At 56.6% G+C, this 67,996-nt stretch overlaps 3 protein-coding genes, 1 long non-coding RNA gene, 1 other non-coding gene and 1 pseudogene across 6 annotated transcripts; 4 read left to right on the forward strand and 2 right to left on the reverse strand.

The window, feature by feature from the left end:
- Nucleotides 1-456: 456 nt before the first annotated feature.
- Nucleotides 457-9,938, reverse strand: LOC115506254. Its single transcript, XR_003966290.1, has 3 exons — nucleotides 9,827-9,938; nucleotides 9,172-9,279; nucleotides 457-894 (listed from the first exon to the last, which is right to left on the reverse strand). It is a non-coding gene; the product is annotated as an uncharacterized LOC115506254 (long non-coding RNA).
- Nucleotides 9,939-12,002: 2,064 nt separating this feature from the next.
- On the forward strand, nucleotides 12,003-19,781 carry LOC115506239 (lymphocyte antigen 6K-like). 2 transcript variants are annotated; one of them, XM_030304142.1, is made up of 4 exons: nucleotides 12,003-12,045; nucleotides 17,273-17,368; nucleotides 18,147-18,251; nucleotides 19,425-19,781. In XM_030304142.1, exons 2-4 carry the CDS (start codon nucleotides 17,293-17,295, stop codon nucleotides 19,682-19,684), a joined length of 441 nt encoding a protein of 146 aa, XP_030160002.1. In that variant the 5' UTR covers nucleotides 12,003-12,045; nucleotides 17,273-17,292; the 3' UTR covers nucleotides 19,685-19,781. The 2 variants fall into 2 exon arrangements, with proteins under 2 accessions (XP_030160002.1, XP_030160001.1); XM_030304141.1 differs by lacking the exon at nucleotides 12,003-12,045 and adding an exon at nucleotides 14,376-14,661.
- A 20,537-nt stretch (nucleotides 19,782-40,318) lies between these two features.
- LOC115506251 (lymphocyte antigen 6E-like) lies at nucleotides 40,319-44,950 on the forward strand. The gene is made up of 3 exons (XM_030304155.1): nucleotides 40,319-40,370; nucleotides 42,283-42,381; nucleotides 44,739-44,950. The coding sequence occupies exons 1-3, from the start codon at nucleotides 40,319-40,321 to the stop codon at nucleotides 44,948-44,950; spliced, it is 363 nt and encodes a 120-aa protein (XP_030160015.1).
- An 8,643-nt stretch (nucleotides 44,951-53,593) lies between these two features.
- On the forward strand, nucleotides 53,594-54,935 carry LY6D (lymphocyte antigen 6 family member D). The gene is made up of 3 exons (XM_030304150.1): nucleotides 53,594-53,642; nucleotides 54,353-54,451; nucleotides 54,694-54,935. The coding sequence occupies exons 1-3, from the start codon at nucleotides 53,594-53,596 to the stop codon at nucleotides 54,933-54,935; spliced, it is 390 nt and encodes a 129-aa protein (XP_030160010.1).
- A 5,328-nt stretch (nucleotides 54,936-60,263) lies between these two features.
- On the reverse strand, nucleotides 60,264-60,370 carry LOC115506596. The gene has a single exon (XR_003966441.1). It is a non-coding gene; the product is annotated as a U6 spliceosomal RNA (small nuclear RNA).
- Nucleotides 60,371-63,803: 3,433 nt separating this feature from the next.
- On the forward strand, nucleotides 63,804-65,281 carry LOC115506236 (annotated as a pseudogene).
- The last annotated feature ends 2,715 nt before the right edge of the window (nucleotides 65,282-67,996 follow it).

Raw genomic sequence — 67,996 nt, forward strand, 5'->3', positions numbered from 1 at the left:
AGAACTAAAGCACAGAGTCTCAGGTGCCCTCGGGTGCCTGTGGTCCGAGCATAGCTGGGACCTCTCTTTGAGCGAACTCATACACTCTCCCCTGTAACTGTTTTGCCTTATTTAAAATACTTAGTCTCTTAGGGTATCTGAGTGGCTCAGTTGGTTGAGCCGTTGCCCGTCTGACTTAGGCTCAGGTAGTGATCTCATGGTTCCTGAGTTTGAGCCCAGCATGGGGCTCTGTCTCCCTCTCTCTGCCCCTCTCCTGCTCATGTTCCCGTGCATGTTCTATCTGTTTCTTTCTCTCTGAAAAATAAACTTAAAAAAATACTCCATCTCTGCATGCTAAAGCAACAAGATGTTTTGGTCTATTTGCAAGATGATGTCTAAAGAGGAAGAAACAGATCAAATGCTAAAACCACAAACAAATCTCTAGGTGAGCAGTACCCAAGCAATAATGTTCTTTATTTCTCTCTTGAAATAAGCTGGGAAAGGGTAACTGGTCCACCTGGGGCCCTGTGGGTCAGTATCCCTGGCTCACAAGGGAGGAAAGGAGAGTGAACTCGCTCTGAGGAATGAGGGAAGAGATCAGACCCTCCCAGAGGGCTTCTCATGTCAGTGTATGGCTGACCAGGATGGAGGCAATGCTCAGGGAAAATGACGACTCCCCCATGTGTGCCATTGCTACTACATGCTCCTCAATTATATCCTCATGTACAATATCCTTTTCAAGAGAAATAGGACCTCCTTCATTGCAATTAATACTACCACAACAACGAACAAAATAGAAACTATTAGTTTTAAAAAATTGTGATCTTGGGGCTTCATCAGGCACTTCGCTTGGATACACAAACGTGCAGTTGCTCGTACAGTTCTTGTAAACAAGTAGCTCCCGACTGTTCAAACCTTAAAAAGTAGAGATGAAAATCATTGATTTCAGGTTTTCTGCTTGCAAACAACAAAGCACAGTTCACCCAGTAACTAGTGTTATACATCCCCAGATGTGACTACGTTGCCTAGAATTTTCACGGATAAAGAACGCTCAAGAAAGGCCACCAGAGGGTCTGTTTCCTCCATGGACAACTTCTCCTGGAGATGGTTTTCTGTCTACACGGCCATCTCATCTCTGCCTCTGGCTGTCTCTAAATAGTATCAAGGTGCCTTGGCACATGGCTGCACAGATGAAATGTCCTGTTCATTATTTGTCCTAAGAATCTCAGGGCTCTAGAAAGAGAACGGAGGCCAAAGAAATGTTTCGCTCATGTCTCACAGGATCACACAGACCCTGAAGTGGAGTGCCCCGTCCATGTGGCCCTCACCTGATTTTCTGAGACTCGGTGTGGCCCCTCTAGGACGAGCTCCCGCCTGGGACCCTCGGCCAGGTGTTCCCAGCTCCTGGCCCAACATACAAACCTCGATGCACCCTTAATGCCAACCTGTGCCCCAGCACGGACAGGGTGCTCCACCGCAAGCAGGGTCCCACAACTACTGTGATTACCTTCACTGGTGGGCTCGCCCAACAGCTTTGGCCAACCACCAAGGCTGAGTCCTTAAGATGCACAAGCATGTGTATCTTGGCCATGTGAGCAAGGCGCCATCTGAGGCCTCCTTAGAGAGTCCCTGAGTTAAATTCTTCGGCGCTCACTCACCACTTCTGCTCCCTTGTGACCCCAGTGTTTACCCGATACTTTCTCCCTGTAACTTGCCACCGTTGACGTTTCCACTCATGGCTCTGAGATCAAAGGAAGGAACACCCAGCTAAGCTCCGTCACTTGCTCGTCTCTATTTGCCACATGAAGGGTTTCTGGAAGTCCAACGTTCTACGGAAGAGTGCACACTCATAAGCCAGCCGACAGCTGACTGGATTTCAGGAAGTGCTCATAACCATGGAACTCGCACGAGCTCCAGAAACAGAACTGGATAAAAACTACCGAATTCCCGCCTCTGTTCCTCCATCAGGCACTAAAAGCAGCCAAGGCTAAAGATAAGAAATGTCTGGATTTCCAAGCCTATGTGTTAGTTTTGTCTGTTTTTGCACTTTGTGAATATGAACTCCTGTACTGTCTGTTTTGGGGTCTGGCTTCTTTTCTCTGCTTTGTGTTTGGAAAGCTATCCCTGATGTGGCCCAGCGCTGTATATGGTTTACTCTCCCCATTGTACACTTTTCCACTGATGAACATTCCATCGTTGACTGCTGATGGGCGTTAGCATTGTTTCTGGCTGCCACCTCCCCCAAAGAGCTCTGCAGTGAATATTCTCGTCCTCACATGAGGGGAGCGTGTGTGAGTTCTGACATGGTGGTAAACGCTGAGTCCTTAAGATGCATACATATGGCTTTAGCAGAAGCTGCTGAAGAGTTTTGCAGAGCGGGTGAACCTATTTATACTCCAAAGGATCGTGTCCACCTCAACATCTTGCCACCACACAAGTAGCTGTTTGTGAATGTTTAATCGTTCCTTTTGGTGTTACCGTACCATAGTTTGAGTTTCATTTCCACCAGAAACGTTCACGTTGGATGACTTTTCTTATATTTAGTATCCACTTGGATATCATTTTCTGGTAAACAGCCTCCAAGCCTTTGGCTCCAATTTCTACTGGATGATCTGCTTGTCCAAGTAGTGATTCGTAGAAGAAGTTCATTCCATATATGGAATATAAGCCCTTGGGCAGACAGTGTTTTAAAGGGCCTTCTCTTCATCTGTGGCATCTTTACACTTATCAGTATCCTCTCAGGGGCAGAAGTTGTGAATTTTTATGTAATCCCACTACCGCTTTTCCTCATCTGTGATCAGCACTATGTTGTTCAGGTGTCTTAAATTCTTAATTATCCCAGGGATACATTCTTCTACATTTCCCTTCCAAAAAAATAAAGCTCATGCTTTGTTCTTTTACTATTTACATGGAGATCTAGAAAGCATCTGAAACTGCTTCTGTTGTGTAAATCACGTGCATAAGATCTCCTCCACCCACCACTGGTTCGTGCCAATGAGTGTCTTATCCCACAACCTTCCGGGTCAACATTGTCAGAAAGCGCGTGGCTTTTTCTGAGACCTCTTTTCTCCCTGTCAGTCTATTTTTCTTTTTTTTTTTTTTTTTAATTTTTTTTCAACGTTTATTTATTTTTGGGACAGAGAGAGAGACAGAGCATGAACGGGGGAGGGGCAGAGAGAGAGGGAGACACAGAATCGGAAACAGGCTCCAGGCTCGGAGCCATCAGCCCAGAGCCTGACGCGGGGCTCGAACTCACAGACCGCGAGATCGTGACCTGGCTGAAGTCGGACGCTTAACCGACTGCGCCACCCAGGCGCCCCATGTCAGTCTATTTTTCAATCCCAACACCAACACTAGACCATGTGCATTGACGAGATGAAAGAATCTTGCGTAAGAGTGCAGGTTCTCTGTTCCTCTCTTCTTCCACGAGATTGCCTTGGACATTCCTAGCCCCCAAAGTTCCATAAACATTTGAATATTTTGAATCAACTAGCCCCCACCCCCACCCCACACACACACACACACACACACACACACACACACACACACACTAACCTGGTGAGACTCTGACTGGGATTTCATGGAATCTGAGGATGAACTTGAGGAGAACAGCTGTCCTACCTCTACTGGGTTGCTCCATCCAGAAGCCTGGCTCACCCGTTGGTTTAAGTCCTTCCATTTCACCTGTTTCACAGCTTCGATATGGAAATCTTGCAGAAATCTGCTTGCGTTTGTTTCCAGGTATGTGGTGGTTTTCAAATGCTATGTGTGTTTTTGCACATTTCATTTTCCACGTGTTCATTGTTGTTGTATAAACACACCATGGGTTTTTAAATTTGATTTTTGAGTACTGACCTTGTATTTCGGGCCATTGCCCAAGGTACCGCTTATGTCCAAAGTTCATCATCTTTGGTGAATAGTAGCTGCTTGCTTCCTATTTCCCAGCCACTGTGTGTTTCATTTCTTCCAGTGACCTAGTAATTCCTGTGCCACCCATAATTCTGCTTCATGGGAGTGGAGGTCGTGACAAGACGCATCTGACCCCACTTTCACCTCAAGGGAAAAGTGTTCCGGTATTTTCCTTGTGACAGAAAATGTCCTCTTGTCTTCCATTTCCTCAATTTTTTTGTTTAATTCGGAAAGGTTGCTGGATTTCATCAGTTTTCAGCATCTGTGGCTGTGATGTTTCCCATTTTCTTTGCTAAGATGGTGAACTGAACTAGTGGGTTTCAATTGTAAGCCACACTGCAGTGTGTGTATGTGTCTGTGTGTGTGTGTGTCTGTGTGTTCTAAACACCTACACCCAGGCCCCTCTTGTCTCTCATCATTTGCCATCCTATGGCACATTTTCCCACACTTTATTCAGATTTCATTCTTTTCCCCTTAACGTTCTTTTCCTGTTCCAGGATGCCATGCAGGATACAACATTCCGTTGGGTGTGGTATAGCTTACCCACAGTAGGATTCTATTGGTTCAGATCTGGCTAGTACCGCTGCAGCTCTAGTCACAGGAGAGGTTCGTCTGTGGTTTCCATCCTTCCAATGTCCTTCCTAGGCTTTGTGTTAGAGTCAGACTGTCATCATGAATGTGTTGGGGAGCAATCCTCTTTATTATCTGGAAGAGTTTGTGTACGGTAGGGTGATTTCTCCTATGAAGCTAGTGGACTTTGCCAGAGACGCTACCTCTAGTTGGTTTTCCAGAAAGGATTTCCAGGTTCTCCAGGTTTTCCATTTCTAGGTTTTCCAGAAAGGATTCAGGGCACTTCAGCTTTACAATCTCATTGTGGGTCAGAGCCAATTCAACTGTGTTTTTCAAGGTGTGATTCATTTCATCACGACTCTCGAATGTGTCACAGGAAGGCTATCATAGTGGCTTCTTGTTTTCTTTACAAGGGAAAGAAAAAAGTGGCCTCTGATGGATGCCCCCCCCTTTGCATTTCTGATAACAAAAGTGTGAATTTTACATTTCTGCCTTTGAGCTCCCCTACCCCATTTTACCCGTACTATGAATCCTTTCAAAAACCAACTATTGGCTTTGTGGGGATTCTTTCTGGGTTTTCATATTCCCATTACAAGGATTTCTGCTGTCTTCCTGACATTCCCTACCTCATTTCTTTGGGTGGATTTCCTATTCCTCTGTCTTCCTGAGTGGAAGTTGGGGCCTTGGCACACGTTCTCTCTTCTACAAGAGGCCGAGAGTATCTATTTGCGCTCTCGACTCTGCTTTCGCTGCACTCCACTCATTTTCCCCACGTCCTAGCTTTAGAATCATGGAGTCCTTCTTCTTTCCTAACTTCCATGTGGCTTCTCTTTGGGTCTTTGGTTATTCAGAACTGCTCTGTGGGATTATAAGGAGTGGAGGTTTTCCCAGTTCTCTTTGGAGTCACGATTTCTAGCTTAAGTCCACCGTAACAGAGAAGGGACTCTGCAGAAATGCCTTCCTTTGACACGTGTATATGCTTGCATTAGGTCCTGGCATGAACTCAGTATCACGAACGTCATTAGCGACCTTGTAAAAAAATGCGTATTGGGTCATGGGTAGCTCTGCTGTCGCACATCATGAGTATTCCTCCTTCGTAACCAGCGTCCTTCAGACCTTCTGTAGCAGAGGGTGGCAAACAAGAGCCCGCGGGGCAGCCCCAGTCCACCGGCTGTGTGTATGGGTAAAGATCTGTTGGGACATAGCAACGATCACTCTGTTTACCCACGCTCCATGGTTTCTCCTACCCCCACACAGGCAGTGCGGGGCACTTGCTACGAGTCTAGGTGGCCTACTAGTAAGCAGGGTTGCTTCTGATCCTTTATAGAAAGAGTTGGTCCACCCCGGCTGAATGGCTCTGGTAAGTTTGGGGCCCTTGCTCTAGCACCTGGAAGCCATGGGCAGAGGTATGTTAACGACAACACTGTGACCATGCCCCTACCTACAGTTCCTAAGCTCTGGGAGCATTTTTCGGTGTGGCTCTTCCTCCTGCATCATCGGGCGTGTGTGCACTTCGATGCCGGTGTCTTCCCGGTTGTCTCACCCTTTCATCTCCATCCAGTGCTGTTCTGCTCTTCACACAAGCAACGCCCTTGAGTTCACGTTAGCCTTGCCACAGTGCGTGCTTAAGAGCTTGGGGTCGGCATTTACGTTGTATACCATGTTCTGTATTTTATCCTCAGGGTTTTTATGTTCTCATTTCAAAGCATGCCTCTATGAAGCAAAACATACGCATTTAGTTTGTTCTGAAAGTCATGGGTTCCTACTTGTGTCCATTTTAATATCAGTGTCATTAACGATCCGTTAGATCTTAAATTGCTTTTCTGATGTTCAGTGTCTTACTTCCGATAATTGTACCTTCAAAACGTTTTCGGGAAATACGAAAGCTCCCGTGCACTCGGACTCAGTCACTTCCAACGGTACCTCGTGGCCAGACAGCAGTGCAGCGGCGCGACTAGGGCACCGGCTCTCAAAGCGGTGACGGGGAACACCAGGCTTACACCACAGTCATCCCTCATATGGACACACCCACCCCTTTCCCACACAAATGCCTGGCCATTGGTTCCCACAAAACGATTCCGGGGTCCGCATCTAGAAGTTGGTCATTTCTAGGATGTCTATAAGAGGAGACATGGACAGCTACCTCTGGAGCTGGCCCTTTCTCGTTCCCCGTGTTTCCCAGGACGCTCATTCAGGATAACGGAGCAGTAGCTGCCCTGCTTTACTGCCGAGTAACGCCCACGGTGGACTCACCACGGCGTCTTTACCGTTTAGGTGCTCCAGGATGTCTGGGTTGCTTCGGGGATCGAGGTGCTACAAACCACTCTGGGACAAACATCCACGCATGGTTTCGCACAAGCGAAGTTTCAACTCTTCTGGGAAAACCCCCAGAAACGCAATTCGGGGATTGACGGTAGCCGCATGTTGTGTTTTTAAGAAACCGGACCTCGAGCCCCGCGTCGGGCTCTGGGCTGACGGCTCCGAGCCTGGAGCCTGTTTCCGATTCTGTGTCTCCCTCTCTCTCTGCCCCTCCCCCGTTCATGCTCTGTCTCTCTCTGCCAAAAAATAAAAAAATATTAAAAAAAAAAAAAAAATTTAAAAAAAAAAAAAAAAAGAAACCGGACCGCGTTCCCCATAATTTGTGGTCCCATTTTTCACTGTCACTGGCCACATACGAAAATCTGGTTTCTTTACCGTCCCGGCCAGCCTTTGGCGTGGCCACTGTTTTTGACTTCGGTCTCTCTGATCAGAGACACCTAACTGTGTTTTCAGTTTTAATTTCCCTAATGACCAAAGATGTCGACCATCTCTTAGGGGCTTATCTGCTTATCGGTGCCGGCTGGCGATCAGAGGGACAGTCTAAAACCAGGTCTATTTGACGCTGAGGCGGGGTGGGGCTGGGGGGACGAGCCCAGTTGGGAGGAAAATATGGACGCCATGCTTCTCTGCCCCCGCCCCCCGTCTCGGCCCACGCACAGGAGACTCTCGTGAAGATGTCTGAGGTGTTCACCCACACACCTGTCGCCCGTGCAGGCCAGCGGTCACGCGCTGCTACCGTCTCAGGAACTGTTCGTGGACAACGGGGCTGATGGGGTGGACGTGAAGCAGGATGAAGTGTGGAGATGCTGGATGGGGTCCCCCGGCGTCCATCACCACAGAACCGTCATGACCTTTGAGACCAACCGTCTGCTTCACCTCAGCCCTGCAGACCTCATGCAGGCTCTCCCTGGGCCAAGTATAGCCCAGAGCCACACAGGGCGAGAGGCTGGGAAACAGAGCCCAACGCCCCCTTCAGAAGCAGCCATCCCAGCGCGGCAACCCGCCACTCACCGGGGTCTCCCAGAGGGGCAGGAGCAGAGCTCTGATGGCGGCTTCTGTTCCTCCTGTGGTGCGAGTGCCTGAGGAGCTTTGACTGCCAAGGCACCCACCTCAAGGACGGCTCTCTGGGGGAAACACCACCAGCCGCTGGACTAGATACAGAGCCCACACCGCCACACCGCTACCGCCCGAGGCTCCTTCGTTCCAGGGCTCTTGGTGGGGCTCCAGAACCGATCACGGGTCTCTGATTTCCCTTCTTCTCGCGTTTGAGAGTCCTGCCCTCGTGTTGTAAACTCACCAATGAAGACGGGCCCGGGAAACCCCAGATGCCCCCCTTGAGCCCAGAGAAGGCACACTCCCAGCCCGTGCATCTCTCGTCCCACCACGACTTGGCCGTGTGCCTTGGAAGCTCCAGGACTCGTGAGCCACAGCCCTGTGGGTTCCCAGTTCCTGACGGCCGCGCCGAGGGCGTCCTCAGTCATCACAAGAACCACGAGGGCCAGTCCCGCCATATCGTTGCACGTCGATAGGCCGAGACCTGCACACAACAGGTGCCCGCTGCAGGAACCCGGGACAGATTCCAGCTCCTTCCTGAGTTCCAAAGCCCCAGATGCCCACAGGGTAGGCCAGCTGGTACCACCGAGAGGAGGCAGAAAGAAGACCGTGTTGCGGGGAGCTTGGAACACAGAATGGCACGTTAAGGTGCAAAGAGACACTGGGGAAGGCCAGGGGCCAGAGGACAGGCCCCCGGCAGGGCCCCACACGGGGCCACTGCCTCCCTGCCGGACCCTGCACTGGCTGCGGCCTCCCAGGCTCATCGAATGGTCACTGGCCTCTGGCCGACCCTGTGCTTCGGCTCAGGGCCCTGGCGAGCGGGACGCCTTTCTCGGGGCACCCGAGCCTCTGAGTAAGAGCCAAGAGCACTCCAAAAGGTCATGCTCTGCCCTGAGCCCACACTTGGCCTTGCCCTCCGCGTGCGGTAGTCCTTGTCCTGAGAAGTCCGCAGGATGCCCGCTTTTCGGGCCTGCTTAGCTGGAAGCCCTCCCCCCACCACCCTGAATCAAATGGGCAACGAGGGACCGCCCGGGCGACTCGGGGGCGTCAGCACCGCCACCAAGGACTGACACGGAGCGGAGACCTAGGGTCTGGCAACCCCCCATGGTGCACGTGGACCCTGACAGCCCCACCTTGCGGGGTGCCTGGCTCTCCAGGATGGTGCACACCGGCCTCTCCTGGGGCTGAGCCTAGAGGCTGGGGTGGGCTCTCAGGATGGGGACAGAGCAGGCCAAGGGCCACGGGGCTGGGTCCAAGACAGAGCAGATCGGACAGCTCCCTGAAAGTGCTCAGGTGGGGTGCCTAGTTCACAACGTGCAAGGAAGACAAACAGGTACTTACGAACAGAGATGGTCATACGGCGCCTGAGGTGTTTAGGACACAATGTCATGCTTGTACAAAAGAAGTTGTTGATGGTCCAACAATCGTAGCATTTCAGATTATAGGTCCCTGAGGAAAACAGTAAGCAGCATCTGGCTCCAGTGCCCCGGGCACGGTCCACCGTTACACTTGGCTGTGCCCTCCCCCTGCCTTGAAGGACTTCTGGAGGCCTCCACCGCCCGGCCCTCGACGGGCTCCGCTCTGGCCAGGGTAGCTTCCGGGCAGAGACCGGGTACACGCGGGACTTGTTCCTGTTCCCAGAGACAGACGCCGGCGAGCACCGCCAGGGAGCCAGCTGAGGGGACCCTCTGCCCCGCAGATGACGGCCCCTGTGCCCAAGAGAGCCTGGCAGTCAGAAAAGGCCAGCGCCCTCCCAGACTTCCCTGGACTCTCCAACGCTGCCCTTCCCAGGTGAGGGAGGGCCGAGCTAGAAACGCCCTCCCGACCCTCACCTAGCTCGGGGACCCTTCCAAACCCACCCTGTGCCCACCAACTGCACCGACATCGGGGGTCCCGGCTGCCGAAGGTGACGGAATCCCACCCAGACCCTTTCTCTGACCCTGGATAACAGTAAAGTCTTATCGCCGGAAAGACAGGGAGAGGAATCGATACTTACAATATCCTCCCAGCATGACCTGAGGCAACCAGATGACAAGGAGAAAGGCCCAGAGGACCATCATCTCCTGCAGGAACTTGAACCTATAGGTGAGGAGACCGGGGCACAACGTCAGCAGCCTGCACGTCACAGACGCCACCTCACAGGATGCGTGTCTGCAGGACCCACGTGAGCAGGGTGCGGGGATCCGGAGGGAGGCTTTGGGGTCCACCAGCGTCCACCAGCCCCTCCCAGCTCCTATCCCCACCCCAACCTCCCCTGCACCTCCCCTCCCTCGCTCCTCTCCCCTCCTGCACTTCCCCTCACCTCCCCTCCTGGCTCCTCTCCCCACCCGCACCTCCCCTGCACCTCCCCTCCTGGCTCCTCTCCCCACCCGCACCTCCCCTGCACCTCCCCTCCTGGCTCCTCTCCCCACCCGCACCTCCCCTGCACCTCCCCTACACCTCCCCTCACAGTTCCTCTCCCCACCCACACCTCCCCTGCACACCTCCCCTCCTGGCTCCTCTCCCCTCCTGCACTTCCCCTCACCTCCCCTCCTGCCTCCTCTCCCCACCCGCACCTCCCCTGCACCTCCTTTCCTGGCTCCTCTCCCCACCCACACCTCCCCTGCACCTCCCCTCCTGGCTCCTCTCCCCACCCGCACCTCCCCTGCACCTCCCCTACACCTCCCCTCACAGTTCCTCTCCCCACCCACACCTCCCCTGCACACCTCCCCTCCTGGCTCCTCTCCCCTCCTGCACTTCCCCTCACCTCCCCTCCTGCCTCCTCTCCCCACCCGCACCTCCCCTGCACCTCCTTTCCTGGCTCCTCTCCCCACCCACACCTCCCCTGCACCTCCCCTCCTGGCTCCTCTCCCCCCCTGCACCTCGCTGCTCAGCAGGCAGGGCTCTGCCCGCTCCACTGGGCTCTACAGGCAGCAGGCAGGCCTTTCCACACACCCCTCAGGCCTCCTCTTGCACGAAGTCGCCTGGGGCTGCCTCCGCTGGGAGCTCAGCCGAGGTCCCCGTGCCCCCCCCAACAATGCTTGTCCTGACGTACTCATTGACCCCGACCTCAAGAGCAGCTGGGGAAAAGTGCTGGGACGCTGTCCACGCAGATGTTTCCCGCTCCTACAGGCGATGGACAAATGCGGGGCGGCACACGGTGACCACCCTGCTCCCTTGGAGGCCGGCGGCCTGACTTGCGCAGTGGCCACAGTGTGCGCCAGAACGTTCCGCTGCCCCCCACCCCTCCCGCGGAATCGGGTGGCCCTGAAGCGCCGGCGGGGGAGGGCCCGGGGGTCCCCACACCTGAGCCCTGACCCTGGCCCATGCTCCAGGATCCCCCCCCCCCCCCCCGGCACCTGGCAGTGCCCGCTTCCGCCCAGCGTTCCCGCGGGGACCCATCTGCACCCCCAAGTCTGCGAGCCCGGGATCCTGAGGGAAAACTGCTTCCCACCCCCCCCCCCCCCACACCTGGGCGGGAGCACCTGCCCGAAGGGGACACCTTCTGGGGGAGCATCTGCTGGAGGGGAGGGTGTTTCCTGTCTGAGGGGGTTGGCCACTTGTAAGGGGAGAGTGGCCGCCCGTGGGGGGAGGAGCCAACGGCCTGAGGGGGGACGCCTGTCCGGGGAGCACCTGCCTGGTGGGGAGGTACACCTCTCTGGGGGAGTATCTGCCTGAGGGGGGACGCCTGTCTGGGGGAGCGCCTGACTGGGGCTTGGGGTGGCGCCCGTGTGGGCGGTGCCGCCTCACCCGCCCTGTCCCCTCCCCGCGAGGACCCGGGCAGCCCAGCAGCCCCCCGCTGAGGGCCCGGGACAGGCGCCCACGGTGCCCCCCGCCCCCCACCGCCCTTTCGAACGCCGCCCCGCAGGCTCCCTGCGCCCTCCGTCCCCACGCGTCCCCACGCGTCCCCACGGCGACCGCAGAGAACCTTCTGGAACCCCGGACGGCGAGGCCTCCAAGCGGCGGGCACAGCAGGGTGAGCGCGAAGACTCTCCGGGCCGCAGCTGCGCTTCCCACAGCCGGGGCGCGTCCGCAAGGGAGGGGGTCTCCCTCGCTCCGCGCGCGCGCGACTCCCGGCAGGCCCCGCGCCCACGCATGCGCACGCGCACACTCGGGTTCCACAAGGTTCCACGAGCCTTGAAGGCCCCACTCTCAGAGAGTCCGGCGGCGCCAGAGGTTCCGGAAGGTTCGGGGCTCACCTCACAGGCGGGCAGCGTGGAAGTTAATTGGCAGAAGGTTGGACGCCTGGGGGGGCCTGGAAGGTTCCAGAAGGCCTGGCTAGTCTCAGTAGGGTGAAGGGTGAGGGGAGGGGCGTCGATACAGGGTCCTGGAGGTTCGGGGCGGGGCCCAGGGCTGGCGTGGGGGGTGCTTGCAACGGCGGGGGTCCTGCCGGCGCCCCTCAGTCCCACGGGCACAACCGGCGGCGCTGCCGCTGCCACTGCCGCTGCCCGGGGGTCCCTGGGCCCCTGGAGGCCCCGCCCCGCCCGCACCGCCTGGACCTCTTCTCCCCGCAGTTTCTGCGCTTTCTTCTTCCAGGCCCTTTGTGCGGGGCCCAGTTTGATGTCGTGTGTTTCGTTTCGAGAAGGAAAAGCGGGTCCTTGACTGCGACCCTCAGCCTCCTGGAACCTTCTCTGACCTGCGCCTGCAGAGCGTGCGCTTCCTTCCCGGCGCCGGGGCCGGTCCCGTCGGGCTTCGTTTTGTCACTCGTGCCTCGCGTGGCTGTCCCTCGCGTGTCTTTTCCGCGGGGACCGGTGGGGGCGGGGTCCCGGGTGGAAGAGCCTTCTTACTCTGCAAGGCCACCGTTTCCTGCCTGTCCTTCTGGGCCTCCCTGCTGGTGCCGCTGTGCTCTGGAAAGGTCTCTGGCTGGGTCCCGCCAGTTCCAGGGACGGAAATCTCCCCGCCTCCCCGCCAGACCCTGCAGTTGGAGCGGGCCCTGCCAGGTGCCTGGGGGGGCCAGCCTGGAGCAGAGGGCCAGGGTCTGCGTTCAGGGCCGCCGGGGCGGGGGGGGGGGGGGGGGGTGGCGGAGGGGCACGTTTGCCCATCGCCTGTAGGAGCAGGAAACGTCTGCGTGGACAGTGTGTCCCAGCACTTTTCCCAAGCTGCTCTTGAGGTCGGGGTCAGCGAGTACATCAGGACGAGCATTGTCCTGCGGGGGTGGCGGGATGGGGGGTGGAGGGGGTTCGACGAGGGGAACTCCGCTGAGCTCCAGGTGGATGACTTCCTGCAAGAGGAGGGCTGAGGGGTGTGTGGAAAGGCCTGCCTGCTGCTGGCAGTGCCCTGTGGGGGAGCCTGGTAGCTGCTGTGCCGGGGAGGTGTGGGTGGGGAGAGGAGCCAGGAGGGGAGGTGCAGGGGAGGTGTGGGTGGGTAGACGAGTCAGGAGGGGAGGTGCAGGGGAGGCTTAGGTGGGTAGAGGAGTCAGGAGGGGAGGGCAGGGGAGGAGCGGGTGGGGAGAGGAGCCTGGAGGGGAGGTGCAGGGGAGGCTTAGGTGGGTAGAGGAGTCAGGAGGGGAGATGCAGGCGAGGTGTGGGTGGGGAGAGGAGTCAGGAGGGGAGGGCAGGGGAGGAGCGGGTGGGGAGAGGAGCCAGGAGGGGAGGTGCAGGGGAGGTGTGGGTGGGGAGAGGAGCCTGGAGGGGAGGTGCAGGGGAGGCTTAGGTGGGTAGAGGAGTCAGGAGGGGAGGTGCAGGGGAGGCTTAGGTGGGTAGAGGAGTCAGGAGAGGAGGGCAGGGGAGGAGCGGGTGGGGAGAGGAGCCTGGAGGGGAGGTGCAGGGGAGGCTTAGGTGGGTAGAAGAGTCAGGAGGGGAGGTACAGGGGGGGAGCGGGTGGGGAGAGGAGCCTGGAGGGGAGGTGCAGGGGAGGCTTAGGTGGGTAGAGGAGTCAGGAGGGGAGGTGCAGGGGAGGCTTAGGTGGGTAGAGGAGTCAGTAGAGGAGGGCAGGGGAGGAGCGGGTGGGGAGAGGAGCCAGGAGGGGAGGTGCAGGGGAGGCTTAGGTGGGTAGAGGAGTCAGGAGGGGAGATGCAGGCGAGGTGCGGGTGGGGAGAGGAGTCAGGAGGGGAGGGCAGGGGAGGAGCGGGTGGGTAGAGGAGTCAGGAGGGGAGGTGCAGGGGAGGCTTAGGTGGGTAGAGGAGTCAGGAGAGGAGGGCAGGGGAGGAGCGGGTGGGGAGAGGAGCCTGGAGGGGAGGTGCAGGGGAGGCTTAGGTGGGTAGAAGAGTCAGGAGGGGAGGTGCAGGGGGGGAGCGGGTGGGGAGAGGAGCCTGGAGGGGAGGTGCAGGGGAGGCTTAGGTGGGTAGAGGAGTCAGGAGGGGAGGTGCAGGGGAGGCTTAGGTGGGTAGAGGAGTCAGTAGAGGAGGGCAGGGGAGGAGCGGGTGGGGAGAGGAGCCAGGAGGGGAGGTGCAGGGGAGCAGCAGGTGGGGAGAGGAGCCAGGAGGGGAGGTGCAGGGGAGGCTTAGGTGGGTAGAGGAGTCAGGAGAGGAGGGCAGGGGAGGAGCGTGTGGGGAGAGGAGCCTGGAGGGGAGGTGCAGGCGGGGAGGGGAGCGGTGGGGCCTGTGCAGGGGGCTGCAGGATGCTGACACTCCGGGAGCTGCCTTGCACTCTGCTGATGTGCACGGAGCCTCTGTGCTCAGTGCATGTGGCGGAAGAGGTGTGGACGTACAGAAATCGCAGAGAAATGTGTCAAGAGAGCTTCCTCGCAGTTTGTTTTTTTTGTTGTTGTTGTTGTTTTTTTAGCGTGTGTTTTAGTTTTTATTTACCGCGATGTTTGAAAGGTGACGGGGTTTCCACTCCAAACGTATTGCTATATTTTATCGTGGACTCAACACTGGAAGAGAGATGAAGCGAGCGGTGGACACACTGTGTGGTGGGTGTCACGGGCGTTAAAAACTACAGTCTGCTGTGCTTCGAAGGGGAGCTCCTCTCACTACCGGGTTCTAGGTTGGCAGACGTCGTCTTCCGACCCCTGAAATGTTTTTTACGCGCTTTTGCTTGGGTGGTTCGATGTGAAGCGCACGGAAGGCCCTCTTGTTGTTTCTTGGCACATCACGCGTGTTGTTTCTTCCTCCGGGTTCCGGAATGCTTTCTCTGTGATTTTCTGTGCTTTGAACACCCCTCGGTAGAGGTGGTTTTGTGTGTGTGTATTTGTTTGTTTCGGGGGTTGTGCGCGTCCTGTTCTCTAAGCTTCCCGAGTCTCCACAGCGATGTCTGTCGGGACCGCTGGAAAGCCCTTAGCCAGTATGGTTTCAGGGATGCTTCCGTGCCATCCCTCCTCCTCCTTTTGGCCTTTCGGGGAGCTGGGTGTTACCGAAAAGAAGCTCGTCCCACGGCTCTTGGACATTCTGTTCTGTTTTCTTGTTGTGTTTGTCTTGGCGTTCCAGGCAAGGAGAGTTCTACCGACGCGTCTTCAAGTTCGCGGAGTCTATCTGCGGCTGTGTCGAGGGCAGTGGTGACCCACCCGACACGTTCCTCATGTTCATCGAAAAAGACGTGGTTTTTGAGTTCGAGCCCCGCGTCGGGCTCTGTGCTGACACCTCAGAGCCCGGAGCCTGTTTCGGATTCTGTGTCTCCCTCTCTCTGCCCCTCCCCCGTTCATGCTCTGTCTCTCTCCGTCTCAAAAGTAAATAAACGTTAAAAAAAATTTTTTTTTTTTTAAAAGACATGGTTTTGCTTCCTGGCATTCCCATGCGGCCCTCAGGGTTTTCCTTCCTAAGCTCACGTTGCGTATCTGTTCTCACGTGTGGCCTGCCTTCTCCACCGGCGCTCTTAGTGTCCTGGTCCTAGTCATTTCACATCCCCTCTCTGACGATGGTGACGCGCCCGTCACCTGTGTCACATCCTCGTGCTGGCTTTTCCTCTGGGGACGGTTCATCTTGGCTCCGGGCATGCCTTGTGTGTCCGGCTGCCAGTTGGTCGTGTATTGTGGGTTGAGAGGAAGCGCGGTGAGTAGGCCCTGAGCGCGAGCACTCACGTTCCGGGCCCCGGGGCCTGGGCTCTGTGCCCCATTTGCCGTAGCCGTCGTCGCCTTAGGTGGTACACTCTCGGGTGTCCTTGTTCTCGTCTCCCGCCTTAGCTTCGAATCTCTCTCACGCGTTGCTCCTCGGAGGGGGGGCGTGTTGTGTGGCACTGTCGGCTGCTTCCCCCTCAGAGAAAGAAAGGGCTCGCGGACGAAGCGCTGGGGGCTGGATGGAGACTCTTGTGCGCTCGGGAGACCCCCCCACCCCCAGCCTGGGGACGGCTTTTCCTGCTGTGGCGCTCAGCCTCCAGCCCTCTGTCACAATCACAGCGAAGGGCTCCCACCGGCTCGTGGTTCCCGCAGCTTCTTCTCCAGGTGAGCACGTTTAGGGTCGCCTCGCGGCGCACACCTGGCTCGCCAGACTTGGGAGCGCCAGTTCTGTGACCTCAGTGCTCTGACGGGCGCAAGACGTGTTGTCGACTTTCGGCGTGGCCAGTGTTTGCCTTGGGGAATGATGGTTCTTCATCTACAGGACCGAATACCTCTGCTCTCCTCTGTCCGATCTGATGAGGCAGAAATGCTGCAACTAAAACCGGGCCACGAAGGGAGAGGACAGGAGCACGGGCTCACTGCGTCGGAAGCGGTCCGTTGTGAAGCAGGGTGATGGGTGGGAAGGATAGGGTGCCGTTGAAAAGTGACAACCCGGGGAGCAAATATTACACGACAAAACTTGGAGAAAGAACGTTGTTTCAAGAGATGTGAGTATAGGGGCGCCAGGGTGGCCCAGCGGGTTAAGCATCCGACTTCGGCTCGGGTCGTGATCTCAGGTCTGTGAGTTCGGGCCCCGCGTCAGACTCTGCGCTGACAGCCTGGAGCCTGGAGCCTGCTTCGGAATCTGCGTCTCCCTCTCTCTCTGCTCTTCCCCGCTCGTGCCCTGTCTCGCTCTCTCTCCATCAAAGAGAAATAAACGTTAAAGGAAAGACAGAGATGTAAGTATAAAGGTAAAACTCAAACAAACATACAACGTGGGGCTACCGAGAGAAACCTTAAAAAGAAGCGCCTACGCGTCACATAAAGAAACGACCAGCTGCCTGTACAATGATCGACATACCTAATAATCGTCGCGCAGAGAGCGTCTCGGAGGGCGTTTCAGCCAAACACACCAGTCCCTTCCGTGAGCGTCCATGGCTGCAGTTACTCCTCATCTGCTGGGAAGGCCTAGAGGGCCACCCCTGGCCTGTTTTGCTGTCAAGGGTGGGGTGGGGCCCGCGCAGGGTGGGTTCAGGAGACCGTCCTGGAGGGCTGGGGTGGGAGCAAAGGGTGACGGTGCCAGAACTGGGATCTGGTGGGCGTGTATGCTCGGGCCTAAACTGGGCCACAGGACTAGGGAATGGCCAGTAGCCGTCCACACTCTTCAAGGGAGCGCCCTGCCTTCCGTGGGCCCACGGGGTGGCCTCCCAGGCGGCCAGGTCTGACCCCGGAGCCACAGAGCTGACCGCGTGGCCTCACTCCCCGTGTCCAGGGCCAGGCACCACGGAAACGATGATTCTCTTTGCTTTGCTCCTGGTCACGGACCTGCCGCGGGTGGAGACAAACGTCACCGTGTCCGGAAAACAAGGTAAGTCTGGGCCCCTCAACCCCCTGGGCTGGGAGAAGGAAGCGGGCCAGAATGCCTCTGCAGACACGGGGTGGCCACCCATGTCTGGACCCCGCGGGGGCCCCAGGGCGGTGGCAGGCACAGGGGTCAGGGAGCGAGAGAGCGTCAGGAGGGCAGCCTGTGGATTTGGACACCCGATGGGGGAGCCTCTTGATTTGGGGCTCCCCTGCCGAGGGCCGGCAGGAGTGGCCGGAATCCCGGCTTATTCCCCAGCACTCTGCCGTCCCCTCAGTGTCCCTGCCTTCCTGGGAGACATCAGGCTGGTCGCCACGCGTGGCCCGGCCCTCACAGGACCATCCAGGGCTGTGTCAGAGAACTGGAGGAGCCACAGAAGGGTGACAGGCTTGTCCCCGGGAGGGAGTCCTGCCCTAATGCAGACCAGGCAGCGGGCCACACCCAGGGGAGGGGATGCAGGGCCTGGGGCGGGGGAGGGAGGAGTGGGGAAGGTGAGTGGGAAGGGCCCTGGAAGGCAGATTGCAAATCTCTTGAGCCATTGAACTTGAGGTGCCGTGTGTGTGTGTGTGTGTGTGTGTGCGCGCGTGTGTGTGCATGCGTGCGTGTGTGTGGGTGAGTGTGTGTGTGTGAGAGGTAGGGTGAGGGCAGCCCAGGGGAGAATACAAGGACTCGGGACCCGTGGTTTTGTGCTCCCTGGAGGAGGGAGAGATGGGGGAAGGGGCGGTGCTCATCCGATAGGCCTGGAGAGCGGTGGTATTTCACTCTGGTTTTCTTCCCCTCTCAGCTGCAACCCTGAAGTGTCACGTCTGCGAGATAGAGAATAGTTTCGGTTGCACAAATCCATCCAACTGTCCTAGGGATTTTCACTTTTGTACTTCCGTTGCCGTGAGTGAGTATCTCCGTGCATCCCGGGTTCACAGGAAAGTCGGTCAATCCTTTCAGCAGTTGGGGTCTGTCTGGGTTTTCTCAACAGAGAGTAACTAATGTAATCACGTTCGTTCAAGAGAAACGGAGGAAAGTCCTGAGACGTCAGAACACAGGCAGGTGACAGGCCAGCTTGCGTGAGAGCGGTGCCGACGGGGGGCAGGGCGCCAGGACTGGACGCGATAGAATATTGGGTTGTGGGAAGAAAAGCGTAGGGGTTATCTGTATTCGTTTCAAATGAACGACGAAAGCCTTCATTTCAACCGCCCCACGGAGAAGTGCTGTTACAAGAGGTGTACGTAATGAGGCGCGGGGCTTACGCTATGTTCTGGAAGGAGTGTTGTGTGCCTTAGGACGGGTGGAGACCACCTCTCTGTCTCGCGTATGTCACCCGGGAGCTCCAGGCCGCATGAAGCCCCCGAAGGGGAGTGCGGAGGCCCAGCAGCGCCCGGCGCTCGGAGGCAGAGTGTCAGCCCCTTCCGGCGGGTCCGCGTTCCCGGAAACACGCGGGGTGCCGAGGGGGTGCTTGGGACTCGCGCCAGCCCCGCGTGAACGTCATCACCTCGTAGGGAAAAGCGATTGTCACCGTGAACCACAGATGAGGCGAAGCCAGCAGCGTGACCCCGCGGCCGGGGCGGAGCCGGGCCGCGTACAGCAGGCCGGCGGTGACAGCGCCGGCCCAAGGGGAGGCCGGCGCTGAGCCCCGGGCAGTGGCCAGGATGGGCAAGAGCCCCTTGCTCCCCTGCCTGTCCCGTGGTTACAAAGTCCAGAGCGACGTGGTGGTGAGCGGTGAGGCCTGGGAGCCTGTACATCCCCGGACGGAGAGCCCCAGACCCGGGCTCCCCCTGCACGTGGACAGGCCAGCCGGGGAGGGGCGGGGCAGGGCGGGGGGTGGGGAGCATCTCGTGGTCACACTGCACGCAAGCCACCCCCGCCCCCAGAGGCAGCCGTGAACACAAAGGCCGGACCCCGTCCTGGGCGGTGGCTCCCGACCGCCCCGTAGACGAGGGGCCTCTTCAACCGTGGCCTCTGAGCGGGGGCACCGGAAGGTCGGGATGGGACGGGCACAGGCCCGAAGCGCTTTGGTGTCGCTGCTCTCAGTTCACGTGGTGCCTTTCTCTTCTTCACTTCCTGTCAGGAATCTATCCGCGTTTCTTCTATGTTTCGAAGCAGTGCTCCAGGTATTGTCCAGTAAGTGCTCCGTTTGCTCCGGGACTCAAGTCCTTTGTCCTCGTCGAGCCTATGCCCTTCCTGTACGCGCACTGCTGTTCGGAGTTCTTGTGCAATACGCAGGAGCCGAACATCCGCGAGCCGGAATTCAGAGAAGGCGGACGAGCAAGCCGCTTGAGGAGCAGCGGGGCCTGGCTGGCCGCCTTCCTGACTCTGTCCTCTGTGTGAGGGGCCTCGGGCGGTGCCTTGGGAGCGCGGCACCGATGACCCCGACTCGCCGCAGGTGCTGGGAACCTCAGCATTAAACCTGTTTTCCGCTGGTTAACGCGTGGTCTGCCTCTCGAGGGGCCGCAGAACAGGTGGGGGGGACCAAATCCAGTCGGCCCAGCCCGCAGCTCCCTTTCGAGCAAGTCCGGCCCTGGCGGGGGGGGGGGGGGTGGGGAGGTCTCGAGTACTCGTGTTCGTCTCTGAACGAAAGCCTTGTAACTGTTCGTGGCCGACGCTCTCTCCTTCTGTCAGTCTCCGAGGGTTTCAGCACTGCTGGGGGGCTGAGGGTCACCCGGCAAGGGAAGCGCTCGGAGGCTCCCGGCCGCCTTTGCAGGATCGGGGTCGGTGGGAAGACAGGATGCAGTGGGCGGGAGACGCCAGCAGGGAAGGGCTCCTGGGCAGGACACAGGGTGCGGGGACGTGGTCCCAGGGACGGCCCTCCTGTGACGGGGGCGGCACCGTGGCTGCTCTGCCTCAGCTCCTCCCACATCAGGGAGCCTGTGGATGAACTCGGACTTCGCCCAGCGACTGGCACGGGTGCCTGGGCTCACAGGTTCGCCCACGTGCCTTCGACAAACACGTGAGCCTCGGCCAGGGAGACGGGAGCAGGGTCCTCTTTTCATTTCTCAGCTGAGCTGCAGCCCCCAAAGAGGCGCGAGGGTCACACTCCCCGTTTGCAGAAGACAAGGGCTTTCTTCTGCCCGTGGGGGCTGCACTGAGCACCTACCCTCCTTCACCTTCCTCTCCTCGCCCCCTCCCCACCTGCTCGGACACGGCTGACCCAGGGACACGGCTGGGCGCGGCACCCTGGGAACCTTCCAGAAAGAGTCTCCGTGGCCCCAGAAGGAGGCAGCATGGGGCAGGCCGTGGATGGTTTCTGGGCCATCCCTGAGGCACGGACGAGGCCCGTCTCTGTCGTGTCTGAACCCTCCACGGCAGAGGCCTAAATGCATCCTGGGGGCCGGTGCAGAGGGCGGCCCCCCGAGGGTTGACCCGCAACTCCAGGAGTGGAGAGGATTTCAAACAGCGTCTGTCACCTCCTACCGTGTGCAGGTCCCTTTCCCCGGCACAGGCTGTGTGCTCGCGTCCTGCCGCTCACGCTCGTCCCCAGGAACCGCGTCCCCCAGCTGCCCCGAACTCACAGCCTGGGACTGGAGCTGGGGGGCCCCTGTTCTGTAAGGGCAGGCAAAAGTGGGTGCCTCCCCACAAAGATCAACAGAGGCGGGACGTCACCCCCACGCAGGACCTGGCCCGGCCACCTGACGGTTGAGTGTCTTCAAAGGCAGGCCAGGGACATGCCTTGGAAGACAGCAGGGAGCCCAGAAGTGGGCGTCTGGAGAAGCCCTACCGCTGGAACTGGCGGGGGTTTGGTGACCTGATGGAGACAGCTTTCACTGACCTGATGGTGCAGGTGGGTGAGGCATGAGGCTCTTGGAGGAGGGGGAGGAGAGGGAAGTGGGGGAGGAGGAGGTGGGGGAGGAGGGGGAGGGGAGGAGGGGGGAGAGGATGGGGAGGGGGAGGAGGGAGAGGGGGAGGAGTGGAGAGGAAGAGGAGGGGACAGGAGGAGGAGGGAGGGGGAGGGGGGACGGTGAGTTGAGGATATATTGTCCCCAGTGTGGTAGATTCTCGTCTGGGAAAGTGCGGAAGGGAGGCGATGCACAGGTTGCTCAGAAAAAGAGGTCGAGGGTCAACACAGGTGCCGGGGTCAGAAGGTAAACACGAGGGCGTCAGAGCCCCGGATGGGAGGCCTGAAGAGGCGGGAACACGCAGGGTGGTGGCTGAGACCCGGAAGCGCCTGCTGGTGGGTTTCCCCGGGAGCCCTCCCCCTAGAGGAGGGAGGGCCCCGCGCGGGTGGCCGGGTGACACGTGGGTGGGAGCTAATCCGCCAGGGCTCGGGCCCAAGTGACGTGTGGGTGGTCTCGGGAGAGCGGCTGAGTAATGCCCCGTGGACACCCGCCGGATAAAGGAGGAGGGCGAAACAAAGTGACCGGCCCAGGGCCGGGCGGTGGCGACCGGGTGCAGGCGCAGAGCCGTGTATTGGCCGTGATCGGAGGCGGAGCACGAGGGGAAGGGGCCACGGGCACGGGGAAGAGGTGACGGCTCACATCACGGGGAGGGGACGGGTGGTCACCAAATGGCTCTGCTGCGGGGGCCGCCGGGCCCGAGAATGCGTGTGATGTAGGCGACACGGAGCCCCCAAACACGGTGGCTGCAACGAGGGGGACGGGTGTCGTTTCTTGTTCACGTGAAGGGCGTGCAGAGGTCCGCGGCCCAGACTGTGTGGTCGCAGGGAGGCGCGCTCGGCAGAGAGCCCCTGGGCCCGCAGGTCCCCCTGCTGAGTGCGGCTGCGCCTGGGGGCCGGTGCGTCAATGCCCCCGCTGTCCCGCTGGCAAATGTATACGCGCCCAGATGCGCCTGCGTGGAAAATCCAGCACCTGTGCGTAGGCTCTGCAAACACACACGAAGGCGACGTCGAGGGTCCCCGTGGAGTCTAGGCAGTGCTCTTCCAAGGGGAACGAGTCTCTGAAGCTCCACAAGCTGCCAGTCCCCGTCCTCCGGTGGCGGGACGCCACGGGTCACACAGAGGCTCACGGGAGGAGCTGGGGAGTGTGGACTCCAGAACTTGCGCTGCGGACACGGCCGGGGCCCCCTCCCCTGATGCCCACGGAGCTGCTGGCACATCCCTGAACCCACAGGCCCTCTGAGGCCTCTGCTGTTTGAACAAGCATGTCCGTCTGTCTCAAATGTCATTCTGTCCCAAGCACTTAGATAGCGCCTACCAGCTCATTCCCTTTACGGAATGGATACGACCACGAGACAAAAATGGTCCAGGAAAGCTGGAGGCCAACAAATGGTGAACAAAAAATACCATTAGCTGCTAAACCCAAGTGAATGAAGTAAGGATAGGTTCCGCGCAAGTACAGTTTTCCCCAGAAATGTAAGAATGGCTCAATCTTACGCAAAGATGTCTATCGCTATAATTCGAGAATGAACGGTAATAGCCATGTGGTCATCACCGCTCCCTTAGTGTTTTTAACATAAAATATGAAATTTCAAAAATTTAATAACAGTAACCTACCCCAAACCTAATACAAATATCATACTTAATGGTGGCACATTGGACGTGTTTCCATGTACACTCAAATCCACGGTAAGCACATACACTACACTCTCATGATCACAATCAGATGTTGAAGTAGGGGGCTTAGCCATGTACTGAAAGGAGAAAAACAAGCAGTATAGAAATGTTTTTACCTGGCACTATGCCTCCGTATTTAGGTTAAATTTCTCCCACTATAAAAAAAAAAATTAATGTTTTTTTAGTTAGAGAGAGAGAGAGTCAGAGCATGACTGGGGTAGCGGCAGAGAGAGAGGGAGACACAGAATTCGAAGCAGGCTCCAGGCTCCGAGCTGCCAGCACAGAGCTGGAGGCGGGGCTCGAACCCACAGGCCCTGAGACCATGAGCTGAAGTTGTACGTTTAACCGACGGTGCCACCCAGATGCCCCTGTCCCTCCCATTGTAAGACACTTTAAAATGTTGACTCAGAAATATTTTAAATGCTTTTCAAGCGTATGCCTTGCCAATCTGAACATTTCAGTGGCAATATTAAGGAAGAAAGAGGAGAGGAAAAAGAATCTGGATCATGAAAATATATAATCAACAAGTCCTGAAGCTGGCAGCTGCCTTCAGATTACGCGCTTCTCTCAAGTCACCCTAGAGCCACATGTCAGGGTGGAGACGAGGCACTGGGTCTCCGGAAGATAGGACTCAAATGAGGAGCTTCAGAAGAGAGATACCCCAAAGGAACTATAGAACTAGAAAAACAGATCCACTCTGCACAAGAAATCGTGTGTGTGTCAGTATTGGGTCTGCATGGAGAAAAACATACAAAGAGAAGTTTCTCCTCAGAATTAGAGACTCTCTTACGACTTTGGGGTTTATATTTCCACTACTGGTTTATTCCAGCAAAGTCCAATACAAGAAAGAAATGTTCAGCAGTAATAGATTGTTTTTACCCTGTAGAGAGCTGGAAAAACAAAGGAAGATGCTCCCCGAAGGCATATACCCTCTGAAAATTAATCAAGGAAACCTGGCTAATATGCAGTTATGCCCCACTACTGCAGGTGAAGAAGTTTCAGTTACGGTCCCGACAGAAACATCCTCGATGGGAGGGAATCATCAGTTCCTGGCCCGGCAGGGAAAGGTGGCCACTGCGGCTCCTACAAGAAACCCACCATCCCTGCAACTCAGCCCATGAGCATCCTCTATCATGCTGAATCCCTGCTGTTCTCCAGTGGACCCTCCTTCAGGACAACCCACCCACTTCCTCCTTCTTCACCATAAAATAACATTCCTTCCCCTTCGTTTATGGGACTCGCCTGTGGTTTTGCTGTACCTTGAGTTGCAATACTCTGAATATGCCCATTTTTAAACTTTTATTTTGAAGGTCAACAGCCCTCAACTCAGGAGCCATAGAATCTCTTAGGTGGGGGTGCCTGGGTGGCTCCATTGGTTGAGCATCTGACTTTGGCTCAGGTCATGATGTTGCATTTCATGAGTTCAAGCCCCTCATTGGCTCAGTGCTGTCAGTCCAGAGCCTGCTTTGGATCCTCTGTCCCCATCTCTCTCTGCCCCTCCCCTACTCACACACACACACTGTCTCTCTCTCTCTCTCTCTCTCTCTCTGTCTCTCTCTGTCTCTCTCAAAAATAATAAAACATTAAAGAAAAAAAAGAATCTTCCAAGACCTCATCATTATCTGCTAAAATATCAAAAGTTACCAAAAACATACACAAACAAGAAACAATAGGTAGAAGTAGCCCACCAAACACTGGGTATAATCTAGACTATAAAATAAATTTGCTTAAAGATACAAAAGAGCATTAAAAAAAAGCTATAAAAGCATTAAAAAACATGAGGAAAGAACAAGATACAGGGAAAAAACATCAGTGGGAAAGAGAAAGAGAAAGAAGGAGGAAAGAAAGAAACTAAAGAGAACTTCTAGAAATGAGAAATCTAACCACAGAATACAAAACCTTGAGGGATCAACAACAGATCACATATAATGAAGACAGAATCAACAAGTGGAAATCAGCTAACAAATGATCACAATGCAGTCCAGAGATGAAGAGATCAAAGATACAAAGAAAAGCCTAGAAGATGTGGGAAAGAGGAGACTGTCTAATACAGAAGTAGGCAGATCTCAAGAGAGGGTCATAGAGAACGGGACACCGGCAATATTCAAAGAAAGAGGAACAGGTGAGTTTTCAACAGTGATGTAACAGAGACATACTGCAATCGATCCCAACTGATCTTCACTGAGACACATTCAGGGTAAAATTTCAGAATTTAAAAGCCAAGGTGAAGTATTAAAAGCTGCCAGGGAGAAAAGATAGGCCCAAAAAAGAAGAGCAATTCCACTTATGTAGACCCCAACTTCAGTATGGAAGACGGAAGATGAGGCATTATTACCTCGAAGGAAAGAAAATAACTAGAAATTAGTGTGGAATTGAATAAAGATATTTTCTGGTTTTTAAAAATTTTTTAACATTTATTCCTTTTTGAGAGAGAGAGAGACAGAGCGTGATCAAGGGAGGGGCAGTGAGTGAGGGAGACACAGAATCCAAAGCAGGCTCCAGGCTCTGAGCCATCAGCACAGAGCCCGACTCGGGGCTTGAACTCACTGACTGTGAGATCATGACCGAGTCGAAGGTGGACGCTTAATCGACTGAGCCATCCAGGCACCCCAAAGATATTTTATGATAAAACAACGACAACAACAACAATCCTGAAATGGTTCACCACTGATCAATCATTACTAAAGGAACTCCCAAGAAACATTCTTTTTTTAAATTTTTTTTAATGTTCTTTTTTAATTTATTTTTGAGACAGAGAGAGACAGAGCATGAGCAGGGGAGGGGCAGAGAGAGAGAAAGGGAGACACAGAATCCGAAGCAGGCTCCAGGCTCTGATCTGTCAGCACAGAGCCTGACACGGGGCTCGAACTCACAGACTGTGAGATCATGACCTGAGCTGAAGCCAGACGCTCAACTGACTGAGTCACCCAGGCGCCCCAGCAAGAAACATTCTTTAAGGGGCAGGGTGGTGGTGGTGTGATAATAATACCTGACACAAAGGTAGAATCATCAACAAAGAATGATATTAATATGTGGTGCTATGGACTGACGTTCGTGCCTGGAAAATTCATACATTGACGTCCTCATGTCAAATGTGACTCTACTTGGATTAAGGAAGTAATTAAGGCTACATGAGGTGGGGCCCTGAGCCAAAAGCATTAGCATCCTTAGAAGAGAAGACAGCAGACCGCTGTCTCTCTGCCACCAGAACTCGAATTTGCTGGCACCGTGACTTCAGACTCCAGCCTCCAGATCTGTGAGAAACAAATCTCTGTTGTTCGAGCCACTCCGTCTTCATTCTGTTGCAGCAACAAGAGAGGACTAAAACACGTGGATAAATCAGAGCAACCTTTGATGAGACAGCACGGCAATAATTCCTTTTTTGGAAGGTTAAAGAAAATAAGACAGAGACAACTGGATACAAATGGCATAAACGGCGGGAGGGAAGTGATAAAAGCTGACGTGTTTAATTTGGTTTTTGCATAATTTACCAACAGGTTAGAGGTCTCGATAGAATTTAGACGAAGTTCATACAATTTTTACAAAAGACCCCCGCCGCCAACGTTTAAGTATATAAAAGATCCTATTAAAACAAGCTGCCAGATTGGCCTTCAGGCCGCCAACCCCTACAGGAGGGAAACACGATTAGGCGGGGGAGCTTCCACTCCTAGCGCTGGAGTTACAGTGAAGTTGGGGTGAATACAAATTAAAAGCTCCAGGGAGTGGGTGGCCCTATGAAGCTCCTACAAAGATTCCCGGGGAAGGGCCGAATCTGGGGCCGGGCCGGGCCCACACCCCGTGAGGGGTGTCTCTGGCTGGGGTCTCGGGGGGGGGGGGGGGGCGATTACACTAGTCGCGACGCCAGAAGAACGGCAAAACAGGACGGCAGTGGCGGAGAAGAGGCCTCCACCAAGCGAAACAGCGCCCCCCCCAACCCGGAAGCCACTGAACCGGAAGTCGCGAAGAGCAAGCCGGAAGTGCACCGGCAGGAGCCTGCCGCGTCCGGCGCCCCTAGCGGCGGAGCCTCGCATGGCGGCACCGGGGAGGGGAAGCCGGGCGTGCGGGGCCGGGGCCGGGGCCGGGGCCGGGGCCGGGGCCGGGGCCGGGGCCGGGGCCGGGGCCGGGGCGGGGGGGGGGGCGCGTTTGGGAGCTCGTGGGGCTGAGCTGTTTTTAGTAATTGGCACACGGTGCGAACAGTAAACAAAGGAAGGCTGGTAGAGCTTCTAGTGTCCGAGGTGATGCCAACCCAAGAAGCATTGCTATAATGGAGAGCTTTTCCCAACTGGGAAGGGCGGCTCCAACGGGCCGCCAGAACTCTAAATTTGTAGGCATCCGTTCACATGGCCTCAACATCTCTGAAGCGAACAGTAACAGAAAGAAAAGATGTGGTGGTAGATTTCAGGGCTCCTCCCCGTGTATGATAAAACAAGCCAGCAAATTAATAGAGAGACCCTCTGAACATCAGGATTAACAATCTCAGTGGAATGCCATAGAGAGCCCTGCATCCAACAGCTGAAAAGTTTGTTTTTCAAGTGGACATGAAATGTTTACCAAGTTTTTGTCCCCTATGCTGGGTGTTCAGCAATTCTCAACAATTTCAGGGATTGAAACCATCTTGAGTGGGTTTTCCACCATAGTGAAATTGAGTGACGAAAACTAATAACGAAAATCAAAATATCCCCAAGTCTTTGGAAATGAAGCAGTAAATTTCTAAATATCCTAAGATGAAAGAAAGAAAGAAAGAAAGAAAGAAAGAAAGAAAGAAAGAGAAAGAAAGAAAGAAATCACGATGGAAGTTAGAACATTTATATTAAATTCAATGTGTACATTATGTGAAAGTGGAAAAAGGGAAACTTTATTTAGAATGCGGGGGCGGGGGGGTGGGGGGGAAGGCCAGCTTGGAGTGCTCGCTCACCACCTCCCCCTCCTTGTCAACTGCAGATTCTCCAGCAGAGGAACCCACACCTTGCAGGCGGATATAGCTTCACTCCGCCAGGCAAGACAGAAGGTTCCCTCACGAACGACCCAGCCAATGAGCAGCCACTAGGCATCCAGTTTCTTCTGTTTTGGGGAGCCCCCCCATCCCCAGCTCCCCCTTTCCTCCATAAAAGAGCCTTCCAATGCTTTTGACCTAGCTTGCTTGTCCTGGGTTGCAATTTTTTGCTATTCTCAAATAAGCCCTCCTTTTTTTTAATTAAAAAAAGTTTTTAATGTTAATTTATTTTTGAGAGAGAGAGAGTGCACAAGTAAGGGAGGGACAGAGACAGAGGGAGACACAGAATCCGAGGCAGGCTCCAGGCTCCGAGCTGTCAGCACACGGCCCCACATGGTCCATATCGGGAATGAAAACGATGGTATGTCCACTGATCCTACAAACATTAGAAAGATTTGGGAAAGATACCATCCAGGGCCCCGGCCAAGTGCTCGCAGCTTGACACTATGGCACAACCCGTGGCAGGAACAATGGATAAATTGGACTTCCCCACAATTAAAATGTTTTGCTTTGCTAAAGACCCTGTGAAGACGATGGGAAGATGAGGTACAGACGCGGAGGCTGTCTCTGCAAGCCACAGAATCCTACAAAGAAGTATCGTCTACAGTCTAGAGAACTCTCAACACTCTGCATTCGAAAGACGAAAATGCAATTAGAAAATGGACCAGAACATACGAACAGACACTTCACCAACAAGCACTCAGAGATGCTCAACATCTGGGGCATCTGGGAGCGCCCGGGTGGCTCAGTTGGTTGAGCGTCCGACTTTGGCCCAGGTCATGATCTCACGGCTCGAAGGCTTGTGGGTTCAAGCCCCGCATCGGGCACTGTGCCGACAGCTCGGAGCCTGGAGCCTGCTTCGGATTCTGTGTCTCCCTCTCTCTCTGCCCCTCCCCCGCTTGTGCTCTGTCTCTCTCTCTCTCTCAAAAATGAATAAACATTAAAAAAAAAAAGATACTCAACATCACCATCCGTAGTGGAAATGCGACTTGAGCGTTAGTCACAATGAGATGTCACCTGTCAGAAAGGCCACAATAAAAAAATAGAGACCACACCACATGCTGGTGAGGACGCAGAGAAACTGGGTTGCCCACACGCGGCTGGCGAGGATGTCAAGCGGTCAGTCACAAAGGAACACGGTCCGGCAGCTTCTTCTAAATTTTTTTTTTTTAACATTTATTTATTTTTTGGGACAGAGAGAGACAGAGCATGAACGGGGGAAGGGCAGAGAGAGAGGGAGACACAGAATCGGAAACAGGCTCCAGGCTCCGAGCCATCAGCCCAGAGCCTGACGCGGGGCTCGAACTCACTGACCGCGAGATCGTGACCTGGCTGAAGTCGGACGCTTAACCGACTGCGCCACCCAGGCGCCCACGGCAGCTTCTTCTAAAGCAGAACACGCAAGCTCCGCATGGCCCAGCTGTCGCTCGAGGGCGCTTCTCCCGGCGATGAAGACATGTGCCCGTGCAAACACCCCCCGCAGCCTCGTTCAAAACAGTCAGGGCTGGAAACAACCTAGATGCCCTTGGGCGGGCGAGCGCGGACACCGGCCGTGCTCCGTCCACGCCATGGAACACTTCTCAGCAATCAAAGGGACCAACTAGTGACACGGGCAACAGCCTGAACAAAACCCGAGGGAATCAGGCCGAGTGAGAAGAAGTCAAGCCTCCCTTCATACGACAGCGTTCCATGTGTATAATATTCCCCCAAACGGCACAGGCTTTGTCACACCATCCAGAAAAACCCAGAGCTTTTTGTGGGGAACCCTTACGGCGGACCCCTGAGGGGTGGAAAGGCAGCGGCTTCTCTGTGGCAGGTGATGATGATGATGAATGAATGAGTGAAGGAAAGAATGATATGTGGTGAGTTCTCATTCCTCACTCACGCCCCCATCTTTTTTTTAAATTTTATTTTGAATGTTTATTTTTATTTTTGAGAGAGAGAGAGAGGGGGAGACAGAATGGGAGTGGGAGAGGGGCAGAGAGAGAGGGAGACATGGGATCCGAAGCAGGCTCCAGGCTCCGAGCTGTCGGCACAGAGCCCGACGCCGGGCTCGAACCCACGGACCTCGAAATCATGACCCGAGCCGAAGTCGGCCGCTTAACCGACGGAGCCCCGACTCACATCCCATCCCGCAGATAAGGAAATGAAAGCACGGGCAAATGAGTATTTCAAACTTGCCACAAGGGTAAAAGCCAAGTCAGACACCTCCCTTCTCTTCAGGACACTTTATAGAAAAAGGACATGGTTAGGTCAGCTCCGGTGCCCTCCTGCTGGGAAGCTCCTGGTCTCGTCAGGTGCACGGGAGGTGCGTGCGGTGCTTCGGAAGGAGCAGAGAAAGCAGGCGGGACCGGGTAGAACGTTCTGTGGCAGGTCAGTGCTGGCTCCTGTCTCTGTCAGAGCCTCACGGCTGGCTCTGGGTTCTTCTCTATGGCAAACGGAGGGAGACGGGGTTGTGGTCATCCCCACGGGGCCACTTAGACAAGTGGAACTTATGAGACACGTCTGGTTTTCAGGCGGACGAACCACTTTTCCTGAGAAGTCCAGATAATCTAAATAACGTTGGTTTGCGTGGAGTTGGGGAAACGGGACAAGGAAAACTTTTGTGATCCAAAGACACACTGCTCACACTTTGCTGGGCACTGCACTCCACGTGGGGCCGGTTAAGATGCCACCAGTCCCTTGCCCTAGGTAGTCGCTGAGTGCTTAAAAGGCTGCGAGTGTGGTAGGGGAGCCGAATTTTATTTTATTATTTTTTTTAATGTTTTTTATTTATTTTTGAGACAGAGAGAGACAGAGCATGAGCAGCGGGGGGGGGCAGGGAGAGAGAGGGAGACACAGAATCTGAAGCAGGCTCCAGGCTCTGAGCCGTCAGCCCAGAGCCCGATGCGGGGCTCGAACTCACGGACTGTGAGATCACGACCTGAGCTGAAGTCGGATGCTTAACCGACTGAGCCACCCAGGCGCCCCAGAGAAGCTGAATTTTAAATGTTCTCTAATTTACAGCCTCGGCGGCCGTGATGTGCTTGGGGGGCTTCTGGTCGGGGACCCCAGCGTGCAAACAGCCCTGGGCTCCCTGTGTGGCCCCAGCGCCACCTGCCCGGCCTGCCCTTTCCACTGACCGCTCTGGGTCTGGGCCCAGCCCACCGCACAGCCCCTCTCCCTCCCTTTGCTCCCGCCTCACTTTCCCACTTAATGCTTTCTCTCTGCGTTCTTTCTTCCCTTCTCCCCACTCTGCCTGCTGTTCCTAGCCGGTGGCGACGGTAGACACGCGCCGTGGCGGGGCTACTGTGCGCCCCTTCCCCGCTCGCTGTGCACCCCTTCGGCGGACGGAAATCGGCAGGAGACAAAGTCGCGTCTGGGTTTATCGTGTTGTCCATTGCTTGGACTTCAGAAAATGAGAGAGACCGTTGCCCACGCGGAAGCGATCGTAGCCGTTAGCCTTGTGAGTGGCCCAAGACCGGGGGGTTGACAACCGTGATCGGGAGCCCCCAGGTGGCATCTCTGCGGAGGCAAGTGCCTCTCGCTCTCCAACACGGACACAACTCTCAGTCAGCCGCCCAGGCAGAATGGGCGCCTCGCTTCGGCTGCGAGCAAACGCGTCTGCTGGCCGCGTGGGACGCCCCACAGAGAGTCCGGTGTATTTCCTTCTCCTCTGTGACTGGTGCCCCACGTATCTTTCATGAGCATATAACCGGTAGTAAACTTAGGCCCAGATACAGCCGCACGGTTTTGTGGGTGAGCTGCTTGCTGAACCTTCCCCGCGTACCCCCGAGGGGCTCCCTCCCTGCCCCCGCATCTCTCTGTCTTGTCTCTGCCTCTCCCTTCTTCCCCCTTTCTCTCTCTCATCTCCCCTCCGTAAGAATCCCTCTCCCTACCCTTGGATCGGTCCTTCCAATTAACGGCATCTGAGATCACAATCTTTGTCACATTTCGACCCTCCTCGGAGGTCACGGTGCCTGTGTAGACACACCTTTCCTGGACCGTCTGGGCTCCGAGGGGTCTAGGAGGATGGCCGGGCTCTGCAGGTAACAGAGCACTCCACCCCTGTCTGACTCTCAGGGCCAGCCTGGAGGAAGGCCCCCAAACCCAACTCGGGAGACGGAGGCTCTAAGCCTCGGTGCCACGCACGCCCCACCCCCTCCAACGCCCCAGCTACAACGCGGAGCCAGACTCTGGCCCAGCGCCTGTGGTTCTCGGCCCAGGCCTGCCTCCCCACGGCCGCTGCCAGAGACAGGGCTCCCTTGGTGGGGAGACATCCCGTTCAGCTACCACTTGGGAATGTGTTCCTGGACTCAGTAGCCCAGGGAACATCAAACCACAGACGCAGATAGAAGTCTGGTCTACTGTGCGGATGCCTGCAGCCTGCCCAAGGGTTCCCGCAACAACTGAGGTCCTCATTATCACTGCCACGGCTGCCGGTTGATGGACCACAGGCCGGCTACCGAGGGTGCCAGGTTTGAGCTCCCCTAGAAGCAGCCCCTGAGCTGAGGATCGGAGAGCAAGTGACTCATTCAGGCCACGAAGGGCCATCTCTAGGGGACACGGGAAAGAGAAGGCATCGTCCAGCCAGTCACCCCTGCAGGCCACGGGCTTCATCCCAGGGGAATCGCCTGGTGTTTGCATAGATCCCTCACCCCGGAGCCGTCCCACCCGGGTGAAGGAGTGAGGTGGACGGACTCCTCAACCCCAGCTGTCATTGCTGGGGGCCTTGGGGACTGAAGGGGGCACCAATTTGCTGGCGTTGCTAAGATCCAGGGTTGGAGGCCAAGAGTGAGCCCCAGGCCAGGAAGTCCAGTGTCAGCCCTGGGAACCGCGCACGAGGCAGAGGGTACAGGTGAGCACGGATGGTGCCCGTTGGCATCATCTCATTAGATGCGCATCAGTGCCTTTCAAGGTTGGCCACATGGAGGTCCCTGTGGTGAAGACGAGGGAAGCGAGGCAGGAAGCTTGCCCGAGGCCTCGCTGCCGGGAGGACCCAGCCAGGTGTGGGAGCCTCGCCGGCACTCGATGCCCCCGATGCCCCCGGGGCCCGCCTTCCTGTGAAAACCACTGGCCCTCCCACTCCCAGCCGAGGCCGCGTGGGCCAAAGCCAGGCACGGTGCCCAAGACACGGGAGACAGGAGAGGTGTTTGTGGACTGAACGAATGACTGCATGACCAGTGTGGGGGAGGGGGGGACCCTCCCATCTCCAGCTGGACAAGTCCTCTCTCACCTGGCTCCTGTTTGCAGACCGAGGGTCCAGGTGGCTGAGGCACCAAGCCCCTGTCTGCCCACCGGCCGGGCTTCTGGAGCACGGCCAACAAGGTGGTGCCACCAGCAGGGTGTCCCAGCCTCCAGGCCAGCCAGCTGGCCTCTCCGGGTCCCAGACACGATCCTGCCACAGCGACACAGGGCCTTCCAGGTGGCAGGTGCCAAGCTGGGCCCGGCAGATGCTCCCTTCCTGTAGAGGGGCCTCGGCGGACGCACAAACAGGGTAGCGTGGAGAATGAGGTAGAGGGGGAACCTGGGCTCGTCTGCGCAGGGCTTTGGGAATGGAGGGCCGCGGAGCAGCGCTGGGGACGCGACGTTCCCCTTCAAAGCCACCTCGCCTGGTGCCCGCCCGGCTGGGGGAAAGGTGGCCGTGGCCGCCCCGCCTGGACCCTGACCTACCTGGCAAAAGGGTGTGAGCTCGAGGTCTGGACCCGGCGAGGGAGGCCCAGGCTCCCCAGTCAGCGTGGCCTCGGCCGTCCCCTGCTGTCTCCCGGTGAGGAGAGTGGCCCCGAAGTCACCCTGCTCCACGGCCGTCTGGCAGCCTCGCTCTCTGGAGCCCTAGAAGCTTCCTGGGTCCCTTCTCCTGTTGCACGGGGCCCTCCCGACCCTTCTGCGGTCTGTCCCCTTTCACCCCCGTCTTCCCAATGGCTTGAAGCAACCCCACGCCTTGGAGCCCCGACCTTGCCACCCTCCTCTTCACCGGCACATCGTCTCCTGATTCCGGGCTGTTCCAGACGCGTCACACGCTTTATCCCCTTCCATTTTCACCCCAGGGGAGGACACCATTACCACCAGCTTACGACAGGATGTCAAGCTGCAGAAGGAGAGGCCACCCAGCCAAGACCAGGCCAGCCGGTCCGCAGACCCCAGAGCCCGGCCTCCCCGACACAGCCCCGCCACCTGGGAAGGAGAGCCAGCCCCGTGACAGGCCGGGGCCCTGCCCAGCGACGCCTCATGACGGCCGAGAAGCTGGGCCAGGCCGGGGGCCTGTGAGCACGTGTGCACATGGGTGTGAGTGGGGTGGGTCAGGGCACACGCGCACGTGTGCGTGTGAGCCCGCGCGCGTGCACGGCAGGGCAGCGCGGGGCAGGCAGGGGCGTGGGCCGCTTCTCGGTGCGTGAGTTCACACCCGGCTGGGGCCCGAAAGGGTGGTGGGAGGGAGTCGGAGCGGCCAAGGCTGCCCTCTTGCAGCCGGGAGGGGGGAGGATGCTGTGAGATGCCGGCGAGGCCCCGGCTTCCCGCTCGTCGCCCTTGGCTGGGGCGTCGTCCACTCTGCTCTGTGGGGCTTGAAGGAGGCTTGGGGGTGCGGCCTCAGTGGCGGGAGGGTGCCGGCCAAGTCAGGGCTCAGGTCCATGCCGCGGGCCTCTGCGCGGCTTCCCGCTGCCACTCCGCGTGGCCACTAGGAGGCGCTAGATGGAGCTGGATGCCGGAGGGCAGGAGCTGTACCTGCTGCCGGCCGTCTGCAGACAGCAAGGTGGAGTCGCTCGGGTCCAGCGGGGGCCTGTGTCAAGCAGCGACACAGGCAGTGAAGGACACCGCCGCTACGAGATCTCGGCCAGACCAGCATCAGCGGACACCCCGGAACTGACGACAAGCAGAAGCAGAGGAGGTCCGCTGGGGCCCCGGGACCAACTAAACCCCCTTCAAAGGGGCAGGCTTTTGCAGCAAACCGTCAGACTCTTCAGACACGACCCCTCTACGTGTGACCACCTCAAAAGGGCAGCTGCGGCCGAGGCCTCTGCCCGACCGGTCTCCGAACGGCCCCGAGACCCTTCAGGGCTTGACCGTGATGAGCAGTGAGTGCCGAGAGCCGGCTCGGACGGGACCGAGGCTTCCTCTCCACTGTGCGCCCGCAGACTGACTTGGCGTTTGACCCCCTTCCGTTGCCTGGTCTGTCGTGTGGCCTGTCTCGTGTTCTGCTCCGGGTGCCGTGGAAGAAGCCAAGTTAATCACGTGGCGAAACGTCCCTGCGTTTGGAACCCAGAACCTGCTCTAGGATGGCGTCAGCCTTGTTGGGTGACAGAATAAAGCCGTCACTGTGGAAAGACACAACCCGTGTGTGCGCCTTCACAGCGTGCTCATGACACGATCCCTGGGCACCAGGATGATGGAACATAGAATTCCACGGCAGCCTCTGCCCAGAGAGTGCCGTGACTTCCGAATCAAGTTGCTGGGACAGAACTCAAGAGCGCCCTGAGAGGCAGAGGCACACGCTCCCTGAGACGGCCTCCTGGTCCGCCTCGGCCCCTGCCCCGGCCAGCGAGCGCCCGCGCACCCTTCCTGGCTCACTGGCAGTGCCTTTCCTCTGGGAAGCTGGCTGTGGGGCCCCACCTGCAGGGGAGGGCAGGCCGGGCCATCAGGTGTGCCCCGCGGGGCGCCAGCAGGGGGCACGTCCTTGTTTATCCAGTTTGCCATCTTGTGGCTCCTGGGAAGTACCAGCTGCCCGGGCTGGCATCGGGCATCCCTGCATCCCGGCTCCTTGCTGTCCAGACGGGCCAGAACTGGAACAGCAGACACCCCACCCCCGGGCACCCAGAGGGAATTTCCACCCCCCAGCCACCACCACCCCCTCCCCGTCACAGTCTGACCTCTCAGAGAGGCCATCTGGGGCATGTCCCGACAAGCAGCCCATGTGCTTGTGCGTGCACTCGCAGAGCACCCCAAACCCTGAGGCTGGGATCCCTCAGGGTGGATACAGAGAAGCTGGTATTCTCCCTGCTGTAGGAAAGTGGAAGGCAGCGGGGCCAGGGCCAGGGAGGGAAGAGGCCAGAACGACTCAAAACACCAAACTTTCTGCTCAGAGCACTCAGTCTCACCAGCCAGCCCCCTCCAGCTGCTGTTAAAGGCCTTTGTGGGGTCCCCTCCGCCCCAGACAAACCGGCCTTTCTTTGCTTCTTCCCATGCCCTGGTTGCAGGTCCCAAGACCAGAGAAGCTTCTCCTCTCTGTGGCCAGGGCTAGGGCTCAGCCCGTGAAGGGGGTCAAGGCTCAGAGTGTGGCCAGGTTCTGGGCTCAGTATGTGACCAGCGTCAGGGAGCGAGAATGCCTCACCCCTTCACGGAGAGCAAGAACTCCTGTTCCCTTCAGGATCCTTTTAGCTGCATTGGGAATCAAATCTACCTGAGACAGATGAACAGGAGAAAATCGAGTTTCATAGGGAGAATCCACAAAGACACGGAAATTCCAAAGGCGGATGTCACTCTGACCTGAGGAGAAGGGGGTCTGGGATTTCAGAAGGAAAGAATGCGTTTCGCAGGGTGATGTTTGGTAATTAGATGTTTGTCTTACCATCCAGATGGGCCGCTCAGATAAAACGTATGTCTGCTAATAACCCTTATTTTGGGAAAGACGCCCAATTTACATTCCTCTCTGTAGTTAAGGGAGGGGCAAAAGTGCTCGCGAGCCCTCAGGGTCTCAAGTTCCTTTAGCTCAAAATAATCCAGGGGCCAGAGTGATACGAATGGCTGGGGAGGAGGGGGTGGGGACTGTCCTGAACCCCTTCGTCAGGGTCAGGGCGTGAACATGATGAGGGCTTACTTAGGGTGTGACCAGGGTCAGAGCACAGGAGTCCCCTTTGGCTAATGGAGGCACACGAGCCCCCCTTTCCCGGCCCCTGCCCAACAGGGAGGGGCCTCCGTTCGAATTCTGGGTCCTCTTCCCTTCCTTCCCAGCACGGGAGGGAAGAGGGGTAAGAGGCAGGGTAGAAAGAAGGGGCCAAGGGCGGGGTAGGAGAGAGGGAGGGGGCGGCAGGGGCAGGACTCTGCCTCTGGTTCGTGGGGAGGTCTGGGGGTTCCTAACGGGGGCCAAGGTCTCTCCCTGGAAGGTGGGATGAAGTTCTTCTGTCCTGGCAAGTCCACGGCCTCACCTGCTGCCCCAGTTCCCTCACCTGCCTACGCACCTGTGGGACAGGAAGCCCCACGTCTCTCTCTCAGCCACTCTGAGGAGTGGAGTTCTACACCAGGCGAGGGAAGCCATGCATCCCTGCCGTCGGGGGTGGGAGTCTGGACCTTAATTGGAGAACACCCAGCTTGTAAAGTTTCAGGAGCCCAATTAGTTCAATGAGGGGGTAGGTCCACCCCCCCCCCACCTCGCTCCGTCCTTGAAGGATGGCTCCCCAGATAGGCAGGCCCTTCCCAGGGCTCCCACCCCTTGAGCTGCAGAACCTCTGCCCCAAAGACTTTTTGAGATGCACGAGGTTCCGCGTTCCCCAGGTGGCCCTATGAGAGGGGAAAGTACTCACAGATCCCCAGGAATACGGACCCCAGTTTGAGCCACGCTGTGCCCGCTGGGGAGGGTGCAGCCCACTCTGCTTGCGCGGAGAGTTTGGGGCCCTGGCGCCCTGGCTCAGCCGGCTCCTCTGCATTGGCTTTTCCTCTAGTTTCAAGGGTCCCCTCCCTTCAGCCCTACTTCAAAATGCAGCTCTCACCTGGTACCTCTCCAGGTAGCGGCCACTGGCATTGGTAGAACCAGGCCGGGCACGGGGTGCCCACCACCTGAGCTGGCTGATCTCTCTTAGTGTGGGTCCACCAGCCCACGCTCGGCCCCGCATTTCTGTACCCCTGCACCAAGGGCCCGAGCCTGACACTCAGTGGGAATCAGAGCCGTGGAACCAACGATCGTCTGTGACCTGGGGCAGGGGGATCCCAGAGTCCCAGGCTCCCTCCCCACCCACAGCTGTCCAGCTGCACACTCAGACAAGCACAGAGGCCCAGGCAGGGTTACCTGGGGCCTGGGGGTGCCACAAAGGTGACAAGCAGGTCTGAGTTCAGTGAGAGGAGGGGCTGGCCGTGGTCGGCGTCACCCAAAGAGTGCTGGCAGCTGGCACTTGTAGGGAGGGGATCCCCCTCCCTGGAACGCAGACTGGGCCCTGCTAGAAGACTAAAGGATGCTATTGGCCGTTGGGCGCTCACCTGGTCTCTCCCCGCTGACCTCTGAGCTGGATCTAGGGCCAGCCACCTGCCTTACACTCTGATATCCTGGCACCAGTCTGGGCTCTATCGCACCCTTCCCAGTCCCGTAACCCTCGCAGCAGAGGAGAGAACTTTCTCAGGCCTGAGGTCAGGATGAGGTGAAATCTGGCAAGGAGCTCGGTCCTCGGAGTCCGGTGTCTATCTCATGACCGCTTCACGCAGGGCAGGGGTTCAGACCAAGGAAGCCAGGTGCTGCTGGGCAAAGCCCAGCTAACCGTCACGGGCCATGGCCACAGAAAGTGACCCAGCTCTGATGGCAGATGAAGGTGGGAGGAGTACGGTAGATGTCGTGCAGCGTATTAGAGGGTATGGGAGGCGTGGATGGGGTAGAGCAGACGGGGCGAGATGCACGGAGTCAACCCCGGGATTGCGCGGGCCTTACCCCTCCCTTCTCAGCACACTGATGTGCCCTCGTTCCGGACGCAGCGACTGCAGCTCGTGCGTTTGCTGCGCCCTCGCGACACTCTCAGCAGGTTCCTGATAAGGGTGAGCCCACCCCGGTCCTTTGGAGGCCGTGGCAGATGGGACCCCACACACCATACCTCTAAAACTGAGAAAGTTCTACACAAAGTTTAAAAACAGCCAATATGGGGGCGCCTGGGTGGCGCAGTCGGTTAAGCGTCCGACTTCAGCCAGGTCACGATCTCACGGTCTGGGAGTTCGAGCCCCGCGTCAGGCTCTGGGCTGATGGCTCGGAGCCTGGAGCCTGTTTCCGATTCTGTGTCTCCCTCTCTCTCTGCCCCTCCCCCGTTCATGCTCTGTCTCTCTCTGTCCCAAAAATAAATGAAAACGTTGAAAAAAAAAAAAATTAAAAAAAAAAAAAAAAAAAACAGCCAATATGAAATATCAGTGTTCCAGGCTCCTTGACGCTTTGCTAGGCGGCGACGGTGTGGAGAGAGCTTGTCCCAGCGCGGATCTGACCCCTGCTGCACCGCCAGGGCCCCACGTCCATGCACGTGGCTCCCGACCTGTGCACCTGGTTCTAGGGGTGAGCAGCTGGCCCAGCCTCCGTGGGTGACGGAGCAGAGGCCCTGCGGGGGACCTGGGGAAGGACACGGGCTCCAGGCAGGCGCCGCCAGGGCACAGGCAGGAATAGTGGGTCTAAGAATGTTCCGGACAAAGACAATGATTCTGCCGCGGAAGGAAAGGAGGGAAGGGTGTTCCGGGCATCAGGCCGGGCCCGGGTGAGGGCATGGAGGCATGTGGCTTCACTCTGGAGGCCGAGGGGAGGGCGGGGAGGCTGGAGGACACAGGGGAGGCCAGGCGAGGCAGGCTTATGCGGACGACGTGTGCCTGCAGAGCTCTTGGCGGACTGTGACACGGTCGGAACTGCATCTGGAAGGGAGGCTCTGGTCGCTGGGGAGGGGCCTCCAGCCGCCAGAAGAGAGAGGCCGGTGGCCCTCGGAAGGGACGCAGTGGAAACACCAGGAGGTGTGAGCTCCAACCTTCAGCCTCTGGAACCCTAGCCAGACCCCAAAACAGCAACTGGGGGCAGCCCACTGTGCCCAGGCTGGTCCCTGCATCCTCCCAGGGCACCCTTGTCATTCAGGGTCCCCCAAGCCCGGCCTGGAGGCCAATGGGCAGTGACTCAGTGCCATCTGAGATGCTGGGCCCCTCTGGCCCTGCCCACCCCTGCTCGGTCATCCCTGCAGCCCAGCAGCACCAGCCTCTCCGGGAGCTTGTCAGGGATGCAGGGTCCAGGGCCTCAGACTCAGCATCTTGCCAGGGTCCCTGTGATGTGTGCGCACACAAAAATTGAGACGCGCTGGTCCAAAGCCAGGCTTCAGCCTGCAGTCTCTCAGTGTCCCCACTCAAATGGGCTTGGCGCCTCCCTGATTGGCCTGGCCTGGCCAGGGGAGAGACACAAGAGAAATGGCTGTGCTTACCCGGAAGACCCAGGCAGGGCTGTGTCCCCCAGGCCCCAAGCGTGGACTGTCACCCATAGACCATCGAGAACTTCCCTTCTCCCCAGCCGGGCCTGGGACCTCACGATACCTCGAGGGACCGGGAGGCCAAAGGCTCAGGACAGGGAGGCAGGCAGAGAGAGGGCACAGGTGACCTGAGAGCCCCTGGAGCCCTGGGGGTGGGGCAGAGGGGAGCCCAGGCAGCGTGAGTCAGGCTGGCCCTGCCGTCCCAAGTTCAGCTCCAGCTAAATTACTAGGTCTGACCCGGCGAAGAAGCCAGTCATATAAAGGCACCTGGTGCCGGCCGCTCCCCAGTCCCAGCCGGTGGATGCCCCACGATGAGGCCACTCCTGCTGTTTCTGCTTCTGGCCGCTCTGTGCACTGACCTGGGTAAGAACCACTGACCCGGGTGGGAGGGTTGGGGACAGACAGCTGCTGGGCGTGGCTTCCCCCTGAGGAGTGTGTGTGTGTGTTGGGGGGGAGACCTGGAGACCTTTGTGTCCCTTTGGGCATAGTTTCTGGTATATCTGCCTCTCGTGGGTGAAAGAGCCGGTGACAGGCCTGAGTCTGCAGAGCTCTGGGCCGACAGGGGGACCAGCTACCAGCCAGGAGGCCAGTGTCCTGTTTTCCTGGACAAAGGGGATTCTTGGGAGGCAGGACTCTCGGTGCTGGAATCAGGGGAATGAGTTGGTCACTCCCACCCCCTCTTGCTGGCTGTGTGACCTTGAACGAGAGCACCTGTTGCTTTGGGGCCACCGGAAATGGGGCCCCGGGGAGGGGGTGATCCAGCCTGTGATTAGCAGCTGAATAATTACCACCCAGGGATAATAGCCCCCTCCACATGCCCCGAGTGGAGGTGGGAGAGCTGGGGCCTCTGGCCTGTCTGGGGAACCGCCTGGGGGGAAGGCAGAGACAGAGGCGCCTCGGAGACCAGGCCCATCCCGAGGAGGCCGGAAACACAGATGGAGGGAACACTTGGGCAAAGGTTCGAGGCTGGCTCTGGGGACGGGGCAGGGGACAAGGTGTTTGTCAGAAGAGAGGCTGGCACAACGGTGAGGGGCGGCTCCCCGGAGGCCCCAGTGAGGCCTCCCCAGTGTGGAGATCCCCCCACACAAGGACTCTCCGACCCCTGAGGGGGAAACAGAGGCTATGTGAATTTCTAGTTCAGAGGAAGCTGGGAGTGTCCCCCCCACCCAACCAGACTCAGTTGCAGACAGGAGCATAGGAACAGCCAGGGGTCACCCCCAGAGATACCTCTTTTTCCTGGGGGTGTTCCAGAGTCCTATCCTGGGAAGAAAGCCTCTGAGCCTGGGGTCTGTCTGAGCTTGACCTCATCACCCGTGGTTCAGCCACAAGTGTCCCCACTTCCCCAGGGGAAGGGGTCCCTGATGTCTGCTGAGCCGTGTGTGCAAGATGCTGTCACTCCCCTCCACAGGTGCCGGCTTTGATGTCGGAGCGGGCACACCACAGCCCCCGGGCCTGGCATAGACGTGCCCTTTCTCGCAGCACGTGCCCCTCCACCCTGGTTCTCCCACCTGCCCAATGGCCCCTTCGCAGTTCCAGGGGCACCCCCTCCAGGAAACCCTCCCAGATGGCCCCCTCCCTCTATGAAGACACCTGGGCCAGGTGTCCCACAAAGTGTCACTCTATCTCACTCACCCCACTCCATCCCAACCTCAGCTGGCCGCCCCCACCCCCCGGGCAGCCTGCAGGCTCCTCCAGGCCAGGAGCCTTGTCCTGCATCCTTGTGGTCGGGGCCTGGGGCCGGTCACAGTGCACGGGGCGGGGGTCACCAGGGCCTTTTGCTGTGGACTGTCCGCTGATCAGTCTGGGGTAGGGGCCGCTGGCAGGCCCCGGGCAGTGAGGGCAGGGCTGTTCCCTCCTGTTAACTAAGCAGCCCTTGGTGCCCACGGTGCGCAAAACCCTCCCAGCCCCCGCTGTCCTCCGGTCCAGGCCGCGGTGCAAGCCGGGAACCGCAGCACAGGAGGGTGGGGCAGGGGCCAAGAGCCTGTGACTTGTCATCCGGGCAGCCTCAGGCTGTGCTCGGTCCCATCTCATAGGGAGGACTCTGTCGCTCAGAGAGGGGCAGCGGCAGTGAGAAGCAGAGCCCAGATCCCCCCTGAAGTTAACCCTCCTCCGTCCCAGGGCCCCCTCGGTCCTGCTGACCGTCTCTAGCCCCGTCCCCGGGGACCGGGAGCACCTCCGGAGGGAGGGGGGGTGGCGGAGGCTCAGAGAGGGCCAGACATGGCCCCCAGGCTCTCCCCAGCCCACGCTGACAGGGGTCCCTGCTTCCTCCCCCCAGCCCGGGCCCTTCACTGTCACGTGTGCTGTGGCCACAAGGACTGCGAGTCTCTGGTGGAGTGCGCCCCAACTGACAAGTACTGTGTGATCACGCAGGCCAGTGAGTACCCCGCACGCACCCCCACAGCCCGGCCAGGGGCCCCCCTGCGGTGCCGGAGGTGGTAGGGACCCGCTCACTCTGCCAGACCCCGCCTCCGTGTTGGTGGGAGGTGGGCTAGGAGCAGCCCAGCGACACCCCGACCCGACACACCGCAGAGCAAGGCCAGATGTGGCCTTCCCGCTTGAGTCAGAGGGAGTCCGCGTGAGAGATGCGGGAGGAAGCAGGCCGCACAGGGATTCGGCAAGACTGGGCCTGGAGGGAGGCCGGCGCCTGGAGGACAGGGCGGGGTACAGGGCTGCGGGGCAGCCCGGCCCATGGCATCATGACAGGACCCACGGCCTCGGCCCCGAGGCCCGTCACCATCACCCTGCCTTTCCCGGCCGCACCTGTAGCCTGCCTCCAACAGATGACCCCCCGCCCCCGTGCCCGGACCCCCAGGACAGGCTCCCTCCTTCCTCTGACCTCCCAAGTCCCTCTGTGGGTCTGGTTCATCCCTGAGCCGTCAAGGGCTGGGCTGGGGCCCCGAGCTCTCGAGTGGTGCTTGATGGTGACCTTGGCAGGCGGGGTCAGGGTGCGAGGGGGGGCCACAGAAGGTCACATGGTGGGAGTTTGAGCACGGCAGGGAGGTGAGGGGCCCGGTCGCTGTGGTGGCCCCGAGGGGTGGGAAGCCTGACCGGGTCACTAGACAGGGCAGTGGGGAAGTTGGCCTGCAGGGGCAGCAGGCACAGGGTGGGACCCTGAAGTGAGGGGTGGGGGGGGGGTTGGAAGATGCTGCAGAGACACTGGGTCCCTGAGCGGCCCCGAGAGAGGCGGGAGGCATGTGTGCTGAGGTTTGGCCGCAGGTGGCCGCGCGGGGTCCAGGAGGCAGGAGCGACTGCTTCTGGGAGGGGGTGAGGAGCCCCCTCCCCCCACCGGTCCCTGTCCCCGTTGGTGTCCTGTCTGTGGAGGTCCCGGCAGCACGTCAGATGCCCTGGATGAGCCAGGCAGCCTCGCTGGGGCCCCAGCTCCCTGTGAACCTCGATGATTACAAAGGCCCTCCCACATGGGACGCAGAGCCCCCTTATTACGGGGAGACATGGTGTCTGGCTGGACCCCACCCCTCCTTGGTGCAGGGACCCTGTGAGGAGGCAGCACAAACCCCTCGATGCCTCCCGGACCTGCTCCCGTCAGGCGGAGGAGGACCCTGCCCAAGGACCAGGTCACTTTCTCAGGGCCTAGGGGACGCTCCCCCACTTCTGGCCAAGTCCTGGGCGTGTGGGGCACAGGCAGGTCGTGTTCTCTTTCAGTCACCTGGCCGATGGTCCCTGAGCACCCGCTGTGCTCTGCGGCTCTGGCTGTGGCACAAGGAGGGGTGGGTGGGAGGGCTGGGGAGGAGCTGGTCCCGGTGGTCCCCCCCATGCCGGGAACCCCCCAGTGGGTGCCTTTTGCCGCTGAAGCATCAGTTCTTACACCCGGACAGGACCCAACACCCTGAGGGCCCCCGTTCCCTCCCCGGGGTGGGGGCTTCCTTTAGACCCCCATGCCCCCCCCTTATCCCACCTCCTGTTCGCTCCTCACTGCCCATTTGCTGAGTCTGTCTGTCCACCCGTGTGTCCTGCCAGGCGGTGTTCCCGGAGCGGTCATGGCCCTGGATGACAATGGGAGGGTGCTCCTCAGAGGGAGCCCTGAGCAGAGGCCCCCCAAGTGGGGAGGGTGCTGATGCGTGAGGGGGAACAGGAGGGATCCCGGAGCAGGAACTGGGGGACGGGACCCGCGGCCGCCGAGAGGCCGGTCGGTGGTCACGCCCGTGTGCTCCCAGCATCACCAGCAGGTGGAGGTGTCTCCTGGCCCCCTGCTGGCAATCCTGGGGGGAGGGGCGGGGGCTCAGCCAGGGAGGAGGCGGCCACGCTGGGTCAATGTCCCGGGCAGCACCTGCCCCCATCCTTCCCCTCTCCTCGGCGATAGCTCAGGACAGGGTTCGTGGACACTGCCCTGTTCTGTAATAGCTGAGCGCGGTCGTGACCACTCATCACGTGTGACCGGAGAATTTGCTCCTCGGGCGTCTGGTGTCCCCCCCCCCCCCGTGGGCCCACGTGCGGGCGGGGGGACTGTGCACAGAGGTGGGTCCTGAGCGGGTGGGGACCGGCCCCCGACACCCTCCTCGTCCCGCTGCAGCCTGCCTGTCCCTCTGCTCTGCCCTGGCTGGCTACTGTCACCCGGCCACCCCACCCCTGCTCTAAGCACCTCCCACTAGAACGGAGCCCCCGGGAGCCCTGGAAGCGGACGGGGCCTGCGGTGCCGGCAGCCCCGGGCCGCGGCGGGCCGCGCGGGGGACGCACAGAGCCCTCCACCCACGGCCCCCGCCCCTCTCTCCACAGCAAACCCTGGCGGCATCCTGGTCATGAAGTCCTGCTCCCCGGTGTGCCCCAACAGCACAATGTCCTCGGACGGCCGCACCCTCTCTGTCTCCTGCTGCCAAGGCAGCCAGTGCAACCGCAACGCGGCCGCGGGCCTGGCGGGCAGCCACGGGGCTCTGTGGCTCAGCGCCTCCGTCAGCCTGCTGTGGGCGCTGCTCCGGGCGGCCTGCTGAGCCCACGCTCCACGGGCGGGCCCGGCTCTCACCCGGCCCCTCGCAGGCCGTCGCCAGCCTGCCCCGCTCCCCGCACTCGGCCACGCAGGCGGGAAGGGTCCCTGTCTCTCCTGTGCTCCTCCCTGCTTCCCCCGGGGCCGCCCGGCCCCCCCCTCGGGCTCCCACCCCGGGGCGGGAAGCCCCCCTACCTCAGGGGACCCGCCTCTGAGGGACCCGCGGCCCTCTCCCGGGGTCCCGGCCACCCGGTCCTCCCCGACACCCTCCACCCCGTTGCGGGGCCTCCCACGGGGGCTCCTCCCACTCTGGCCTCGAGAGCCCGGATCCACCACGCACGGGGCAGGCGGGTCAGAGGTCTGGGCGTCCCCTGCACCAGCCACGCCTGTGCTCCCCTGCGCACCGACCCGCCTCTCCTTCCACGGCTCGCTCACACCTCAGGGGCGAATTCACTCCGCACAAGCACCCACCCCCGGGCCTCCTGGGAGCCAGACACCCCGAGAGAGCCCACGGGGCCACCCCAGGTCAGCACATGGGATGAGGGCTTCCAGGAGGCCGCCTCGCCCCCACCCCCAGTCCCTGCCAGCGAAGGCAGGCCTGTTCATGGTCCCCTGGCTGCCGCTGTGGGGGCAGAATCCGTGTGGGGCCTGTGTTCTCACTGGGCACGGGGGCTGGCCCGCCCCCCACCAGAGGCGCCCACGGCAAGGCCTCCTCCCAGGAGCTCGTGGAGGAGAATAAAGCTGTACATCCTGTCCCCATTGCCTGAGATGTTGAAATTTTGGGGGGTCCCCCGTACCTCGGGGCCAGGCAGGGGCACTTTACGGAGGGCGGTGGCATTCTCCAGGCATAAACTCAGAGAGCAGGAGGCACTCTCCTCAGAATCCAAAAAGCCAGCACCCCTTCCCAGCCCTCAGCCTGGGGGCTCCCGTGGGGTTCCCCAGCATCTGTGGTCCGCCCTGCACCCCCAGTCAGGGCCCAGCCGGGCACCCGGGGCTCTTCTTGGGGGGCAAGGGGCCAGAGGCTCCAGCTCTCCTCCCTCACCTCTGCCCGGGGCCTCTCCCCAGGACCGCATGCAGGTCCCCGGCCCACAGCTCTCTCGGGGCCTCCCTGCTCCTAGCCCCGGGGCCCTGCCCTGGCCCACCTGCCTCCTCCCCTCGCAGGCCCTGGTACTTTCCCTCCCCCGACATCGCTGTCCCTCACATCCCTTCCGGGGGCCCCAGAGGCCAACGTCCTGCCTGCCTGGCAGAGCGCGGCTCCCACAGCCCAAGTGCCAAGGTGACGGGACGCCGTGATGGCCAGGACCTTCCCTGGTGGGGCCTGGGCCTCGATTCTGGGAACCAAGGGACAGATTGCAGCCGGGACAGCCGGTCGCCCACTGCCTTCCTCTCAGCCTCCACCTCCGCAACTCGGCCGGACACTAGTGTCCCCGGAGTTCCCAGAGTACCCAAAAGGGACAAAGGTCCTCCCGTTCCCGGCAGCCGCCTCTGTGGCCTCACAGGGCCGCCACCCCCCACCCAGTGCCCGCAAGCCCAGCCTGCTGTCCGTCCCCCGTGCCTGTGACGCTGCCGTGGCCGCCATTCTACCCGGGAGTGCTCCTGAAGCGTGTGGGGAAGCGGGGCAGGGGCAGGGACTTGTGTTCTCGCAGGCTTTCTGTGCTTCTGTCCACACCCTGGAGGACAAGGTGGGCTGAGGGGGCCCTGCCTCGAAACACGGATGTCAGGATTCCCTTGGGGCCCCTCTGAGTCACTAGTACAGTTCCCTTCGTGGCCAGGCCTGCTGGGCTCCGGGGACCCAGGAGCAGGTTGGCACAAAGTCCACGTGAAGTGGCCTTCTCGGGAACAAACTTGGGGCTCAGAGTTGGGCCACCCCACCCAGCCTTTGAAGTTTGGGGTTTCTTTCTCAAAGAGAGTGGAAATTCCCTCTCTTGACTCCTGTCCGACCAGCTTCCCCACTAGGGCAGGCCCTACTTGTACAAGTCCCAAGGGAAAGCCACATTGGGTGCCACGTGACGACCGGTGGTCTCCTGCGAGACTTCGACATTCAGAAGTCGAGGTGCGGCCAAGAGACATTTCCAATGAGGACATTAATTGCCCTTGCTACAGATGAGGACGCTGAGGCACAAACTGCTTTTTGGATTTAATCCCTGGCTGGCAGATCGGTCTGCCCCAAAGCCTGAATTCTCTCTGCCTCCTCCCCGCCCCCACGGCTTCCCCACAGTCATTAAGTCAGGGGACTCTCAGAGACCGCGCCCACCGCACCCCAGGATCGTGTGGGCCCTGGGGCACCACAGACCTGTGGGGGTGGGGTGCTGGAGGGCTCACCGGACTCTCAGAGGGCTGCGATCCCAGCCCTGGGAAGGCAGTGAGGACAACAGGTGCAAAGGCCCAGAGGTAAGAAAGGGCCGGAGGGGCTGCACGGAGACCCAGGCGGTGGGGGAACACTAAAGGTGGGTCGGCTGAGCAGGGCTTGTGGGAAGCTGGGCTTGATCCTCAGGGAGGGGCATTCTGGGGCTGTGTGGGCGTGGGGCCACAGCCAGGCCACAGGCTTTGACCTGTTCCCCCCGGCAGGAAGGCAGGGAGGCCGCTGGAGCTCAGAGAGCTTGGCTGATACTCGGAGCACAGCATAGCTGTGGCCTTTCTCCCGGTTCTGCATCCCCCAGGGTCACAGTCGGAAGCTGGGCCTCTGCCCTGCGCTCAGCCCTGGGGGGGTCCTGGGTCTCCCTGTGTCACCTTCCTTCCACCCGGCCTCTCCTCCTCCCCAAGTAGCAGCACTTGTCCAATCTTACGTAATGTTCCCGGGCAAAGATGACACAGGCCTCTGATCCCCTGAGTTCTTGTAGGCAGAGCATTCAGCTCCCTGCCAGGCCCAGCTGGGGCCCCACTCCCTGCCCTGAGGAGCCTGTCCCCACACCCAGAGCAGTTGCCACAGCATGCAAACCCCCTGCACCGGGCCGGGTGCCAAAGCTGAGCCCCCGAGGCCACCAGGCTGAGCAGGGAGTGGCTGAGTGGGGCTGCTGCAGATTCAAAGCTCAGCAGCTGCCTGAGGCCCAGAGGAGCAGGGACTGGGTGTCCTCGGCATCTAGGCCGCGTGAGGACAATGCACCCCTCGCTCCCAGGCCACCTGCTGATGCAGATGTGGTGCTGCCAGCTCCTGTTATCTTGTCCCCAACAAGAGTCCGGAACCTCGTCTATAAAGTGCAGAGTTGGAAAGAGGCTGTCCGCCTCTGAAATCTGGGTGTCACTGGAAGATTGAAGCCCTCCCCCACACGCACTGGGGAGGACAGTAGTCCCCATCCGAGCACTTCATCCGCTGTTGCCAAAAATCTGTTTTTTAAAGGTTTGTATATTTATTTTGAGAGAGAGAGAGACTGAGAGCATGGGGGAGGGGAAGAGAGAAAGAGGGGAGAGAGATAATCCCAAGCAGTCTCCACACCTGGCGCAGAACCTGATGCAGGGCCAGATCCCATGAACTGTAAGATCATGACCTGAGTGAAAACCAAGAGTTGGACACTCAACCAACTGAGCCACCCAGGCACTCCCCCCAAATCTTTTTTTTTTTAATTTGGTTGTCCTGGCAGGGGTTTAGTGCGGCTTAAAGGGTGGCGGGATCCAACAGGGGTCCATTTCCTGTTCCCAAGGGACAAGGGACAAATGGGGGAGGGGTTGTTAAGGAAAGGAACTTACACTGCTCTGTGTAAGACGTACCAGGGCCAAAGACACACAGACAGACTGACAGGGCACATGATCCACGTAAGATGTTTATTTCTCTCTTAAGTGTTAGGATCAATGATGTCCTCTCAAAGCCACCCCCAAATCATATATAATCTTAAGTAAAAGGAACGTGTGTGCATGTTGGGTGTCGCAAATCCCAGAGCTGCTTGCCAACCAGTTGTAGATCTAGGGCCTCTCAGAGGCCCCACTGGGTTTCACTCCACAGTCTTTGAGAATTACTGTTTTCTCTTGTCAGGCGGTAAGTGTGTATGTGAATGAGAAAGGGACGAGGGGACAGGAGAAAGAGACATCACTGTAACTATCTCCTACAGGATACATAAGTTGTATGAGTGGATGAGTGGATGGATGGACAGATAATGGGTGGATGATGGAGGAATGGATGGGTGGATGGATGGATGATGAGTATATGATGGATGGATGGATGAACGGATGTTGGATGAATGGATGGATGGATGGATGGATGGATGGGTAAGCTACAGATGTGTGGATTATGTAGGTGGTAGGTGTTCACTACCCTGGAACCTACACCCAATGCCATCACGGAGCTCAAGGGTTTAAGGCCGCAAGCTCAGGCTACAGCAGGAGGAGCAGTGAGCAGTGGCACAGCAGAAGGGAGAACCTAGGGGTAGAACATGAGCACATTCTCTTTTTCTCAAACCTTAGAGGGAGCTTATCCTAACATGCGGAGAATAAACCCCCTCCAGGGCACCTGGATCTCAGGTGCTTTAGCTTCTGCAATTCCAGGTTTGCGTGTTCTGCAAGCCCACACTGCTAAGAGCCTGCAGCCATGGAACTCCGAGGTCCCCAGGTTGTTGTGGCTCTGTGGCTCGGTGCCCGTGCCCTTCGGCAAGCTCTCTTCCTCTACTTCATGGAAGGACACAGCCCTCACTCCCCACTCTGAGAGCTTCCCCCATCACCCGGTCCCCTGAATCCCAGTGCCTCTCACAGACACAGCCGGAGACGCCGATTGGCAGGGCCCACGTCAGACCTCTGCCGGGGGACCCGGGGCTGGTCCTAGGAGCCGTGCGGGGCCTCTTGCAGGGGAGCGGCCCACCAGGCCTGAGAACTGGCATGTCTCTCCTGGTCTACGGGAGCCTAGGGCTCCAGTCCAGGCATTCCTGGGGGACAGGCTGCACCCCAAGGCAGGGAAGGGCTGCCCATGTGGCTGCTCCCCGGATTTGCGCTCTGGCAGACCGGGAAAGGGAGGCCCCACACCGGTGGCCATGGTCCCAGATGATGAAGAACAGGCGGGGCCATGCCAGGCCCTGGGAAGCAGGTGAGAGGGACCCATGTCTAGGCCTGTGGCCCTGTGTGTAAGGGTGAGTCTCCTGCTCATGAGGGAGGAGCAGGGAGGCCTGGGTGTGGGGTAAGAGCCCCAGGCCAGCAGGGACAGAGTGGAGGGTGGGCCCAGTTTTGGTTCCCACTTGCTGACTGGGTGACCACGGACAAGGCCCTCTCTGTGTCATCCGAGGGAGGCCCCATGCGTGTGTGCAGGCGTGTGAAGGAGGCGCAAAGGCCGCAGGGGGCACCGTATCCCTCCACTGGCTGACTCACAAGGGAGTCACCTCAGCCCTACTGGGGAGGAAGGGGCAGAGACAGGAAAGGGCTACGGCGTGCCAGAGGCCACCGGGGACCAGATCCAGGCCCTGACCCCCTTGTCCTTGCTCTATCCTCAGGAGACCCCCCTCCCTTGGCCTCCTTGACCTCCCACTCACATGGGGTACGCTTGTCTGTGCACCGTCTCCCCAGCTCATCCAGGGGTCCCAAGGGCTGGCCCTGTCTCTCCTGTCTGTCCCTGTCGTGCCCAGAGCGCAGGGTCTATGATGGGCACTGCTAGCCAAGGGAGTGAGTGGGTAGGGGCGGTGTCCCCCTGTGTGCAGCCGTGGGACCCGCCTGTAATGCAACTTGAAACTGAAGGAGGCTTGTCCCCAGGCCCCAAGGCTTGGGGGTGCACCCAGTGGGGGAACCTGACTTGCCCACGCGGAAGCTCACCTTCAGCCCAAGGCAGGGCCCCAGGGCCTCCCCGGCTGCATTTTCAGAACGCCTGGAGTGGCCCCTGTGCCGCGCTGCTTCCCTCTCTGGGCCGCTCACCCCTTTGTGCGACCCCAGGGACCCCCATGGCCTGGTGGTCTAGGCCTTGATTCCTGTCTTTCCCCGCACTCCAAGGCTGAGACGTGGGGAGCAGTGGAAGGCAGGGTGTGGGGCCTGTGGGGCGGGGGGCATGAGCAGGAAAGGCACACTGCAGGCGTAGGTCTGGGCTTGTCCCGGCGCCTGGCCTCCTGGCCCGCTGTGTTCAGGAAGCAGGCAGGGCTGAGGGTGGGGGCTGGTAGCACCCTCCGCCTGTGCCCCTCCACGACCTCTTCTAGCCGTTGTTGCTGTTGGCTCCAGGGACTGGGTGAGAGGGCTTGAGTTCTGGAAAGTAGCAGTTTTCTCCAGAGGATGAGGGGGACAGGAGGAGAGGCCATGGACACAGGAGTGTCCGGGTTCACGCCACTGCCAGGGTGACCTGGCTGGAGCCCGCAGGGCCCTCTTGGGACCTCACGTCCTCACCAGTAGAAGGATGCTGGAAGGGGGCCAACTTAAAGGGCCATGACGACTCCTCTCTCCCCTGAAATCTGCCTCCAAGATCAAGGCAATCAGGTCACCACCTGCAGGAAGTCCTCCCTGACTGCCCCTCCAATGACTCCCAGTTCTCAGAAAGCTCCCGCCATGGGAATTGCCCACTTTTTCCCCCAAGCAAACTGTGACTGAGGCTGCTGTTGACAGTTCTGCTAGGAGGCCCCCAGGACAGGCGGCTCACACCCTGGTGGGCAGCCCCTGTCCTCACTGGCCGCCTCACCAGAGACAAAGGCTTTCTCCCCGTGGAACCAGGGCCTAGCTGCCACGTCTGCTCCCATAGGTGTCTGTCCCTGCTTCCAGAGCACACGGCCACAGTGAAGCCTGAGGTGCCCTGTGCGGATGGGCCAGGTGGGCAGGGTCCCCTCCAGCCCCAGGGGAGGGACCCTGCTGCCCACGGGCCTCACATCCAAACTTCCAGTCCTGGTCTGCCCGACACCCCTGGACCCCGTAGCTCTACCAGGCCCTACAGGAAATCCAAGCCCCCAAACTTGTTTTTCCAGTAGCTTCCGTGCCCCTTGGCCTCAGTGAGTCACCCCTCCCCATCTGCCAGTCACCACCCCCCCCTCCCCAAGCCCTATATCCTGCTTCCCAGGACCCTGCCTTCCATCTGCCCATGAATGGCTGTGGAATGAATTCGGGAAGGCCTCAGAGCTTGGGGTGACTTTCTCTCTCGGGATGTGGGCATGGGGCCCCCCGCATCACCTGCCTTGTCAGGGGACACCCCAGCTGCGCTAAACAAGGCTCAGGGAGGCTGGGACCAGCTTGTGGGACCGCGTCAGGGGCCTCCCGGCGTCCCCCAGGGTCCTGGAAGGAAGCCACACCACCCCCCACCCTTGGCCACTCCCACCAGGTCCAGTAACTTCTTTAGGGAGCGCAGCACAGAGTGTCAGGCGGCACGTCCTTGGACCCCTGGCACCGGATGTAACCCCGACTTTACCCCACGTGGCAGGGGAGAGGGGAGGCCCAGCTCCGGAGCTGGCCCGCCCAGGGCCACGCTGGGAGGAAGGGCCAAGGGGTCCCAGACCCCCCCAGCCTGAACCCTGTCCTCCCTCCAGCCTCGCCTCCCCTCCCTGCAGCAGGCCCTCCAGTACTTGCGGGATGGGGGCTGCGGCAGGGGGAGGGCTCACCTCCGCCTGTGCTCTGGCCCTACCCGCACCCACGGTCGGCTCCGCCTGCCAGGGCAGGGACAGGGTGACGCCTCGGAGGGCCCACTGGCACCACCCAGCAGGGTCCAGCTGGCCTAGCAGAGCAGCGGCGGGGGCCCAGGGCCGGCAAGGAGACCTACAGGGGCGGGGGGAGGGCGGCCCCTGTGCCTAGGGCCAAGCCCCTCCGCCCCGCGTCCCTGCGAGCACTGTGAGGTGAAGTTAGGGGGATCTGCCAGTCACCCACAGCCCCTGGCCTGGAAGAGCTCACTGCCCTCGGGACCAGAGCAAGAGACGGACAGCCACGGGTCCCGGAGCAGGGTGAAGGCTGGGGCTCCTCCGGGAGGGCCGGGGCCCAGGGCACGGTGGACAGAGTCCTTGGTGGGAGGGTGGCAGGAAGGGCTGTTGGAGACTTGAGGGGCCCTCGGTTTCTCCCAGTTGGAGAGCGAGTTGAATCTCTGCCTCGGCACCGTCCCCTCCCCCATCAGCCCTGCCCCTGCCCCTCCCCCAGTGCCCCAGGTCCTGCCCCTGGTCCCACGCTCACCTCCCTGCAGGCACATCCAGCCTCCACACGCCGAGCCCGCGGCCCACCCTGCTCCTCTTCCTGTCACTACCCCGAGGTCCTGGCATCTCAGCAAGGTGCCTTCCTTCCGTGGGGTCCTTTGCCCAGGGCTCCATGGGAGGGCCTGGCGATCCTGAGCCCCAAGCCCAGGAAGGCAGGGCCAGCGCGGGGGGCACAGCCCTGGGCGCCCACAGGGCACCTGCATAGGCTTGTGACCCTGTTGACCTTATCTGAGGGTGGGGGTCGCAAGGGAGGAGGTGACAGGTCTGAGACAAAATGATCCGGGGGTCGGACAGAGAGCCGGGGAGAGGAAGAGGGCGCAGTGAGCTGCAGAGCCAGCGGAGGCCTCTGTCCCTCGCCCGGAGGTGGGGGGAGGGAAGCCCCCTGCCCTGGGGGGCAGGCAGCCAGGGGCAGAGGTCCCTCCAGGTGGCAGGGGAGGCCGCACTGGGCGGGTGGGTGTGGGCCAGCCAGGGTGGGGCGGGTGGAACGCTACCGCCTGGCCACCTGCCCGCCTTGGTCCCTCCCACCAGCACCTGCCCCAGCTATAAGGCCTCCAGAGAGTTGGGGCCCCCACTGCTCCCGGAGACACCCCAAGATGAAGCCAGGTCTGCTGCTCCTCGTCGCACTGGTAGCCGCGGGGCCAGGTGGGTGAAGGGCAGGGTGCAGGGCTGGGGCGGGTGGGCAGCTTGGGTCTGTGGGACACACTCTGGAAGCCTGAGGTTACCGGCCTTTGGGCTCAGGGAATCCTGGACTGAATTTCAAACAAAATGAACCCATGTCTTAGCGGAATCAGACTTAAAATATCGCAGCATCTTCGCATCAGCCCGTGGGATCAGACACGCAGAGGGAGAGAGGCTGGGAGCGGTGCTGAGATGCCTCCCCTGGGGAAAGACCAATGTTCCGATCACCCAGCCCCTGACGGTCTGGTCCCCGGGAAGCCCCTCCTCCCACAGGCTCAGCGTGGTCGGCTGAAGCCCCGGGCCTTGACTCAGGTCCACGCGACCACTTTCGCCCGCTGGGGGCAGCCTCTGGCGGCGGCGGCGGCGGGGGGGGGGGGCAGCAATCGTGTCTTGTGAGCTGCTCTTAGCAAGTCTCAGAGCTCTGTGACGTTCCTGGGGAAGGGTCCCCCGTGTACCCAGCACCGCCAGCTCTCTAGACAGGCCCGGCACGGCCCCTCCTCCCGGCACGAGGGGTCTCGGTGTCCCAGGCTCTGGGCAGCCAAGGACTGTCGCCTCCTGCCTCCGGGGAGACAGGAGCCCTGGCAGGGCCTGGGGTGTAGGAGGGGCCTGGCGCGGGTCGGGGGCGGCAGAGGGCTCGGTCCGGACAGTGACCCCTGTGCCCCTCGTCCCCCCAGCCCTTGCTCTCCGCTGTCACGTGTGCTCCAGCTCCACCAACTGCGAGAAAGCTCAGGACTGTACGGCCAGCGCACGCTACTGCAGGACCATAACCAAGCGTGAGTGACCGGGAGCACGGAGCCAGGGAAGGGGGCCCCGCAGGGCACCCCAGAGCTCTGCTCAGGGGCCCCGACGCCAGCAGGCTGGTGGGGACGGGTCGGTGATGGGTGGGCCGGGGGGCGGTGGGGGCCGGGAGCTGGGACTTGGGGTGCTGGGGAGGCCAGACGCGGGGCGGCGGGGGGGGGGGGGGGCGGGGGGCTCAGAGGCAGCTGCCCAGTCTGACTGTGCCCATCCGTTCCAGTGGAGCCCCTGCTGGGGAACCTGGTGGAGAAGGACTGCGTGGAGTCGTGCACGCCCACGCACAACCTTCAGGGCCAGGTCAGCAGTGGCGCGACGGCCACCCGGTGCTGTCAGGGCGACCTGTGCAACAAGAGCCTGCAGAGCAGCGCCCCCGCCCGCAGCCGGCTCAGCGGCCCCGCCCCCGGCCTGGCGCTGGCCCTCGGCCTCCTCCTCGCCGCCCTCCTCTCGGCCCCCAGCCTGTGACCTGCCCCAGCCTGTGACCTGCCCATCCCCTTCCCCCCCCCCCCCCCCCCCCGGGGACTTCCAGGCCCCCCGTCGCTTCCTCTCCCGGACTGGGAGATTCCGCAGCCCTTCCCTCGCCACGACGGAGGAGGTTCCCGCGTCCTGGGCTGGGGGCCCCCTCGGAGGGTCTGGGGCCGCAGCCAGGGAGCTGATGGCCTGGAGCCCCGCCCCCCAGACGAGAGGATGCACGTGTCCCTTCTGACTTTACATTCATTCTGTTGGGTTTCCATTTATTTTTCTACTTGAACCTCTGCACAGGAATAAATGATCGAAAACCGGTGTGGTTGTGTCTTCCTGTTTCAGGAGTGCAGGGGGGAGGGAGGAGGCCATCCCGCCTCACAGGCCCCCAGGGCCTGGGACTTGTCACCCAGGGCCCGTCTTGGCCTCGTGCAGGACTCCTGAAATACCAGTGTCACCTCCCCCCCCACCTCAGAGGAGACACAGCCCTCCCCAGGCATCTTCTCTGCAGCCCCAGGAGAGGACGCTCCTGGAGGAGGCTTGGGTGGGGGGCACAGGGCAGAAGGCCTGTGACCCAAATGGTCAGAACACACACACACACACACACACACGCACACACCACCTCCACCCTAGGGAGGCTGGCAAAAGGGGGCTGTTGAGCTCACCTGGATGCGGTCAACCCAATGTGGGTAAACTTACCTTGGCCCAACTGCCTGGATCTGGGCCCCGCTGCCCGGGTTCCAGGTTTGCTGCCCCGATCTGGGCAACTGGATCATTGTGTCCCTGTGAGTTCTCAGCACCCCCGCAGATGCCCAAGCAAGCAGCCTGCCCCTTCCTAGGAGGACCAGAGGCTTCGGAGGCCTGCACCCCCTGCCGGGCGGCCACCACCTTCTGAGGCCTCACCTTGGGCCGGACAGAGCCCCGACTCGGGTGCCGGCAAGGAGGAGCCCTGGCTGGCGGGGCCCCCGCGGGGTGCTTGGCTGAGGGACCAGCAGGAGCAGGGCCCGGGGAGCCTGAGGGCCCTGGCGCCCAGACCTGCTGGGGGGGCAACGCCCGCTCGGCCTGCCTCTGTCTCCATCACATCACCTAAATTAGGAGCTTCACACGGGTGCCACCATCAGCTACACCCACGTCCCCAGCTTTGCCCACGTGTGTCCCGCCCCAACCCCCATGGCTTCGTCACCATCCAACATCCTCTGTCTTTGCTCAGCTCGGTCAGGGTACACCTGAAGTAACGATAAAGTGGACACACCCAGGGTGCACACCGTGATGAGACTTACACGCTCTGTGCCCCTGAAGTCACCGCTACGACCAAGACAGTGAGCAGCCCATCACCCGCAAAGCTGCCTGCAACCCCTTTGCGCACCCCCTCCGTCCTCCCCTGCACGCCCCGCCCCTGGCAACCACCGCGTGCGCGGTTTGTAACAGAGCTATTCGCCGCCCCCCCCCCCAACCCCGGCCAAGCCTGGAAACGCCCCATGTGCATCAGCCCACGTTTTCTAGAATTGGATAAAATGGAATCGGGTCTCGGGTCTTTGGTCTCGGGTTTCTTTCCTCAGCGGGATCCAGAGACACATCCCTGCTGGGGGGGGGGGGCGGCCTCTGTCATTCACTCCTGCTGCCCACAGGACTCCGCTATACGGCCACATCATGGTCCCTCCACCCACGCACCTGTTGATGGACATCTGGGAGGTTCCCAGGCCTGAGGCCTCATGAGGAATGTCGCTGTGGGCCATCGCCTCTGGTCTTTGCGTGGACAGATGTTTATACCTCGCTTGGGTACAACCCAGGAGTGGAATCCAGGGGCATGTGATAGGGGGATTCTTCCGTCGGAGGGGCCACCAAACTGCTCTCCAAAGAGGCTGCTCTCCCCCATCCCCACCGGCAGCGGAAGAGGGCTCCGGCCACTCCACACGCTCGCCGACACAAGGTGCTGTGGGTCCTTAACCGTGGACACTCCGACGGGTGCGTCCGTCTGTATGTCCGTCTTGACGCCCTTACCACACTGTTGTGAGTATGTTAAGGCCGAAACTCGGGTCGTGTGACACCTCTACCTTTCACCTTCATTTTCAAAATGGTCTTAGCGATTTTAAATCCTTCGCATTTCCATATGCATTTCAGCGTTAGCCTCCTAGTTTCTTCATGAACAATGCCCTTGGGATATGGGCTGGGACTGCACCTAATCCATAGATCAGTTCAAGGAGAATTTACATCTCATTATTTTTTAATGTTTATTTTTGAGAAAGAGAGAGACAGAGAGAGACAGAGAGAGAGAGAGAGACCGCACACGAGCACGCATGGGGGAGGGGCAGAGAAAAGAGGGGAGGACAGAGGATCTAAAGCAGGTTCCATGCTAACAGCAGAGACTCCGACGGGGGACTTGAACTCACAATCCGTGAGATCATGACCTGAGCCAAAGCTGGACACTCAACCAACTGAGCCCCCAGGCACCCCTACATCGTATTATTAAGTCTGCTCATCAATGAGGACGGCGTACCTCTCCATCTGCTGACGCCCTTAGCAATGTATTTCAGCAGTGTTTTGCAGCTTTCAGAGCAAACAGGCTTTACACATCTTTTGTCAACATCATCCCTAAGTATTGCACGGGATGCTCTTTATAAATGGTATTTTGGGGCGCCTGGGTGGCGCAGTCGGTTAAGCGTCCGACTTCAGCCAGGTCACGATCTCGCGGTCCGTGAGTTCGAGCCCCGCGTCGGGCTCTGGGCTGATGGCTCGGAGCCTGGAGCCTGTTTCCGATTCTGTGTCTCCCTCTCTCTCTGCCCCTCCCCTGTTCATGCTCTGTCTCTCTCTGTCCCAAAAATAAATAAAAACGTTGGAAAAAAAAATTTATAAATGGTATTTTCTTTTTTTTTTTTTTTTTTAATTTTTTTTTCAACGTTTATTTATTTTGGGACAGAGAGAGACAGAGCATGAACGGGGGAGGGGCAGAGAGAGAGGGAGACACAGAATCGGAAACAGGCTCCAGGCTCGGAGCCATCAGCCCAGAGCCCGACGCGGGGCTCGAACTCCCGGACCGCGAGATCGTGACCTGGCTGAAGTCGGACGCTTAACCGACTGCGCCACCCAGGCGCCCCTATAAATGGTATTTTCAATGATCAATTGTTGGTTGTAAGAATACAGAAATACAATGAATTTTTTGCTCATTAACCTTTTATTCTGCAACCTTGCTAAACCAACATAGTTCTAGAAGGGTTTTCTTGAGTTGGTTTTTTTTTTAATATTTTAAATTATTTATTTTTTTAAATTTACATCCAAGTTAGTTAACATAGAGTGTAAAATGATTTCAGGAGTAGATTCCAGTGATCTATCCCCTGTGTGTAACACCCAGTGCTCATCCCCAAAAGTGTCCTCCTTAATGCCCCTCACCCATTAGCCCATCCCCCCTCCCACAACCCCTCCAGCAACCCTCAGTTTGTTTTCTGTATTTAAGAGTCTCTTATGGTTTGTTCCCCTCCCTGATTTTATATTATTTTTGCTTCCTTTTCCTTATGTTCATCTGTTTTGTATCTTAAATTCCACCTATGAGTGAAGTCATATGATTTTTGTCTTTCTCTGACTAATTTCACTTAGCATAATACCCTCCAGTTCCATCCACATAGTTGCAAATGGCAAGATTTCATTCATTTTGATTGCCGAGTAATACTCCATTGTATATATAAACCACATCTTCTTTATCCATTCATCCATCAATGGACATTTGGGCTCTTTCCATACCGTGGCTATTGTTGATAGTGCTGCTATAAACACTGGGGTACATGTGTCCCTTCAAAACAGCACACCTGTATCCCTTGGATAAATGCCTAGCAGTGCAATTGCTGGGTCATAGGGTAGTTCTATATTTTTTTTTCAATATATGACGTTTATTGTCAAATTGGTTTCCATACAACACCCAGTGCTCATCCCAAAAGGTGCCCTCCTCAATACCCATCACCCACCCTCCCCCCCCCCACTCCCCATCAACCCTCAGTTTGTTTTCAGTTTTTAAGAGTCTCTTATGCTTTGGCTCTCTTCCACTCTAACCTCTTTTTTTTTTCCTTCCCCTCCCCCATGGGTTTCTGTTAAGTATCTTAGGATCCACATAAGAGTGAAACCATATGGTATCTGTCTTTCTCTGTATGGCTTATTTCACTTAGCATAACACTCTCCAGTTCCATCCATGTTGCTACAAAGGGCCATATTTCATTCTTTCTCATTGCCACGTAGTACTCCATTGTGTATATAAACCACAATTTCTTTATCCATTCATCAGTTGGTGGACATTTAGGCTCTTTCCATAATTTGGCTATTGTTGAGAGTGCTGCTACAAACATTGGGGTACAAGTGCTCCTATGCATCAGTACTCCTGTATCCCTTGGGTAAATTCCTAGCAGTGCTATTGCTGGGTCATAGGGTAGGTCTATTTTTAATTTTTTGAGGAACCTCCACACTGTTTCCCAGAGTGGCTGCACCAATTTGCATTCCCACCAACAGTGCAAGAGGGTTCCCGTTTCTCACATCCTCGCCAGCATCTATAGTCTCCTGATTTGTTCATTTCGGCCACTCTGACTGGCGTGAGGTGATATCTGAGTGTGGTTTTGATCTGTATTTCCCTGATGAGGAGCGACATTGAGCATCTTTTCATGTGCCTGTTGACCATCTGGATGTCTTCTTTAGAGAAGTGTCTATTCATGTTTTCTGCCCATTTCTTCACTGGATTATTTGTTTTTCGGGTGTGGAGTTTGGTGAGCTCTTTATAGATTTTGGATACTAGCCCTTTGTCCGATATGTCATTTGCAAATATCTTTTCCCATTCCATTGGTTGCCTTTTAGTTTTGTTGGTTGTTTCCTTTGCTGTGCAGAAGCTTTTTATCTTCATAAGGTCCCAGTAGTTCATTTTTGCTTTTAATTCCCTTGCCTTTGGGATGTGTCAAGTAAGAAATTGCTACGGCTGAGGTCAGAGAGGTCTTTTCCTGCTTTCTCCTCTGGGGTTTTGATGGTTTCCTGTCTCACATTCAGGTCCTTTATCCATTTTGAGGTTATTTTTGTGAATGGTGTGAGAAAGTGGTCTAGTTTCAATCTTCTGCATGTTGCTGTCCAGTTCTCCCAGCACCATTTGTTAAAGAGACTGTCTTTTTTCCATTGGATATTCTTTCCTGCTTTGTCAAAGAAGAGTTGGCCATACATCTGTGGGTCTAGTTCTGGGGTTTCTATTCTATTCCATTGGTCTATGTGTCTGTTTTTGTGCCAATACCATGCTGTCTTGATGATTACAGCTTTGTTGTAGAGGCTAAAGTCTGGGATTGTGATGCCTCCTGCTTTGGTCTTCTTCAAAAAAATATGGAACGCTTCACGAATTTGCGTGTCATCCTTGCGCAGGGGCCATGCTAATCTTCTCTGTATCGTTCCAATTTTAGTATATGTGCTGCCGAAGCTAGCACAGGGTAGTTCTATTTTTAATTTCTTGAGGAGCCTGCATACTCTTTTCCAGAGTGGCTATACCAGTTTGTATTCCCACCAGAAGTGCAAAAGAGATCCTCTTTCTCTGCATCCTTGCCAACATCTGTTGTTTCCTGAGTTGTTAATTTTAGACATTCTGACAGGTGTGAGGTGGTATCTCAATGTGGTTTTGATTTGTATTTCCCTGATGATGAATGATGTTGATTATTTTTTGATGTGTCTTTTGGCCATCTGGATGTCTTCTTTGGAAAAGAGTCTATTCATGTCTTTTGCCCATTTCTTCACTGGATTATTTCGGTTTTGGGGGGGGGTGTTGAGTTTGATAAGTTCTTTGTAGATTTTGGATACTAACTCTTTATTTGCTATGTCATTTGCAAATATCTTCTCCCATTATGTCGGTTGCCTTTTAGTTTTGCTAATTGTTTCCTTTGCTGTGCAGAAGGTTTTTATTTTGATGAGGTCCCAGTAGTCCATTTTTGCTTTTGTTTCCCTTGCCTCCAGAGACGTGTTGAGTAAGAAGTTGCTGCGGCCAAGGTCAAAGAGGTTTTTGCCTGCTTTCTCCTCGAGGATTTTGATGGCTTCCTGTCTTACATTTAGGCCTTTCATCCATTTTGAGTTTATTTTTGTGTCTGCTGTAAGAAAGTGGTCCAGGTTCGTTCTTCTGCATGTTGCTGCCCAGTTTTCCCAACACAACTTGCTGAAGAGACTGTCTTTATTCCATCGGATATTCTTTCCTGCTTTGTCAAAGATTAGTTGGTCATATGTTTGTGGGTCCATCTCTGGGTTCTCTATTCTGTTCCATTGATCTGAGTGTCTGTTCTTGTGCTGGTACCATACTGTCTTGATGATGACAGCTTTGTAGTACAGCTTGAAGTCCGGGATTGTGATGCCTCCAACTTTGGTTTTCTTTTTCAGGATTGCTTTGGCTATTCGGGGTCTTTTGTGGTTCCATACAAATCTTAGGATTGTTTGTTCTAGCTCCGTGAAGAATGCTGGTGTTATTTTGATAGGGATTGCATGAATATGTAGATTGCTTTGGGTAGTGTCGACATTTTCACAATATTTCTTCTTCCAATCCATGAGCATGGATGTTTTTCATTGTGTGTGTGTGTGTGTGTGTGTGTGTGTGTCTTCTTCAATTTCTCTCATAAGTTTTCTATAGTTTTCAATGTAAAGATTTTTCACTTCTTTGGTTAGGTTTATTTCCAGGTATTTTATGGGTTTGGGTGCAATTGTAAATTGGACCAATTCCTTGATTTCTCTTTCTGCTGCTTCATTATTGGTGTATTCGAATGCAACTGATTTCTGTGCATTGATTTTATATCCTGTGACTTCGCTGAATTCTTGGATTGGGTCTAGCAGTTTTTTGGTGGAGTCTTTTAGGTTTTCCACATAAAGTATCATGTCATTGGTAAAGAATGAATGTTTGACTTCCTCCTTGCTGATTTGGATGCTTTTTATTTCTTTGTGTTGTCGATCGCTGAGGCCAAGACTTCCAATACTCAGTTGAATAACAGTGGCGAGAATGGACATCCCTGTCTTGTTCCTGACCTTAGGGGGGAAAGCTCTCAGTTTTTCCCCATTGAGGATAATATTAGCGTTGGGTCTTTTGTATATGGCTTTTATGATCTTGAGGTATGATCCTTCTATCCCTACTCTCTTGAGGGTTTTATCAAGAAAGGATGGTGTATTTTGTCAAATGCTTTCTCTGCATCTATTGAGAGGATCATGTGGTTCTTAATCTTTCTTTTATTAATGTGATGTATCACACTGATTGATTTGTGGATATTGAACCAGCCCTGCATCCCAGGGATAAATCCCACTTGGTCATGGTGAATAATTATTTTAGTGTATTGTTGTATCCAGTTGGCTAGTATCTTGTTGAGAATTTTTGCATCCGTGTTCATCAGGGAAATTGGTGTGTAGTTCTTTTTAGTGGGGTCTTTGTCTGGTTTTGGAATCAAGGTAATGCTGGCCTTATAGAATGTGGTTGGAAGCTTTCCTTCCATTTCTGTTTTTTGCAACAGCTTCAAAAGAATAGGTGTTAACTCTTCTTTAAATATTTGATAGCATTCCCCTGGAAAGCCATCTGACCCTGGACTCTTGTTTGTTGGGAGATTTTTGGTTACTGATTGAATTTCTTCACTGGTTATGGGTTTGCTCAAATTTGCTATTTCTTCCTGTTTCAGTTTTGGTAGTTTACATGTTTCTATGGATTTGTCCCTTTCTTCCAGATTTCCCAATTTGTTGGCATATAATTGCTCATAATATTCCCTTATTAGTGTTTGTGTTTCTGTAGTGTTGGTTAGGATCTCTCCTCTTTCATTCGTGATTTTATTTATCTGGGTCCTTTCCATTATCTTTTTGATCAGTCTGGCTAGGGGGTTATCAATTTCATTAATTCTTTAAAGCACCAGCTCCTGGTTTCATTGATCTGTTCTGTTCTGTTTGTTTATTTGTCTTCGATAGCATTGATTTCTGCTCTAATCTTTATTATTTCCTGTATTCTGCTGCTTTGGGACTTTATTTGCTGTTCTTTTTCCAGCTCCTTTAGGTGTAAGGTTAGGTTGTGTATCTGAGACCTTTCTTTCTTCTTTAGGAAGGCCTGGATTGCTGTATACTTTCCTCTTATGACTGCCTTTGCTGGATCCCAGAGGTTTTGGCCTGTCGTGTTTTCATGTTCATTGGCTTCCATGTACTTTTAAATTTCCTCTTTAATTTCTTGGTTCACCCATTCATTGTTTAGTAGGATGTTCTTTAATCTCCAAGTATTCGTTGTCTTTCCAAGTTTTTTCTTGTGGTTGATTTCAAGTTTCATAGTGTTGTGGTCTGAAAATATGCACAGTATGATCTTGGTCTTTTTGTACTTGTTGGGGGCTGATTTGTATCCCAGTATCTGATCTATTCTAGAGAACGTTCCACATGCACTCGAGAAGAATGTGTGACCACTGCTTTAGGATGAAATGTTCTGAATATATCTGTTAAGTCCATCTGGTTCAGTGTGTCAATCAAAGCCATTGTTTCCTTGTTGATTTTCTGCTTAGGTAATCTGTCCATTGTTATAAGTGGGGTGTTGAAGTCCCCTACTATAATGTTATTATTATCAATGAGTTTCTTTATGTTTGTGATTAATTGATTTATATATTTGAGTGTTCCACGTTGGGGGGATAAATGTTTACAATTGTTAGATCTTTTGGTGGCTAGACCCCTTAATTATGATATAATGCCTTTCTTCATCACTTGTTAGAGTCTTTGCTTTAAAATCTAGTTTGTATGATTTGAGTATGGCTACTTCAGCTTTATTTGTTGATCATTAGCATGACAGGTGGTTCTCCATCCTCTTACTTTCAATCTGAAGGTGCTTTAGGTCTAAAATGGGTCTCTTGGCTTTCTGCCTGTGGACGCCACGGAGTAATCATCGTGAAAGTCTCCTCTCCCACCACCGTCATGTCTAAGTCAGAGTCTCCCAAAGAGCCTGAACAGCTGCGGAAGCTTTTCGTCGGAGGTTTGAGCTTTGAAACAACCGATGAGAGTCTGAGGAGCCATTTTGAGCAATGGGGAACACTTATGAACTGTGTGGTAATGAGAGATCCAAACACCAAGTGTTCCAGAGGCTTTGGATTTGTCACCTATGCCACTGTGGAAGAGGTGGATGCAGCCATGAATGCAGGGCCACACAAGGTGGATGGAAGAGTTGTAGAACCAAAGAGGGCTGTCTCATCTCAAGAGAAGATTCTCAAAGACCTGGTGCCCACTTCACTGTGAAAAAGATTTATGTCAGTGGCATTAAAGAAGACACTGAAGAACATGATCTAAGAGATTATTTTGAACAGTATGGGAAAATGGAAGTGATTGAAATCATGACTGACCGAGGCGTGGCAAAAAGAGAGGCTTTGCTTTTGTAACATTTGACGACCAAGACTCTGTAGACAAGACTGTCATTCAGAAATTCCATACTGTGAATGACTACAACTGTGAAGTAAGGAAAGCTTTATCTAAGCAAGAGATGGCTCGTGCTTCCTCCAGCCAAAGAGGTCGAAGTGGTTCTGGGAACTTTGGTGGTGGTCGTGGAGGTGATTTTGGTGGGAGTGACAACTTTGGCTGTGGAGGAAACTTCAGTGGGCGAGGTGGCTTTGGTGGCAGTTGAGATGGTGGTGGATATGGTGGCAGTGGGGATGGCTATAATGGATTTGGTAACAATGAAAGCAGCTTTGGAGGTGGTGGAAGCTGTAATGATTTTGGCAACTACAACAATCAATCTTCAGGGGCGCCTGGGTGGCGCAGTCGGTTAAGCGTCCGACTTCAGCCAGGTCACGATCTCGCGGTCCGTGAGTTCGAGCCCCGCGTCAGGCTCTGGGCTGATGGCTCAGAGCCTGGAGCCTGTTTCCGATTCTGTGTTTCCCTCTCTCTCTGCCCCTCCCCCGTTCATGCTCTGTCTCTCTCTGTCCCAAAAATAAATAAACGTTGAAAAAAAATTTAAAAAAAAACAACAATCAATCTTCAAGTTTTGGGCCCATGAAAAGAGGAAATTTTGGAGGCAGAAGCTCTGGCCCCTAAGGTGGTGGAGGCCAATACTTTGCCAAACCACAAAACCAAGGTATCTATGGCGGTTCCAGCAGCAGCAGTAGCTATGGCAATGGTAGAAGGTTTTAATTACTGCCAGGAAACAAAGCTTAGCAGGAGAGGAGAGTCAGAGAAGTGACAGGGAGGCTACAGGTTACAACAGATTTGTGAACTCAGCCAAGCACAGTGGTGGCAGGGCCTAGCTGCTACAAAGAAGACACGTTTTAGACAACACTCATGTATATGGGCAAAAAACTCGAGGACTGTATTTGTGACTAATTGTATAACAGGTTATTTTAGTTTCTGTTCTGTGGAAAGTGTAAAGCATTCCAACAAAGGCTTTTAATGTAGTTTTTTTTTTTTTTTTTGCACCCATGCTGTTGATTGCTAAATGTAATAGTCTGATCATGATGCTGAATAAATGTGTCTTTAAAAAAATAATAATAATAAATAAAATGTGTCTCTTGTAAGCAGCTTATAGATGGGTCTTGATTTCTTATCCATTCTGATACCCTATGTCTTTTGATTGGAGCCCTTAGTCCATTGACATTTAGAGTGATTACTGAGAGATATGAATTTAGTGTTATTGTATTGCCTGTAGAGTTGGAGTTTCTGGAAATGTTCTCTGGTCCTTTCTAGTCTTTGTTGATCTCAGTCTTTTTTGTTTTGTTTTGTCTTTTCTCCACCCAGAAAATTCCCCTTAAAATTTCTTGCAGGACTGGTTTAGATTTCCTTTAGTTTTTGTTTGTCTGGGAAACACTTTCTCTCTCCTTCTATTTTGAATGAGAGCCCTTTGTGGACAAATAATTCTTGGCCGTATATTTTTCCAATTCAACACGTTGAATGTACCTGCCACTCCTTTCTGGCCTGCCAAGTTTCTGTGGATAGGTCTGCTGCAAATCTGACCTGCCTTCCATTATAGGTTAAGGACTTTTTTTCCCCTTGCTGCTCTCATAATTCTTTCCTTGTCTATGTATTTTGTGACTTTGACTATGATGTGCTTTTATGATTGTCAGTTTTTGTTGAATCTAATAGGAGTTCTCTGTGCTTTTTGGATTTTGATGTCTGTGTCTTTCCCCAGATTAGGTAAGTTTTCTGCTATAATTTGCTCACATAAACCTTCTGCCCCTTTTTCTCTCTCTTCATCGTCTGTGACTCCTATGATTTGTATGTTATTCTTTTTTTTAAGAGAGAGAGAGAGAGAGAGAGAGAGAGAGAGAGAGAGAGAACAAGCACATAAGCTAGGAGACGGCAGAGGGAGAAAGAGACAGAATCTTTTTTATTTTATTTTTAACGTTTATTTATTTTTGAGAGATGGGGGAGAGGAGCAGAGAGAGAGTGAGACACAGCACAGAGCCAGACGTGGGGTTTGAACTCATGAACCAGGAGATCATGACCTGAGTCGAAGTTGGAAGTTTAACCTACTGAGCCACCCAGGTGCCCCTGGATGTTATTCCTTTTTAATGAGTCACTGAGTTCTCTAATTCTTTTATTGTGCTCTTTTGCCTTAGTTTTCCTCTTTTTTTTCTGCTTCATTATTCTCCATAATTTTGTCTTCTATATTGCAGATTTGCTGTTCTGCTTCATCCATACTTGCCACTGTGACATCCATTCAAGATTGCATCTCAGTTATAGCATTTTTAGTTTCTTCCTGACTAGATTTTATTTCTCTTATCTCCACAGAAAGGGATTCTATGCCTGTTTCAACCTCAGCTAGTATTCTTATTATCATGTTTTTAAATTCTAGTTCAGACATCTTGCTTATATCTGTGTTGATTAAGCCCCTGGCTGTCATTTCTTCCTGTTCTTTCTTTTGGGGTGAATTCCTTCATTTTGTCGTTTTGGCAGAAGAAAAAGAAGTAATAAAATAAAAAATTAAAATAAAAAAATTAAAAACAACACAAAAAGTCAAATAAAGGAAGCTAGATCCTAGGTGTGTTTTGGTCTGGTTGTTGAAAGAAGCTTGTTAGAATAGAGAAAAAAGGAAAGAAAAGAAAGAAAAGAACAAAAAGAAAGAAAAATGTAAGAAAAAGTTTAAAATTTAAAAAGTATATAATAAAATAGAATAAAATGAAATGAAGAAAGTGAAATAGAATTAAAAATTTACAAAAAAATTAAAAACAGTAAAAAGAATTTAAAAAAAATTAAAGAAAACAAAAAATGATTTTTCTCTTTCTATATCCAAGAAAAAGAAAAGACAAAGAAAAAACCCAATTTAAACAAAGACAGAAACAAAAAACAAACAAACAAAAACAGATAGATGAACCAGCAAACAGAATGAACCCCAAATGATGTTGTATCCAGTTTCCCCTAGAACTGAAAACATGAAGCACTCTATAGTCCGTACCCTAAGCAGGTGGAGAGACTCGTTCTGGCCCTCTAGGGCATGTGCTTGGAGGTCGCATTTGGGTGGGACTTGGTGTAATGGCTCCATTCTCCACTAGGTGGCACTGCTTAGCTTACTGGGGTGGATCAGGTTGTGCATGCATATGTGCATGGGCTGGAGGGGTGGAAATGGCTTCACCCAGCTTCCTAGTCTCTGGCACAGTAACTCTGTGCTCTCACTGACCCTCAATCAAGCACCCCTCTTTTGTCTTTGGCTTCCGTCTACTCCTCACTTCTATTTTGTCCACGTCCAAGCCATCAGCTTGCTAGGTGGCACGTCCCTCCTGAATTTTATCTCAGATGGGGCTGTGTTTCCCAATCCCTCACTTCTGAGAACCTTGCGGCTTGGACCTGGTCCAACCCTCTCATTGAGCAATGGCCGGGTGCCAGCTTGCCCCAGAGAACGTTTATGCAGAGGTTCAGAGGTGATGGTAACCACAACACATGGCAGGCACCAGGTTTCACTGCACCCTGGCGTCTTCGTGCCAGTACCAGCAAAGGTGGCTGTTCTCCGAGTCCACTGGGACCCTTGCCTGTGGGGAGGCTGTATGGCCTCTACCAAATGCCCTCCAAGCAGGGGAACCTCTTCTCCCCATGTGGCCCAAAGACCCCGAGGACCTCAAGGACCTCGCTGCCTGCTCCTGGGGATTTGGCCTTCT

The sequence above is a fragment of the Lynx canadensis genome, chromosome F2 (genome assembly GCF_007474595.2).
Source record: "Lynx canadensis isolate LIC74 chromosome F2, mLynCan4.pri.v2, whole genome shotgun sequence".
In the NCBI taxonomy this organism is placed as follows: Eukaryota; Metazoa; Chordata; class Mammalia; order Carnivora; family Felidae; genus Lynx; species Lynx canadensis.

Bases quoted from the DNA above. Each gene is read 5' to 3' on its own strand.
- LOC115506251 (XM_030304155.1), top strand. From the start codon at position 40,319: ATGAGGCCACTCCTGCTGTTTCTGCTTCTGGCCGCTCTGTGCACTGAC. The intron at 40,371-42,282 runs GTAAGAACCACT...TCCTCCCCCCAG, and splicing joins CGCTCTGTGCACTGACCTGG to CCCGGGCCCTTCACTGTCAC. The intron at 42,382-44,738 runs GTGAGTACCCCG...CTCTCTCCACAG, and splicing joins CTGTGTGATCACGCAGGCCA to CAAACCCTGGCGGCATCCTG.
- LOC115506239 (XM_030304141.1), top strand. From the start codon at position 14,634: ATGAAGCGAGCGGTGGACACACTGTGTG. The intron at 17,369-18,146 runs GTAAGTCTGGGC...TTCCCCTCTCAG, and splicing joins CACCGTGTCCGGAAAACAAG to CTGCAACCCTGAAGTGTCAC. The intron at 18,252-19,424 runs GTGAGTATCTCC...ACTTCCTGTCAG, and splicing joins TTGTACTTCCGTTGCCGTGA to GAATCTATCCGCGTTTCTTC.
- LY6D (XM_030304150.1), top strand. From the start codon at position 53,594: ATGAAGCCAGGTCTGCTGCTCCTCGTCGCACTGGTAGCCGCGGGGCCA. The intron at 53,643-54,352 runs GTGGGTGAAGGG...TCGTCCCCCCAG, and splicing joins ACTGGTAGCCGCGGGGCCAG to CCCTTGCTCTCCGCTGTCAC. The intron at 54,452-54,693 runs GTGAGTGACCGG...CATCCGTTCCAG, and splicing joins CTGCAGGACCATAACCAAGC to TGGAGCCCCTGCTGGGGAAC.